This window comes from Pomacea canaliculata, linkage group LG4, assembly GCF_003073045.1.
Source record: "Pomacea canaliculata isolate SZHN2017 linkage group LG4, ASM307304v1, whole genome shotgun sequence".
NCBI lineage: Eukaryota > Metazoa > Mollusca > Gastropoda > Architaenioglossa > Ampullariidae > Pomacea > Pomacea canaliculata.
In genome coordinates this window covers 19242365-19304499 of record NC_037593.1, presented here as the reverse complement: position 1 = coordinate 19304499, position 62135 = coordinate 19242365, and the positions used below count along the sequence as shown (strand labels likewise).

At 38.1% G+C, this 62135-nt stretch overlaps 6 protein-coding genes across 16 annotated transcripts; 3 read left to right on the top strand and 3 right to left on the bottom strand.

Moving 5' to 3' along the window:
- Positions 1-3512: 3512 nt before the first annotated feature.
- Positions 3513-7659, top strand: LOC112561656. The gene is made up of 4 exons (XM_025234256.1): positions 3513-3537; positions 4666-4730; positions 6817-6988; positions 7478-7659. The coding sequence occupies exons 2-4, from the start codon at positions 4692-4694 to the stop codon at positions 7573-7575; spliced, it is 309 nt and encodes a 102-aa protein (XP_025090041.1). The 5' UTR covers positions 3513-3537; positions 4666-4691; the 3' UTR covers positions 7576-7659.
- A 1799-nt stretch (positions 7660-9458) lies between these two features.
- Positions 9459-26859, top strand: LOC112561652 (tectonin beta-propeller repeat-containing protein 2-like). 5 transcript variants are annotated; one of them, XM_025234245.1, is made up of 18 exons: positions 9459-10010; positions 11391-11797; positions 12224-12352; positions 12867-12998; positions 13562-13725; positions 14049-14485; positions 14853-15416; positions 16045-16170; positions 16966-18085; positions 18959-19174; positions 19911-20049; positions 21764-21962; positions 22230-22319; positions 23145-23363; positions 23499-23689; positions 23937-24027; positions 24269-24418; positions 24610-26859. In XM_025234245.1, exons 2-18 carry the CDS (start codon positions 11423-11425, stop codon positions 24762-24764), a joined length of 4497 nt encoding a protein of 1498 aa, XP_025090030.1. In that variant the 5' UTR covers positions 9459-10010; positions 11391-11422; the 3' UTR covers positions 24765-26859. The 5 variants fall into 5 exon arrangements, with proteins under 5 accessions (XP_025090030.1, XP_025090028.1, XP_025090031.1 ...); XM_025234243.1 differs by having other exon boundaries at positions 9459-10041; XM_025234246.1 differs by lacking the exon at positions 9459-10010 and adding an exon at positions 10060-10095.
- A 53-nt stretch (positions 26860-26912) lies between these two features.
- Positions 26913-33532, bottom strand: LOC112561655 (solute carrier family 35 member F6-like). Of its 4 annotated transcripts, XM_025234252.1 has the most exons (13): positions 33375-33532; positions 32781-32866; positions 32263-32330; positions 31461-31516; positions 31056-31117; positions 30773-30852; positions 30353-30488; positions 29693-29787; positions 29478-29522; positions 28455-28635; positions 28101-28183; positions 27646-27688; positions 26913-27216 (listed from the first exon to the last, which is right to left on the bottom strand). In XM_025234252.1, the coding sequence occupies exons 1-13, from the start codon at positions 33467-33469 to the stop codon at positions 26948-26950; spliced, it is 1299 nt and encodes a 432-aa protein (XP_025090037.1). In that variant the 5' UTR covers positions 33470-33532; the 3' UTR covers positions 26913-26947. The 4 variants fall into 4 exon arrangements, with proteins under 4 accessions (XP_025090037.1, XP_025090038.1, XP_025090040.1 ...); XM_025234253.1 differs by lacking the exons at positions 32781-32866; positions 33375-33532 and adding an exon at positions 32947-33327; XM_025234255.1 differs by lacking the exons at positions 32781-32866; positions 33375-33532 and adding an exon at positions 32947-32965 and having other exon boundaries at positions 31056-31133.
- A 189-nt stretch (positions 33533-33721) lies between these two features.
- LOC112561654 lies at positions 33722-40624 on the top strand. Of its 4 annotated transcripts, XM_025234251.1 has the most exons (11): positions 33762-33905; positions 34521-34576; positions 35147-35240; positions 35519-35596; positions 36270-36379; positions 36699-37141; positions 37355-37880; positions 38217-38329; positions 38683-38816; positions 39093-39193; positions 39966-40624. In XM_025234251.1, the coding sequence occupies exons 1-11, from the start codon at positions 33902-33904 to the stop codon at positions 40053-40055; spliced, it is 1749 nt and encodes a 582-aa protein (XP_025090036.1). In that variant the 5' UTR covers positions 33762-33901; the 3' UTR covers positions 40056-40624. The 4 variants fall into 4 exon arrangements, with proteins under 4 accessions (XP_025090033.1, XP_025090035.1, XP_025090036.1 ...); XM_025234248.1 differs by having other exon boundaries at positions 33722-33905; positions 34472-34576; positions 37355-38329; XM_025234247.1 differs by having other exon boundaries at positions 33763-33905; positions 37355-38329.
- A 916-nt stretch (positions 40625-41540) lies between these two features.
- Positions 41541-47718, bottom strand: LOC112562336 (excitatory amino acid transporter-like). Its single transcript, XM_025235552.1, has 12 exons — positions 47476-47718; positions 46943-47078; positions 46152-46366; positions 45939-46013; positions 45642-45764; positions 45130-45217; positions 44512-44651; positions 44007-44133; positions 43462-43692; positions 43016-43207; positions 42728-42862; positions 41541-42250 (listed from the first exon to the last, which is right to left on the bottom strand). The coding sequence occupies exons 2-12, from the start codon at positions 47014-47016 to the stop codon at positions 42082-42084; spliced, it is 1569 nt and encodes a 522-aa protein (XP_025091337.1). The 5' UTR covers positions 47017-47078; positions 47476-47718; the 3' UTR covers positions 41541-42081.
- A 1773-nt stretch (positions 47719-49491) lies between these two features.
- LOC112562337 (cell division control protein 42 homolog) lies at positions 49492-57302 on the bottom strand. The gene is made up of 4 exons (XM_025235554.1): positions 56722-57302; positions 51764-51822; positions 51064-51228; positions 49492-50868 (listed from the first exon to the last, which is right to left on the bottom strand). The coding sequence occupies exons 1-4, from the start codon at positions 56891-56893 to the stop codon at positions 50611-50613; spliced, it is 654 nt and encodes a 217-aa protein (XP_025091339.1). The 5' UTR covers positions 56894-57302; the 3' UTR covers positions 49492-50610.
- Between the last annotated feature and the right edge of the window lie 4833 nt (positions 57303-62135).

Below are 62135 nucleotides of genomic sequence, written 5' to 3'. Positions count from 1 at the left end.
CTGGGAATATTTGAAAAGTTCATGTTAAGAGCTGGTAAAGAGGAGCAGCTGACATGTGAAAGGTTTTGCTCACAGAATATGTAAATTAAACAGACACTCACCCACGACATAAATGCCTGTTATGCAAAGCGGGACTCTTTGACATATGCAGCGTTTTTTACTTACATACTTTTCTTTCTCCGCATGTCTCAGTACAAAAACGATGAAATATGCATATCGTCTGTTTGCCACCCACCGGGAACGTATGACGTCGACATGCTTTTCTGCCTATTAACCCTTTATCTTGTCTTGTGATCCATTCCTGACCCCTTGTATTGATGCTTTGACCTATAGTAAACCTAACACTAAGAGTTTGCTTTCCAGTGCAACCACCACCATATACAGAATGAGAACAAGGATACTGCCTTCAGGATTGTAATGGATACACAAATGCCTCAGGCAATATGAGAGCTGAGAGTACATGCTAATTAGGAGTATGTGTACAAACATTACGTCACGAGCTTGACTTCTATTCATGATGTTTGTGGCAGTCCATCATGAAAACAGGTTATTTGTCCAGTTTTGGGGAAATAATATTTTGCACTGAGTTTTATCCAGTCATTGCAAAAACAAACAAACAATAAAACCCACCAAACAAAAAACCTACAGCACTCAGCTATTTTTAACAGCACTTATTTTATAACGGTTGTTGGTTTTTTAGTGCACTTGTCTTTAGAGGAGATGGTTGTTGGCTGGAAAAATGTCCCTGTGTAACCTGGTTTCTTAGGGAAGGGAAAAGGTGACAGAAGAATCAAAGTTGAGCTCCGCTTTCTATACTGACCGCTTTTGACCGAAATTAAATAAAATGTTCATTCCAGGCAGTCAGAGTCGTTCTGTAATTGTGTTATTAGTGGATAAAGGTGAATATATTTTTGTACACCTTAAAAAGAGGCGGTATACGGTTAGATTCAACTCTGTTTTCTGTTGAAACTATCGTTTTCTGCAGAGATTTTCAAGTCACATGCAGTTACTCGTACACAAATCTTAATGAAAAATCAAGTACCAAAACAATGGTTGTGATTAAAAATATTGGATATTTTGCGTGAAGTTAATTTTAGAGATTTTGCTGTCTGAAAACAATGTGAGTGGATATTAAGCTTGCACGCGCGCACGAACACACACACACATTAAATGGTGTCCGCACATACAAAGCAGATTTACAGTTACTATAAATGAGTTGTCACCAGATACTCACCAGATACTCCCACTACAATCACCATAAATCCTCGCAGTCTTTTCCCGCCAGTGCCACGAACGTAACAAGAAGCGCAATTAGCAACACCTCCAGAGACTTCTCTGAAGACAAAAGCCAGTCCAGGTGACCCCACTGGTCACGTGAAACCGAACTCTGCACCAAGTCTACATAAATATGTGCGTGAGTGAGAGAGAGAGAATAATAAGTGGTAGTTGCAGGTGGAAGAGGGAAAGAAAGGATCGACAAGAGTATTTGATTTTGTGGCTTGGTGCATCATTTGGGCAAAGTTAACAACATATAACTCGATTTACAGAGAATTTTTTTTTCTGTGCAACCTATATATGTAGGCATGCATAAGTAGACCCTTCTTTCCCTACCTTTATGTCGAATATTATGAAAATACGTAAAAATAAAAATGCTGTTATCCTTCACAGACCCTCCTAAAGTTGCGACCGTTAAACTCATGTCCGGACGTGTACCGTTATTTTTACCTGACCCTCCCATCAACAACGCGTGAGGGAACAAAATAATAATGATAGCCAAAGTCCAAGGGCGCCACCTTTCTGCTTGACAGCAACAGGAGATTAGCCAGTCTGCAAAAAGCGGACCATATCTCCTAGTTCAAGGCAAAGTCAATAGATCGCAGAGGTGGCTGCTCTACTATGACACCCCACAGAGACCCGGTCATCTACAAATGATTTGGCAACTCCACGACTATGGGGTAAAAATATTCTTCTGATCCCCACCGCCCACTCATCGGTCAAGCAGTTCATGACCCCTTCCTGTGGCTTTACTTCCAGAACCTCCAGAAAGCAGAGGCATGGAAAATATCATTACACATTCGGGCGGGATTCTGACAGAAGCGTTCAGTCGTAATCCGTCAGGTGGTGGCTTCACATCACTGGCTTATCAGCCGAGCACGTAAACCAACTGTCTGAACCTCCGGTTTTTCTGAGCAGACCTACCGTTGTCGTCAGCAGGGTAAAACTATATCCTGCATGTCTAATGACGGTCTAATCCAAGCTCACGTTCTCTATTAGTGGGTGAACAATCCAACTCTTTTCTAACTGGCAATGATAGGATGAGCTGACATCGAAGGATAAAAAAGCAACGTCACTATGAACGCTTGGCTGCCACAAGCCAGTTATTCCTGTCATGACTTTCTGAACACCTCTTGCTTAAAACTCTTTTAAGTGAAAAAGGATAGATAGGCCACGCTATCACGGTCTGTATTCGTACTGAAAATCAGAATCAAGCAAGCTTTTGTCCTTTTGCTGAGGTCGCCTATGAACACCCGAGTAACCTTTTGACAGATGTACCGCCCCCAACTTCCTCGAGTGACCTGTCTTCATAGCAGATCGCCTGGCTTAGTTCCAGAAGCGATGGACTTGCGCCCCGCTCTCCGCTTGACCGAAAAAAGTAAAAGAAACGATAGAATTAGTAGTGGTATTTCAAGATCCCTTTTGAGGGTCTCTCATGTCTCCTCACAAAGTCAGAGCCAAGCTCAACAGGATCTCCCTCCCCAGCTGATTCCGCCAAGCCCTTGGCTGTGGTTTTGCTAGATAGTAGAAAGGAACAATGGGAATTTCTTTAAATGTATGAGCGTACTGATGAGATGACTAGGCATTTTGGCTACATTAAGAGACTCACACTCCACTCCCCCCAAAACACACCCGCGCACCTTCATCCTGTCGCCAGCAGACCCGCCCCTCTCTCCTTTTGCCACGGGGTTGTCACCCGGCAGGTGATTACCCCCAATCGCCAGCCTGTACCTTCCCTGTGTGCGTGTACATGCGTGCTATGTTCCATACTACGATATTATGGCTAGTCTTATTCAATGTGTTGGTCATCTTGTGTTAAATCATACTGAGCCATGTACAGCCAAGTGCAAAGAGAGCATCAGTGGCGTAGGAACCAGGGTGGTAAACTGCCATCTCTCCCCTCCCCCCAAATCATTTGAATCTAAACCCACAAATAATTAACTTTCTTGGCGTTGGGCAGGAAACATGATGCCTTTGTCTCAGAATGGAATACCTCATGGCATCAAGAAAGGACATCTAATATGTTGATTGTTCTATACTATAAATAAGACTGGCGATTTCGCACTGTGGGGGAGGGGGCCAGGGAGTTGAGGAGAGGGGAAAGTTTGGAAAGGGGGGGGGGATGATGGTGGTAAGGAGGGGAAGGGAAGGGGAGGGAGAAGGATTGCCGTTCATTGTCGCCGCAGGAGTTGTCTGCTGGTGCCCTGTACCATTGGAGGCGCTGCGCTCATGATGTCCTGGAGGCCTGCCAAGTCCGCAGTGGTGGTGTATTGTCCAGATCCTTTCTGTTGCCCTATTTCTATATCCTAGCCTTTTATTTAATTTAAAGTATTATGCTTATGCTGTTTCCCCCCACGTCTCAGCTGTGCCCTATCTATATACCTCTGGGAATGAGTAAGAGTTGCGATCTTTCGCATGCATCAGCACTTTTCTCTCATGCATCAGCAGATCTATTTTCACGATCTTTCACAATCGTAACTTTTCGCCCATGCATCAGCACTTTTCTCGCATTCAGATTCCGCCAAACAATCATCCGCCGGTCTCGCCAAAACTAACAACAACAACGCCGGACTACCAGCCCTCTACATATAATTTTAAAAAAATGGAAGTTTATACCTAGAGGGAGAAAATGATTTAAAAAAAACCATCCTTACATAGTAGAGTGGGAGGACTGAGTGTGCGTGCAGGATGAAAGAGCGTGAATACGAAAGTGAGTGAGTGACGAAAGTTTTCAAAATGTGTGTATGGATGACGTAAAAAAAAGGTATGACGAGGAGAGTAACGCCAGAGAGAGCGCGTTCGGACCGCTACTTCACTGATCACCAGCTCATCGAGGTAGGTTGTAGGAAGCCATTTTGCATGTTTTTTTCAGCCTTTCGCTTTTCTTTATTAGTGTGTGTGTGTATACGATATTGCATCGTATACATTGTTCTACAAGCAGAATTTTGATTATTTTCAGAAAAAATAAAAGATTTTAATAATCCTAGATAGCAAGAAATGTTTTATAAAAATTTAGATATTATTAAAAAAAATTGCAAAAGCGTTTTAAAATCTGTCCAGCCAACTTTATATCTTTACCTCTTCATTGCTGTAAAAAAGCTTACGCCAACCTTTTTCCTTCACGATAGTTTACAAAGTGAAGTTATATTGGCAAGAGCTGGTTGTATGTATGTAGGGAGAGAGAGATTAAAAGTTACACATTTTACAGGGAGGAAGGGTTTGGTGTTAAAAGCAGAATGTTGTCTTCAAAGGTAATGGCTTGCATAGAGATACATAAATGTTGTCACTGCCTTTGGTTTAATGCATATATGTGATCCTTCGGCTGCCGTAAAAATTCTTAAATGTTTTATAATTTTGAAGTGACTTTTTTTCTTTTTTTTTTCAAAATAGTGATCGAACAGCGAAACAGCGAACAAATGGAGCAGCGAAACTCTAAGAAGCGAAAACGCCCAGAGGTATGTCCATCATGTTTCTTCTGATTTTATGTACTGCTTTTTAAGCCCTGACGGCTGTTTATTTTTCATGCTTGGGAGTATTGTTTGCTCAGGAAAGGCATTTTATGTTGCTTTTGCCTCCTTTGTGACAGCTTTATTTTGTTAGTCTCTGCTTCTCTTCCATAAATTAATAGTGTGTTATATGGGTTTTTCTTACACTAGTAGGTTGAAATATGCTCAAGTATAATATCTTTTTTTAAAAAAAAGCTTTGCAGTCTATTTAGTATAATTGCTCATAGTATACACATTTAAGTAAATAAAATTTAAAAAAATAGAAATTAGTCACATGATATATGTCAGCCACAACTGTTAACAAACGAAAAGATGTTAGTATACAGTGCAAGGACAATGTATGAGCAAGGAAAAAACCCAAACATTTCTTGCTTTACACAATAGCAGAGTAATCAGCATGCCCCAGCCATACTGTTTGTAGCCAACACTCCCTTTTTTTTAAAAGAAAAGCAAAGAGTGCTGAAAGTGTGACAATGTTATTGTTTACATGTTGAAAATATATTGATTATATTGATTTGGATTCTCCCTCTCTCTCTCTCGCGCACACATACACTGTCAGCGATGGATATACGACAAGGTTACTGACTGTACACACACTCCATCCCACATGTGTCCTTTCGTGCAACAAACCACAAAGATTTGACGTGGGCTTACTCCTGTATTAAGTGGGTGCTTGTATTTATTGTAGAGGTGGGGGGAGGTAACTAAATTTACACAACTCAACATCTATACATAAATGAGAATATGAACCATAAATATCACGTTAATGTCATGAATAACTTCCAACCTTTCTAAAGTTCCTTTTAATTAGACCCAAGTTTCTCCACTGTTCAAACAGCGGTCAGGTGGCGCAACGGTTAGCGCCTGTCACCAATACAGTGAAGGTTGGCTGTCCAGAGTTCATTTCTCATCTCGGGCATGCTGTTCTTTCTCTGCACATGGCATCTGTTTACAGGGCTGGCTGCCTTGCCGTAATATAGCCTCAGTTGCTGGCACGGCGTAAAACACGTAAAATTTCCTGTCTCCACTGTTCAACAAAATAGTTCAACTCACTGTTTAGATGATGTTGCAGAGACTTTCACTATCAAACACACTACTACTCTTCTTTGGATACTCGTCCGCACATAATCCTCCTCGAATATCTTACACTTTCCAAGTCGCTGTACAAGTGCTGATTCGGCCTAAGCACCTGGTTGGTGACAAGACCACTTCAATAATCCCAATATCCACCTACAGCTGGTGCTGATTAGACATACACCCCAACTGTTGAAGATCCTACTCCAAACGTCTTCCTTCTTCCATAGTTTTTAATGTCTTCTCTTTCTCCGAGGGTTTCCTCTCCTAGTTACTTCCTCTCCTGGGTAATTCCTGCAATGCTTATTCATATTGAACTTAATTACTATCACAACAACCACTAAATAAACTCTTTCCCTTATCATCTCTTTCAACCAAATGTTACATCATTTCACCATTCTTTCTTGGATAGGGAGATAGCCAAAGCAATGAAAACAACTTATCCCTCCCTTCACTAAGCAAGGTATTCAACCGATTCCCCGGTCTCTTTCACTCAGAAATTCGCTACAGTCTCTCTGCTTTGACGGCTGGCGCGGGAATGATCAACCGCAGTATTTTTCATACACCAGAGATTAGGTGAACCTATCACTCACTCACTTGCACGTTTTTTCCTTGAAATCTTCACTTCCACGCATTCTATCTAATGCACGTGTAAGGGTGATAATGCCTGCCTAACAACAGACAGAGGCAACAGCCCCCAGTTCCTAACACACACACACAAAAGTGAGATCAACATGCATCAGCAAAAGACGAGAAAGGGGAGTACATTGAAGTTTTTTGTGGCCAAATGATAGCACAGAAGATGATTTGGTTCAATCAACTATAGGTAGTGATGAAATTGACTGATGCTCAGATCAACAAGCCATCAGAAAATTTCATCTGGTTGTTTCCAATATACCCCCACACACATATGCATGCCTAGACACATTAATTAAGTGGTTTTTTTTTTTATTATTTGCAGCAAAACCTAGGAGAGCCTAGGAGGAGAAGAAGGGGGTTGGATAGCTTTTTCTCCTATCTTGAATCTCTGATGGAAAATCTACCTGAAGATGCACGGAGAGATTTGCAGGAGAGGTTACTTCAAATAGTCCTCGATGCAGTGAGACGACATCAAGCTCTTTCTCCCCCTCCTGGTTAGCTAAGTAGCTAAGGTAAACCATCATAAAGCCAGTAACTAAGGCTCTAACTCATAGAGGAACCAATTTTGTAAATAGTTGAAACATGCAGAACATGAAAACAGCATGCCTGAGATGAAATCTAAAACCAGGACATCCATTTATCTTTATTCATGATCAACTCTAAACTGTTGCACCACTAGACTGATCTCTGAGAAAGATATGAGTGCAGACAGGGAATGCATGCTTGAATGGACAGCTATGGAGGAGTGGGGTTTTATTATTTTCTTACAAAGTACAAATTGTTCATAATCTTTTGCAAAGATTATGGTTGCCTGGGTTTGTTGCATGGTCTGTAGGTTGGTTAGGTAGATGAATGACTACTCAGTCAGATAATTTGTTATGGGTTATTTAGGTAGGTGGATGACTGCTTAGTCAAGTAAATTGTTACTTCGTATATGGATACAAATAATGTATTGAACCTCTGACTTTCTTTTTTTTTTTCAGCCTTTAAAGACATTGTCAAAGGAACGGCCACTGCCCAATATCTTAAATGTCTACACCATCCTCGCAGTGATGCTGCAGTTTGCTGTCCATTTCTCTAGTTTAAAACAGCTGACTTCTAGGTTTACACTCCTTGTAGTCCTATAAATTTCATGTTCTTCGAGAAAAATTCTTTAAAGAATCCATTTCTTTCTCTAGTTCTTTCATACGTGAGTTGGAGTGTGTGTCCCTTATATATAGATTGTTTGGTTGAGTGCAAGTTTTAATTCACTCAAATCATTTTTAAGTTGAGCTATATTTTGTTCAGTTCGGTGCTGATTATCATCTAACTTTTTTGATAATTTTTCAAAGTTCTCACCTTACACTTTTAGTTGTTCCTCCATTCTTTCTAAGAATTTGTTGAAGGTAAATTCGTCCATAGGTCCTGGATTTAGTTTAACATCGCCGCACCTCTCTGCCAATGAGATAAAATTGAGAAGAATGACAAAGCGGATCACATAATTTCGTAGCTTGAGTCCCTTCATTCGTTGCCTCGCAATGTCAGCTTTTTCCCTGAGAATGATCATCAAGACTGGGATAAAAAGTCCATTACCCCAAACTTAAAGAAAATATGCACAAATAGATTCGCAGCTGGATCGCATCCGCCGGCATGTTCCACAGAGTGAGAGAAAGAATGACAATGATAATGACTATTCTTTATTAGACATAGCTCGCGCCTGAGCTGTGATACCAGGGGAGAACAGTCATGCGTCTGATGACGCAATCTCTACGTGAATTATTTCCCGTCATTCAATGAGTTTTTACGGAAGAAAATATGGTGAGGCGTAACCACGGCGACTACAGTTAATACACGTTCACATACACACCTTGGAGAGTGAAATAAACAAGAAGCATCCAGCCAACAAAAGCCCCTGCAAGGTAGCCTGTGCGTCCGAAAACTTTAATACCATCCCGATAAACTGATAAAGGACACTGGCTGTAGCAAGGATCAAAGCACTGAGGGCCATGATCTTAAGCATTTGAAGTGTGGTAACCAGCGGCCCTGCTTGATGATGCTACAAACTGAAGACAAAAGAGGAAGGTTTCTGGTGTCATTGATGCCCGCACACTAGACTAAATACTGAGTTTTTTAAATTCTTGTTTTCCCGGTTTAAAGCTAGAACAAATTCCTCAAATTATTACTGTTAAAAGCTGGTTTTGTAAATAATTACAACTGATGAAAGAAACTATTTAGTTCATAGTATGCACCAAAACATTTCTGTAGACTACCCGAAAATGGGTCTGCCACAAATTCCTAGAAAAGGCTAGTAAAAATAAATGATAGCATTACGTACGCTGTATTACAATCTTTCTGACTGCATGAAGGTACGCCTTTATGTTGTCTTACTACCGGCCACCTTGCCAATCCCATCATTGGACACTATACATATTTTTTGCAGAATGGGTTTCTTACAAAGTTATACATTTCTCCAATATAATTATTAATCACTTGCCTGCATTACGTTGTTACCATATATACTGTACCATATATATAGCTTCTTGCTTAACATATAACAAACCCATACAACAATTGAATACTGTAGTTTCGGGTAAAGAAAATAGCTCGTTCTTGTTCTTTCATCGTTTTGTCTGTCATGAGAATGATATATGTGTAAGACAGATATATGTCTGTCACATAAGGTGACCTTTTGACCTCGTGTCCAGCCTGCTCATCGGGTGGGACGCCCAATGTCCCGCTTTCTGGCTTTCTGGCAAGTCCATCAAATGTCCCGGTTGCCTTTAAAACTCTGAATACCGTACGCTGCATGATCTGCATCCTGCAAAGTCAGAGGAAAGCCCCCCCCCCACTTTTTTCGACGTTCTTTGACGGTGACGACACCATCATCGGTACGTGACCCGCTTTCGCCCCCGAAACGTCTGGTCACCTTACGTCACACGTCAAAAAAAAAAAAAAAGGGAGAATGCGCAGAACATGCACATATCAAATGCAAAAGCCATTCTTCCAAGAAATACTGACATTGTAATGTGCCCTACGCCTTTAAAACATAAAAATTCCGAAAACAATGTAGTGGATAGGGACAAAGCTATAAGTACAAACGCTCGTGAAAACTGAAATGATTTAGTTTTTAGGATATGTATATCCAAAGTGAGTATAGTGGTCGAGTCGACTATGGCCCCGACATCTGAATAATCCTAAACTGATGATCATGACAACAAAAAATTAGTGCATAGTTGAACTTATCCCTACTGCCCACTCGTCCGAAACTCACAGAAATCTGTGGTTCTACCAAAGGCAAATATGTTTAACTATCGATAATTTCACTGCGGTTTGTGTACGGTCCGCGTCGTCACACAGTCCAGTTCCAAAGGTCACTTCGTCCAGCGAACATAGACCTCAGCGATGGAATGGGCTTACTTAAGAGGCAACTGAATAAAACGAATTGTCTGAATAAATGAGATAAAAATAATAAACCACCAGCCAGAGGCAGAGGATTGGTTTCACATTTTGCTTTCGTTGCTCTCAGGAATACTTCCGGTAAGCGCACGCTCCAGCGACCAAAGATGGCGTAAGTTAAATCACATGAATGTTTCGTTATCATGTTTTCTTGAATGACATATTGGTAAAATGAGATGCATTTTTATGTAATTCGCGTTTCTTCGAATTTGATCTAGATGAAGCTATACTTCTGTTCAAATTTGGTTTTAGAGATACGTTAATGCTGCGTCGGATGTTTGTACACTCTGTTTTCTCTGGTTCTGTCCGTCAACTTTCTGCTTCCGTTGCAGACGACGCATGACCCGACAGTGTTCTTATTAGATCATCGATAGATACCGACCTGTGCTGCAAACTCGTGGATAGTCTATGAATCATACATGTAAAAATAATTAATTTAGACTTGTTTTAAGCTCTCTGTTGTGACTAGAACAAATCTGTATTGAAAAAAAATGTGTATTGTTTACATGATGACAAGAGCCATTGACGACATCAGTTACTGAGACATGATAGCGATAACTACCCATGACCATGAAACAGCGTTCCTTTAAATGCGCATTTTTTGGTACTGCCTGTCGCCTCTCTGTTATCTCGACAACCTCGCTATAAAGAAAAAAGTGTATTTGTGTAGGGGTAGTGCGGGGGTGGTGGGATTTTCACTTTACGCCGAAAAGAAGCCTACGGCACCCTTTACAGATGCGTTGTACCGACGACAACGGGTAGATGCTGACAGCTGCATTAACCCTGAGTAACAGATTATGGCTCAGCGAATTTCGTGTTAGGAGGAAGTAAATATACAAACATCCAGATCATTTGATTATACTTTATAAAATAACTGTCAAACAATTTTTGTGCTTGTTCATTAAAATTAGAAGGAAATTGATGCATGGTTTTTTTTTTTTTTGCAAAAGTAAAATTATATAGATTTTTTTGTTCTTGCTTAAATAACTTTAAAATGTCCACTATTAACCTGTTCTATCTCTTCCCTCCTTTTTTTCCCCTTTGATATATCATATAATTAGTCTAATATCTCAAATTTTATTACATTTTTCTTTACTGCCTGTTATATATTTCTTTACTGTCTTTCATACTTCATTCTCATTGTTGCCCATCTTTCTGTTCCTTTATGTGCTACAGATTAACCAAGTTTTTGTATCAAGTGCCAAGTGCATGCTCCTGTGCGAGCATGATTCTGCGATATATAAATTGTGCTATATATTTACTATTATTAGATGAATTGACGAAGCACATGTATTTAATTGCTGTCATGATTATTAGCTGCAATCAGAGTTGGCTTTGAAGTGAATATTTGTAATACTTCTACACTGTATTGTACTTTTGCATAAGTTATGTATTAAGCATATATATAGCTGAGAATTTTGAAAGATTTTTATGCTGTTTGATTTTGTTTTGTATTTTCAGATATTTCAAGAATCTTTTTAAAAAGTGATGCAATGGCTGCTTTGTTGTCATCAGCTATGGCAGAAAATAAGTCAAAAGAGGTAACAAGAAGCACATGTGATGGGGAGCCTTCTCATTCTGAAGCATCACAGAGCCAGAGGAATGTTCAGGATATATCGCAGACTGAAACTGTAAAGCATGAAGATATTAGAATAGAATCAGGCTTGAAAATTCCCCAACAACATACCAGATTGGATTTACTTTTGTCACAAATTCCTAAGAAAGCACAGCATGGGTTGCTAATGCAATGTGATCTTATTCTTACCTGCATAGATGCAAATGATAGTTATATTGCACTTGGAACCAACATTGGCCTGACTTTTTTGTACAATCGCAACGATAACTCAGTACAGAGACTGAAGTCAGAAGTAAGTAAAGTCTATATGATGAAATGCGCCTGTTTAATGAAAAAATTAGTAAAACAATGTTATGATGAACTACGTAAGATAAAAAGTGATAAACCTAAGAGAAAGATAACCTAAAATAAAACTAAGTAAAGTTTTATTTACGTTTAACTTTTTATCTAATTTTTTAACATTAAATAAAGTAAATAAAGCTGGGTGTGATATGCCTTTTTAGTATGATTTTCCATTTATTTTTTTTATCAGCATATGACTTTATGGCATACATGTATTTAGATATCAGCATATGTAACAAAAATGATTATTTGATGTTTTCCAAAAGTTTTTAAAGTGATTTGTCATTTAATGTTTGTTCTTTCTAAATAACCAAGTTTCATTTGAAATATTTTTGCTACCACCCATTTAAATTAAAATTTGTTCACACTTTTGCAGACATCAAATGAAGTGATAACCTGCATAAAGCTGCATCATGGAGTGGACCACCAACTGGCTGTAGGGATGGCTTCAGGGGCTGTCTGTATCTTTCTCATTCCTGGCTACATATCTGTCTTTAAGAAACAGGTTGTTACATCATTCTTTTCTCAGTTTTAAATTTGAAGTGTTAATAGGAAAGTACTTTTTTGGTCATTTTCACTTTAATTTGTTCATGGTAGGTTAAAAAAACAGATGTGTTACAAATGGAAAGGTGAGAAAATGGTGTTAAGAAAATAAGATTCAGGTGCTTAGGTCATCGCAATAGTTCCTGGATCCTTGAATCTATGGCACCAATCTCTCTGTCAAACAGGTTTCTGATTAAGTCATACATCTTTTAATTAAAAGTGAGAAATTGTCATTTTTACTATTCATTGGGTATGAATTGCATTTGCTTCTGTTCCCATGACCAGTAATTTGTTTCACTTGAAAAAAAAGTGTATATGGAAGGAAATTTTTGTAAAATTGATGGTCAGTTGGTAAGACTTTTTAATCTATATTTTTAATAGTTCATTGTCAGAGAAACTTCCACTGACAGAAATTTCCTAGTGGATATTTTTTAGCAGTTTTAACATTTTTTATACATGTATGTAAAACTTTTTAGCTTCAGAAATTTGAAGTGCAGTCGGTTCATCGCCATTATGTGACCTGTGTAGAGTGGAGCACTAATGGGATGAAGTTATTTAGTGGTGATAAGACTGGCAATGTTGTCTGCACAGAAGTGGATTTCTATCAGGTGTGTAGACTGTCCGTGTTTTTAATGGTATTTTGTGGTCTTGTCCAGGGGCTGTTAATACAAATTAACTTCCACATAAAATGGCATATATCTACTTTTTGTGATTATATATAATTTTTAAGTCTGAAGACTTACTTGCACTACTTAGTAGAGTGACTAACGTATCTAACTGAATAAGGGGTCTATTTCAGTTACATGAAACATGTATTGACTTCTGCTTTGTTTATTATTGAGACTGTTGTGGCTTATGTGCCTACACTTAAAAAACACACATACATCAAGCGTTCAAGGGTGAGTTTTTTCCCATAGTGGTAGTAATAAAATCTTAGTAGCTTACAACAGCTTTAGTGATCATGAGCATTAGGTTTATTGTAAGACAGTCTTCTATACTAAGATCAGTCAAGACACTTGTCTCAGTCTGACTACATTTGTAGCCTTTCCCTGTCCCTTGACTCATTTTGGAGGATGAGGAGCCCTACCTAAATCATAATATTTGTGATAAATACTTCTGCCCCAAATGTCACCTGCTGTACTCGGTCAATGCTTATTGCTTTTGGTCTCAGGGTCAGTGCAAATCTGTAGTACTACTGGTAGAGCCTCCAACAGAGATTGTTCAGCTTCATTATGACCACAAAGTGCTTGTGGTATCCACTCGATCTCGGTCATTTGTGTGTCGTCTAGACACTAACTGCCAGTTGGTGCAGATTGGTCAGCAGGACAGGAAAGTGTAAGATTTGATAAATTGTGACATTGCTTATAAAATATCTGCATAAAGTTTGAAAAATATTTATATATTTGTTGTTTTATATAAACATTTCTCAATGCTTTATTCATGCCAGATTTTAAAGTTTAACATTTATAGATGTGTGTTTATTTACAGACCTTAAATTAGGTATAATTACAGGAAGTTAATAAATAATAGAGCAGAGGATTAAATCTTATTTCTTTTGTCTAATATCTTTTGGAAGAAAGAGGTGGATTTATAGGTTTAACTAACTGTAAAAATTTCAGTTATTTATAGATATTTGTTTGATTCTTGTTACATTCAAGGCAAGGCAGTTTTGGTGCATGTTTCATCCCAGGCCTTTGCAAGACGGATGATGCTAAATTGTATGCAGTCAGACCTGGGTGCCGCATTTGGCTTTCAGATATCCATGGTACTGTCTGCAATACATTCATGTTTAAAGAGAAAATCAATGCTGGCATGAAGGAGATTCCACTTTTACAACCAAGCAAGGCTGTTGGAGCAGCTTTAACTCAAGATTTCCAGTTTGGAAGGATTTACATATATAGAGAAAAACAAGTTGTCACATTCAATCCTATGATGTTGTTTATTTTAAATCCAGAGCAAAATTGTGTTGTGGCAGGACAAAACAGATTTGGTGGCATTGTAGATATTGCTATCAATAAGAATGAAATATTTGTATTGAGGCGACACACGGATGATGAAGTGATTCGCATTGCTGAAGATCCAGAAATTATCAGAGGTGATTATAATTGGAGACTTCTTTGATTTTTAGACACATGCTGCTATGTTTAGCATCATGCACAAGCATGCACACACGCTTACCCACACATAAATGCATGAATAAAACGTTAAAGTCACAGTTTATAAAAATTGATGGAAAAACAGTATTGTTCTTGTTTTGTGTACATATTTAAAATCTTGCAAAGCTTACCATGGATTGTATTAATCATGCTTTAGAAGAACAAAGCAACATCCTGTTGTGATGTTAAAGCCAAAATCAAGGTATCTTATAGAATAGAGGTTTGTTTCATTTGTTCAAATTATGTCACTTCTATTTTTGCTCTTTAAAATTGAATGTAATTATAATTTGCAATCAATCATTTCAGCAATACCTTCAACAGTACCGTTTGATCCTCCACTCTCCAACCCTGTCACCTCGGAAATATCTGCACAGTTACAAATCTCAACTACACGAAGACCTGCAGAAACTCTGAAACCAAGTAGAACGGAAGAGAACAGCTCACCAAAGAATTTTTTTAAGAAGAATGTTTTTAACCCATTAAAAAAACTAGAAAATCTTATACAAGAACAGAGACATCCCAAAAATGCTGAGCATGCAGAGAAAACAGAAAGTGCTTTAACTAAAGTGGTGCAATCGACAGCTTTGCAGGGTTCTGGAGCCGTAGACTCATCCCCAGATTTACCACCTATCGTCTCCCTCGATTCCCCAGATTTGGCAGTGAGAGTATTCACCGGAGGATTGGAATCAAAGGCTTTGGAAGATATTCAGTCCCCTGATAGTGCACATAGTGCTTTGTCAGTATTTGGAGATGAACTTGGTGACAGTTGTCCAGATGAAAGAACTAACACACCACCAGCTGGAACTGACATCAGGGTTTGTGTTTCAAAGGCTGAGAACAGTAAGGAACAAGTGGGGAAAAGTGAAACAGGTACGGAAAGTTGTGCCTTTTGGCTAATACTAAGGAGAAAATTTGGGACGAAAGTTGTCCCTTCATTCGTCATTTACTAAAACAGATAATACTTCAGAATTAAATGTATTTTTAAATTGTGTCCTAGCAAAGAATTCTTCAAGTGCCTTGCAGAATTTATGAGATATTATAGCAGCTGATGTAGTCAGACAATAACAGTGTAAGCTAATGTATTATTATTGAATGATACCGTGAGTGGTGATTGAAATAGGACCATTTGTCACATGAAAACATATTCATAATTGAAATGACTGATTAAAAACAGAGAAGATAACAATGCTTAACTATAAATAAGCTCAGCAGACATTTTGAAATAAACAGAAAAATTAAATGCTAATTACAACTCTGTACATTGCAGTCTCCCAGAAAAATAAAAGAAAACAGAAAACAAGGTTCCACAAAAAGTTAGACAAAAAGTGCCCAAGATAAAGGAGTGTTACTGCTTTGTCATTTTTATGATTTTTATTTTTTTGGTTGATCTTTTTTCTTTTTTTCATGAAAGCTATTGAAATTTTCAGTTAGTTACTAATGACACCAGCTTTTAAATCAATCTAGTTTATTGCCTGCTGTTTGCTGCTTTTATGCATAGGTTTTGAACACACTGTGCCAATAGCTGAGCGTGTTGCCTTGTCAGCTGACCAGTGGAAGGCTGATGATGACATCGTTTTCAGTCATAAAAGCAAGAAAAAGAAAATCAAGAAGAAGAAATTAAAAGGTTTGAGGCTTATATGTATCTTAAATTTTTCTGAAATAAGTTTTAAGTGTTTTGCACTGTTTAATAAAAGCCATTTTTCTATGGAAGTCACAGTAGTGGAAATAACATCATCAAAACACTTAACAGCTTATTTTTAAGATTCTTTAGGTACTGTCATGAAAACTAACTTGTAATGGTTAGCATTTCCCATGCCTGAGAATACAATCTGTGTTTTACAATCCCATAGTTGCAATTATTTGGGGTTGTATGAATCAGTTGCAAAGAAATGTGCAGTTCAGGTTAATAAAGTATATTATCATCATATATTATTAGTATAGTGTATTAATATAGTGTATGTTAATATAGTTGTGAAGTTGAGAAGCTGCTTTAATTATTAGTGTAATATTTAATAATTTGAATATTTATTTTAAATTGTTGTTTGCAATATTTTCATTTTCATATTTAATATGTTTTGTTATTGTAGTTTGAATTAATTTTATGTTTTTCATGTAAAGCTGTCACTGACTTTTGATAACAAGAAATGACAAGTTATCAGCTTTGATATGTTATATTTATTACAAATGTCTTTTGTCGTGAAACCTACAATCTAAACTTTTATTCATGGTAGTAAATCCTTTTTAGACCCTTTTGCAACATTGTTTTCACATGATTGTGATTTCCTTTACATGGTTTTTGCAATGTGAAACATTGATGCTATCTGTGTATAAGATGTACCTTATTTTTATGTGAGAGCTAGAGAAGGGTTAATATTGATTCTTTACTTTAATATTTTTTTTTATATTCACATCTCTGTAGGGAAAGGTCTTGATATAGATACAGACACAGCAAGTCAGGCATCATATAACAGTCAGTTATCAGAAGAATCGAGCATCACCATCACTGAAGATGGATCAGGCCACAGTACATGTACAAGCAACCCTAGTGAATTCACAGAAATCATTCGCAGAGCTGATGAAGCTTTGAGCAGCGTAGACAGACTTCTAAAAAGTAAAGAAGAGCATGATTCAGCCATAACATCTGAGACAAAATTAGAAATTACTGCAAGGGATGCATTACCAGTTAGTAACAGTTCTGAATTAGTAATGTTAGATGAACTGGCCTTTCAGAGTCTTAAAATTGGAGAAGCAAGTATTCCACCCGACCAAGGGGAAGACAAACTTATAGAGACTGTATATAATGCTAAAGATGAAGAAACTGCTAAAGAAGACTGTGTTGATGGCGTTAAAAATCTCAGTTCTGAAAGTACATGTCGACCAACAAATCTTCAGCTTCCTGATGAACAATTGGATGTCAAATCAGCAACAAAACCGCCAGAAGACACTGCAACACATGAAGACCTGCTGAAAGCTGCAGAGAGGACCCTGATGGACATGAAGAAAAAATCACGTTCTTTTCATGCTCCACGAGAGGATTCTGCTGATGACTTTTACTCAATGTTCAACCCATATACACCATCTGAATCAGTTGATTTACCAGATTTTTTTCCAAGTGAGCCCTCACCAAATCTGGCACCAGAATCAACAGAAGCTGTTCAGGTAATTCCCAGCACTACAGCAGAGAGTGACAAAAACATATCAGAGGCAACCCTGTATCGGCTTGCCAACAACTGGTCAGAATTCACAGCTTCAGCCAATATTTACAGCCTGGCATTGTCAGGAACACATATTTGGTTTACAGATAAAAGTGACAATCTGTATTACTCAGCCATAGGAGAAATGAAAGGAGTTCTCTGGCGAAAAGTTGGAGACCCAGCAAGTCAGATTGCTGTGTCTCCTTCAGGCCATATTGTGTGGCGTTTACATAAAGGCAGGGTATTTGCTGGCACCAAGATTACCCATCGTCGGCCAGAGGGGCTGAAATGGGTGGAAGCAGTTCGGGATGTTCGTTTCATATCTGTAGATGACCATTGTGCATGGTAAGTCATACCCCTGAGAGAGCCTGTGAGACTTTTGACTGCCTTTTAAAATTGTTTGCTTACTTGCCTTTTATTAAAATTTTACAGTTTCTTGCTCACAGCCACCAAGGCATAGTCTCTTGACTATACTAAGGTGTTAAAAGTTGAAGAGTAAGTACTGAGACAGGGGACATCTTTTCGTTTTTGGAAAAGCTAAGAAAAATTTCTGGAAAGAAAGTAGCTGGTGAAAGTGACAGAATAAAAAGCTGGAATACTTGAGTACAACTGCTCCAAAAATAATGACATTTCCTATGGTTTCCTAAATCATTTTGTATTTTTAACGTTTTCATATATATAGTTGTCATATAATTATTTGAGGAAACTTTAAGTGATGTCCCTTCGCCTAACTGGCTGGAGGGGGCAGAACTCTGATGTATTTTTGCTTTTTCTGACGTCTTCTTCGTTTTTGACTTGTGATTGTGTATGTTTATGATGGGCCTGCTGTGTGTGTGGAATGTGGTGCCTCTTCCGTTTCAGTGGCTACAGTTCCTTTTTGATGTGCAGACTTGACGATCGGCACAGTTCAAATCCACTTGACCTTTGTTGATCCGTGATTTTGTGCTTGTGCTGGGCTCATTTGTTGTTCCCGTGGGAGTGTGACATGCTTGATATTTGGCCTGTGGGCTGCGGATTGTGTTAGCGTTGTGTGTAGACGCTGGCCTGTGATGTAGAGTACAGTCATTTTGTTCTGACATCAACTTATTTTCACGTGACACCATCTGTCAGCTGTGAAGCGCCTTGAGCTTGTCCAAAGGCACTATACCAGCCAACTCTTGTTATTATTATTATTAAGTATTTTTATGTTCAAATTATTAAACCAAAAAAATATTGCAGGTATATCAAGACCAATGGAGAAGTGATGATGCAACGGGGCCTTTCGAAAGAACGCCCTTGTTTTCGGTCACTGAGTGTTGAGATACCACAAGCTGTAAAACATGTTATTGCTCGATATGGTGTGGTGTGGGCCATCACTGAATCTTTGACTTTGATGGTGCGCGTTGGCATCACAGATGATACCCCACAGGGCACAGACTGGCTGGTTGTAAAAAGGTTAGCTTTAGAAGTTTTTAATATCAATTGCTACAGGGAAAACATAAAAGGAATTCATGTTGATCTTTGTTTGCGTTGTGTGGAAACTTGAATCTGAAGCTGTTTTACTCATTAATTATCTTTGATACCGAACAGTATTAGTTCTTACAATTTAAAGTGTATGTTCTATTAATGGTTCTTATCTCTTCACACCTAAATGATCAAAAAGGAAGTCATCATTATTTTTGTAACTTTTCCAGTCTTGATCCATAACTGATTAGTTCATTATAGCACTAGTTAGAAAGGTACACATGAAAGTTGTCCTAGGAATGGCAATAAAGTATTTTTAATAAATAGTTTATTGTAATTAAAAAGTGATGTCTGCAAGAAATTGTGTTTATTTTAATGCCATAGTTGAGATAAAAATAACTTTTTCTTCACAATGTTTTCTTTCATTAAAATGTCATATCGACTTTATTATTCATCTTTTCAGTACTCTGATCATTTTGTACTGTGTAATATGATTTTACAAATTACTGTTTATGCATTATTCTGACAAATATTGGAAAGAGCTAAAGAGGTGAGATTTAGATTTGCTATTATTTGTCCTTCTACAGTGCGTGCCTGCATTCAATGCATGTCCATGCTATACGTGTTAAGGATGATATTAAAATTTTATGTTTTCTTGGTTTATACAACTTATGTTATTGATTTTGAAAAGCAGTTTGTTAATCTGTGTTTTGCATTTATGTTCCAGAGAAATGGAACCTTCCTTCTTCTTCAATGCCAGCATTGACAATGAGGGGATAGGTTGGGCTGTGGATGTTATAGGGCAGATCTGGTTTACAGACCAGGTTACCCCTAGTAATCCAGCAGGCAGTGGAAATTGGTGGCAGGTAAGGAACTCAAGTGTTCATAGTCAATATCATTGACAAAACCACCATCAAAGCAGTTTGGACAAGCCAGAAAAGGGTTGGATGCTGGTTCAGATAGACAATAGCAGGAGAAATGGTTCAGAAGCTGGACCAGCACAACCTTTTCAAGTACTTTGCACAGAAATGGAGACTGGAAACAAATTGATAGTTTTGGGGGATATTAAGATCAAGGCTGGGCTTTTCAGAAGTGGGTTTGTGACAGCATTGGGGTCCAGCACGTCATCAGGGAATGGTTGATAATGTGAATGATGACCTGAATCACCAAGTCAAGGCACTCATCCAGGAAATGAGTCAGAATGGGGTTGAGAGAACAGGATTTCTTTGGAGATTTTATGATGATCTCCATGATATGGGACTCAGTGGCAGGCACTAACTCCATTAAAGGCATTCCAGAGAAAACATGAAAACTAAAACTGTGGGACTGTTGGTCCAGCCCCACTCTAAAGGCATCGATTTTTTCTGTTATTTGCAGATCATATCAGGCAGCTGTCCTACAGTAACTGTCATATGTGAAGTGAAAGTGCTTTTGTGCTTGTCTAACATTTGGTCCACAATCTGGAACAAATTCCTGCTTAATGAACATTGGTACAGCTTCTCATTTGTGTATTAAATCTTTACAGAAATGATCCAACACTTTGTGATTATCCTGTGTTGCAGAAAAATTTTTCATTGAACTGTGAGGCCTGTCTTTCTCCACCAGTGTTTAGAATGATGCTTTGCTCTCTTTGGAATTTTTACCTCAGGGATGAGCTATAGGGCAAAGGGGTAATCAGTGACACAGCAGGTGGAAAGAAGAGCATGCCTATCAAGGACAGAAGCTGGTCTCAGGTTGTAGAGGGGTGCTCAGTCATCCGACCTGTCAAAAATTCCAGACTAGAGACATCCACGATCCTTATTGTCTTGGTGTCAAACTAGAGATATTCACAATTCTTAATGTCTTGGTGTCAGACTAGAGACAACAACAATTCTTATTGTCTTAGCATCAAACAGGTTACTAGTGTGCAACTGTTCCATCTTCTTATGTACTACATTGTTTGCCTTTTGAAATCTTTGAATAAGAATGTATTTGGATGATACATTTTCTGCATGGGGTGGTGATATAAATATTTTGATAACAATCTTCAATGGAACATAAACACTGACATGATCCTTAGTTAGAGCCAGCACCGACTGTATCTCCTTCGGACACTGATCTTTCTCTGTCAGCTTTGTTATCCTCACTCGGCTCTATCAGTCCTTCATTGAAAGTCTTATCATTTTTTCTTTTATCTCTTGGTTCCACAGCCTTACCCTAGGGAACAGGAACAGTCTTGTCTCCCTTGTTTGTTAATATCTGTTCCAAAATCACCGGAATCAGGCAGAGAGACTTGGCAGCTTTATGTCATTAGCAAATCTTTTGGAAGGCATTCCACATCCTGTCTATTTCTGATCATGTATTGAAGTACACCAACTGTATCTACTGTTGCCAGGAATGTGTGTTTGAGAAAAAAATTATTTCAACATGTATATGAATGTATTATCTATGAACAATATCTTGAATTTTCCTTGTGGGTAAATAATATATTGCATTGATTAATCAAATGAAAACATATATATTTTTTATTATGGCAGTATTTTGCTGCGTACAAATTGTTTACTTTAAAACTATACTTATCTTTTTGCTGGTTTGTTGTAGGTTCCTTTGAGTAAATACTTCATCCAGGATCCCACCACTCTGGACATTATACGATCAATAGCTCGCAAGTTTGACCCCCAGAAGTTATCACACATACTTAGTTACAACCGTGGGGGCTTGATTGTGGCAGGTGTTCAGGGCCTCTGGGTATCACTAGAATTCCAGAACACCCTGCATGTCTGTCGTGGTAGTGTTCAGGGTATGTATTTAAGTCGTTAAAGATAGATGCATATCATCTTTGCTCACAAAACACTGAAGTTTTCTGATTATGGTCAGAAAAGTGCCTAGTCACTGTTAATGACATTCTTTTTTGTAACTTGTTTACAAACAGTTTTGAAATAATTATCCTGCTGGTACTGAAATGAAAATATTTACATGGGAAAGATGCTGAGACAGTGCACTTCTTGCTGCCCTAACAGTGTGCTTCTGACTACTGAGTTATTGCCTTCATCTTTGTGTATTTCAGGTTATTGCTGGTCACCAGCTCAACCCAAACAAATGGCAGTGGCAACAGTGTGGCGACAAGTGCAGGCTAGCATCGCACATGTGCAGTGGGGTGTGTTATCATAATGTCATGCTTGAAATCTGCCATGTTTTTATTATAACAATAATAATAATAAATGTTTATTTATAGAGCTCCTTTGCCCACCAACAAAAGCAGACTCAAGGCGCACAAGCACAAATTTATCAGAAGGCATCAAATGTATCTTACAAATTTATCCACTATCTTTTAACTATCGTGCTGTTTCTCTCTCCCACACACATTTTTAGACTGGTCATTCCTTTTGCACATCAAATTACTGTCATTTACTCTAAACAAGTCAGCAATTTGTATAGATGACCGAAGATCTTGTTTACAAATATGATCTATTGCGTTTCTTGGTATAAGCCAAGAATTTTCCATTGTTTTGAGTTCTTTTTCAGTAAGCAGATAGAATGATCTCTGACATATGTACCATTTAGTCCTGTCTTCTGTGAACCAGCTACTGTCATAAAGCCACTTAATTCAGTTTTACTTTCTTACCTGCTTTTTTTTCATAGGAACTCATAGTATCTGAATAAGATATGTGATTGTGATTTTGATATGAGAGGCCGCCGAAAGTTGTTTTTTTTTTCTATATAAGGACTTTGTTATTGTTTACTTCAACCTCAAGTATTTGTATTTTGGGCTCCCCTTTAAGGTAATTACATGGTCTGTGGAACAATTTTTTCAGTATATTGAAAGTTACTGTTCTTTTAGCATATGCACACAAAAAAAAATCATTAGAAGATATGGGAAATGTTTAATGTAAAATTACAGGTGAATAATATTGAATAAAACTGACAGTTCAGAACAATGACCATGATTTTCATCTTCAGTGCTGCTTACATCTGGTTTTAGGTGTGGTCTGGGCACAGCAGGTTAATGGAGAACTGTTTGTCATGTCACCAAATAGCCAAGATGCCATACTGATTCCATCAAAGGAGTTTGTGTCAATGGCAGTCAATGAACTGAGTGTATGGGGACTGACAGCTGGTGGAGACGTTTATGTGCGCTCAGGTGTTGGGCCTCACTGTCCACATGGCACAGAGTGGCTTCCTTTAGATCTTACACAACTTGGTAAGCTTGAATTTATCCACACATTCCTGAAATAGTTATGTAAAATATGACTTTACTGATGTGATTTAAAAACAAATAATGTTTGGTTAAACATTTTTAATGTGTATTGAAGATAATGGAATTTTTTCGTGCTAGGAAATGCGTGCCTGGTACATCTCAGCTGCAATTCCTCATTTGTGTGGAGTGTGGACTCTGAAGGGCAGGTCTTTCACCGTATTGGTGCCAGTGCTCCCAGACCAGGGCACTTGAATCCTGTTTGGCTTCCTATTGACACATTTTCAGAGATTATCTTTACAAAAGTATTCTGTGGACCTGTAGATTGGATGGTAAGAGTTGTGAAATTGGACTTTTTTTTTTTTTTTTTTTTTTTAAATGGATCAGGATGGCACATTAAATTACCCTAGCAATCAACAACGAAAAAACCCTACAAAATAATGTTTTTGTGTACTTTATTTATGTGCACTCTCTGGAACAAAAATACACAGAGGTAAGAAACCAAAAAATGTTAAATGTAACCCCAATTATTTTTTTTTAACAAAAGCAGAGATAAGTATTACATGTTACTACTTTCAGGTGTGGGCCATTGACAACCGACGCTTAACATACGTGAGATTTGGAATCACAGAAAACTTGCCTCTAGGTGTTGAGTGGGTTCATGTTCCAGGTTGGTGCTTTCTTAGCAACAATGATAAGGTACATAGTGTAAAGCCAGATGTACACCTCCCACTGGTAGCCCAGCATTGTTTTTATTTTGCCTCTAAATCATTAGAGCCATATTGTGCTAAAATTTTAGCACATTCTAAATGCTCAGAAATTGTAGGTCTTGTCATTTTGCCCATTGTAATCAAGCCTTAATCTCGATGATTAGTATGTCTTTACTATGTCTCCTTTGTGATTTTAACAAGGAATTCAGGCAATGGATTTGACTCTGACAAGCTCAGGAGTGTGGGCACTGAATACCAATGGAGAAATGTTTTACCGCTTTGGAATCACCAGGGACAATATTTCTGGAAACTACTGGAAGAAAACTCCTGGCATGTTCATAAAAATCTCGGGTATCTGATCTCTTTTGTCATTTATCTGTGTATAGGACTTGTGTTGGGGGCTTGGAGGGGGGATAAGAGGTATGCAGAGGTAATGTTAATGCAGTTGATCATGAGTACGTCATTATCAAAGGGTGTATGGGGTGATGAGACAGTCACTCTTAGTCTTCCGTGACTTTGACAACTGTGTTTTACTTCTGCAGCATCTGCAGATGACACGCTGTGGGCTATCAACACATCAGGTCAGATTGTCAAGTGCAGCACACGTTTTCTGTTTCGACGCCAAGATTCTTCGGATCCTCTTTTACAGCGCAGCACAAGTGTGGGTAGCGAGGAAGGAGACTGGGAGCTTGTCTGAGGAATTGCTTATGTGGCCTTTAACATGATGCTGCCAGCTTAATCTGAAAAATTATCCTGACAGACAATTATCCAGCCATCCCAGACAGATTGAGAGTCAGTCATGACTGTATAACCTTTTAGTTTATTAGTGGGCGCTTGTGCAATTAATGTGAAATGATTATATTAATGTGCAGTTGATATTATGTATGACTGTTGGTATTTTACTTGCTTTTCTTGATTGCAGTTATATATATGCATATGATTGCGTGAGAGGGTACTGGCCTAAATTCTTTTACATTTGTATTAAAAAAAATGAGCTCAGTAAATTTTGCACTGGAGAAAGTTTATAGATTATATTTTTGTAAATGGTAATGAAAGCAGGATTTTGAAATGAACACAGTTCATTGTTTTTTCCAGTTTGTCATCCTGTTTACCTATGTGTGTTTTTAAATACATTACAAATTCCAATGAAAATTGCCCATTAAAGACCAACCTGAATGGTTTGCATTTTTGTCCGATATCAGTAGATATAGGTGATATAAAACTAACCTGTAAATTTCAGCCTCCGAAATCCAATGCAAACCATTCAGGTTGGTCTTTAACTATGGTTGTATCTCAGAATTCCTTTTTCTTGCACACACCTTTCCCATTTTCTTCCCAACCCTTTTGAAGAGAATTAAAGCACTTACTTTTAGAGATGGGTTTTGTGAGAAATACTTTAAAATCAAGTAAGGATCAAAAGGAGGGATCAGAAATTACTTAAAACAATGACATTTTTGTAGATTTTCCTGGTGGGCTTATGCTTGGACAGTGATAAGAATTGCACCTCAGATTGCATGTGTATTTTTATATCGGGATAGGTTGTCTTAAAACATCACCTGAATGATTGTTCTTGACATAGAATTTACGATTAGAAATGGTGAAATGTCAGATTGTTGTGATAAATGGTATCTGATGTAGTAATTCTTATCATTGTTTTGTGATACTGTTAGTGTGACATAGGACTTGAGTTTGTTAAAAATATTAGTAAAGGTTCATGCTGTGAATTGCAGATCAACACAGCTCCAAATTGTTTCCTGTACACTTTTTTTCTTCAAAACTTTTTCAATGACTGATTGAACAGGGAAAGGTAATTTTTAACATCTGTGAATATTGCCAAGAAGCTCACTAGTTTTGAAGTATTTTTTCGCACAGAATTGTAATTTTTCACGAGGTGTTTGATAAATATCAGTATTATCTGCATTATAAATTATTTGGAAATTTTCTACACAATTGCTGAGGCATGGAAAGCCAAACTTCATGTTAATACAAATTGAATCTGTAAAGTTATTTCTTCCTATGGAGGTTATAAACATTCTTCTGTTACCTGGTCTAATTAGCTGGTGTGAATGTACATTTTCAAAATGTCTATTCATCACTTGTGATCCTTCTTCATTCTGTCTCATAAATAAAATGGATCTTTCTATTGAATACCTTTTTTAAAAAAATTAATTTGAAGCAATTTAGTATCCATCATAAAAAAAAAAAACAGACAGAAAAGGTACCCTCCACCAGCTCACTAAAAATCAAATCTGATCCATTCTTGAAAGTACTCACAAATTTTCATTTTGAAATCGAGGACAAGCTGAAGCTTACCTAGTTTTTGACAGTGCAATCACCAAATAGCTTCTAAAAATGTGTTTCTGACCAAATTGTTTGAGATGAACCATGCTGACATATTGCTTGTGCTTTCATTCACAAATACTGACAACAGCACAGCAGCAGTGTAAGAGAGAGAGAAATTTTTGGTACATTTACACATCTTTCTCTTGTAAGCACAGCAAAAGTAGTTAACTGCTTTAAAATTTTGTTTAATGATATAAAATATAATTTCTCATTCAGTTACTAAAGAAGCCATAAATTGCAAGGGAGTAAAATAAAGTGTAAAACTGGTTTATTTTTAGGACATTGTACAAATATAGGCATTAACAAAAAATTATACAAAGGAAAGGGATGACGATGCATTTCAAAAAGATTAGCAATTATATGCTTAGAAAATACTTTTAAATGTATACGTAACATTAAATATGCAACATTCGAACAATTATGTCCAATAAAATTTTTTGTTCTGTGTCTCTCATTTCTTCCTGGTCCTAAATCTGACTGCTAGATCCGTCACTTTCTATGGATTGCTGCAGCCCTTTACAAAGCTCTCTGGATTTTTCAGGTGTACACTTGCTGCTGCCTTTCTGTTTTGGGTCTTGCCAAAAGAGTGCTACACTCATCAATATCAGATTTATATGACTCTTCGAGGTCCTGTATATTTGCTGATTTCTTGACACTAGCACTTCTCTTGCCATTAACTCCATGATCTTCATTAACGATGGCCACAACTTCTACGGAAGGAGGAGGATTACACCAAGGAATCCAAGGCAAAGTCATCACTTGGTTGTATAACATGGTCCCAATCACAAGGAACGAAAAGCCATCAACTACCAGAGAAGAAGAAGAAAAAGAGCTGTAAATATTACTGGTATCAGGAAGCAAATCGCATCCTTACAAAACAAAGGTTTATTTGCTCTGCAGTCCTCTATATAGCGTAATTTGATTTTGAATACAAGATAGTAACATTTATCCTTGATTACGATGCTTAATTTTCTGTACCATTTATGTTCCTTACTACCATTTTAGAGAATGGTGCAGCATCAGAAAACGGATATTAACAAAATAAACATGAACTATTCAAATGTGTCCACCTCTAAATCACATAAATCTGTATATACATTACATGATGTATATGAATTTTGATAGGCAGTACCACTGAAACTAGATGCCTGACTGCCATATGATCCAAACCAGCAATGTATAGCTTTAAAAAAATAAAATAAATTGGAGACATCCTGAATAAACTTTTTCCTTACCTTGCAATATGCCATAAGTCTTGTCAAAGTCTTCGCCAAATTCCTGAAGATGTGACAACCAGATGTCATATAAAAATAATCTTTTCAAATTTCTATATATTGTGATAAGGCCTTGAATAGTTATCAAATAACCTTTCATCTATAGGCAGAAGCAGTTCAATAGGGTTTTTTTTGCTAGAATTTGTCTCTTATTGAAATCATTCACATATTTGTGAAGTTTCATGAAGTTAACTCATTCAATAGGAATGAATTGATGCATTTGAGCTGTAGCTATGCAGATGTTTGCATATAGAAATATAGAAAAATTCAAGCATTCTTTATGCATAAGGCATTTGCACATTTGTAATGACTTTGCATACAAATAACATATCTACACACCCACTCCTGCAAGTCATTCAGTCTGACACAGGAAAACCTGTTCTGCTAAAATGCTAACAGCAGTGACTAACCCCTACCTTGTCAAAACCATAGTAGATGACAAGGCTAACTGCCCACACCAGGATCGTTCGGCAAGCATCAATTAGTGTCCTGTGCACAGCTGGAGATTTCATTGATTTAAATTAGATTTTCGATTAACTAGTGTTTCTAACATTTCTGATGACAGTCTCAGCTGTTCTATGTTAAATGTGTTTGTGTAAACCAAAAAATCTTCACATTTAGTGTTTAGCAAGAAAAATATGACCACTTTTTATCCATAATGTTGAAAAGAAAACAAGCTAAAATCATGACAAGCCATTCATTATGATAATGTTTACTAAATGTTTAATGCAGAAAATCATATTTTTATTTAAACTAAAATTCTGACTTACCTGTGAGGGACTTTGTGACAGCAAGCCCAAAGTAGTTGTAAAATGCAATAGATATAAGGTAGAGGATGCAAAAAATAAGAAGCTTGGGACTGTTACCAAGCTGGTACAGTGCATCAATGCTGTTCTCATATCTTCCCCCAGGGTCATCACCAGGAATAAAGTACATTACTGGTAAAACTACCTGTAATTGAAAAACAAAAATTGCTAAAAATGTACCTTTAGTGGGTAATTACCAATAAATAATACAACTTAAATGGATGTGATGAAACAAATTAATAAAAATATGGATGGGAAAAAAGTTCAAAAATTTAATGTAACATTTCATGAGAAAATCCACTAAATGACTTCTGTCTGTGTTGTCCTCTGATCCTCATTTCATAAAGATCAACTCAAAACAGTCACTTCTGTAGCATGCTGAAGTGCTAAGATCGCTGTATAAGCAGTCTTACGAAGGCTAGTCAATTATTTTTTGGTCCAATTTTTATACGTAGACTAAAGGATGTAACTGTGGGTATTGCTTAAGTAATCATTTTTCTACAGCTACCTTTTTTGGCATTGTTTAGTTGGTTGTTTCCTGGTGGTAATTTAGAATTTTCTAGATCTAATTACTGCCTTTCAAATATGGCAAGTCAGGGATCAGAGGTTTCATGCAAAAACACTTGAACTTCATGTATATGTAATACTTATCTGTTACATCCTTACAGGTCATCCCTCACATATATTTTTTATATAAAAACTGGATTTTTGGCAAGATTTGTGGTAAGTTTGGTGTGGTAGCCTACTTTACAAAACCTTTTTTTTTTAAAAAAAAATCCTATTAGCTTACCTTCCTAGATATATAACTGTTAAAAAAAAGCTTGAAGCAAGTTCGGAAAATTGAAATTCTACTCTATGTAAAAAACAAAAATTACAGTTGTACCTTACATAGGTTTTTTAAATAATTTTTTTTAAAAATAATTCATGTGTCCAGATTGAAAGGCATGTGTTGATGGGGTACGACTGGTGAATTAATCTGCTACTCACAAATGTCATAAGCAGCAAGCCAAATGTACCCTCCATGCCAACAACCTGTGGTCATAAACATAAAAATAAACCTGAGTCATTAGAACAATAGTTATCCCATGAAAACATCATCTTTATCAAAGAAAAAAGTCTTTTACATGAACTCTATCAAATGTGAGCTGAATAAAAGATGAATGATAACAAAATTAGGTACATTTATTGCAATATGCTCTTACCTGCAAAGGATGGAAGTTTTTCTTTTTTAGAAACAGTTCTTCAATGATCATCTGTGAGGCACTGACCAACTGACTTCCCAGAATTAATAAAATACCTGTGTAACATGACTTTATAAAATCAAAGATTTATTAAGCTTATTCAATGTTTTATAACAATGGTATCTATAAAATTGGATAAAAGCTTTTGTCCTGTCTTGAAGTTTGTGCATACAGTTTTGTTTTATAGTTACAGCAGATATAATTCATGATTTGGAGAATTAATAGTTTAGCGAATACTCAGAACCAAAGTCATTTCTCAGTCAGGGATGGTAAAGAAAAATTGTTTAGGAAGAGGTGTTGTTTATTTTTAGCACTACCCTCCTAAATTCTGTCTTTTAATAGTATTTTGCTCACTTTTGCGATGCTAAGAAATTACAAAATCAAATTTTGCACTCCTAGAAGAAAGCAATACTGAGTGTGTTTTTACAAATCTAGACAGAATGTTTGCTTTTGATTAACTTTGTGCTTTTACTCCAAACAACTTGAGTTAAATGCAAACAATTTTAATCATCTCATTTTACTGAGGTATTATGTTTTGTGTAACCTAAACTTTTACTAAGAAAGACTTTTGTTAAAGTGGCTCTGTTCTCAACATTAGGAACCACTTGTCAAGAGACTCACCAAGAAGAGTTTTTGATCCACTAGTGCTTTGGGTTGACTGGAATACACTGGAGCAGCCAACAAGAATCAAACCACCCATGGTTACTAGCATACCCAGCCAATGAACAGGGTATAATTTACGTTTCAAGAAGATTTTCTGTGACAGATGACAGCTAAAATATACATATTTTTTTTTTGTCTGTAGTTCCTTTGCTTAATAAAGCACAGATAAAAAATGTACATAATTTTTCTCAGACTTTCATTTTAAAAGTAAAATGTCTTGCAATAATCAGATAATAAAAGAAATTGTTTTACATTTTACTTAAAGAAATTATACCATATTTATCTAAAAGTGGGATTTAAAAACATGTATATTTTGAGCAAATATAAAAATGTAATCCAGTCTCACCATTAAAAAAGAACTAAAGTTATCTGACTTACAGAAAGAATACCAGCAAATATGATGATGGACCCTCTCAGCATCTGCCAAACCGATGCATCCACATACAGCAAACCAATCCCTGATTAGTTAAAAATGCAAGGCGAAAATAATAATAATGGCAAGCAAAAATTAATTCTGCTGGAACTTTCCCAACAGAGAAAAATGAGTTTATTTTTATTGCCCGAGAAAAAGTTTTCAAGATAAAAAAAAAACTCATAGAAAATTCCCCCACCTATGTATTCGTCACTCAAAGTTACAAGTGATTTTTTTTTAAAATATTACCTGCCAGTGATGTTCCAACGAGGTCACAAATAGTGGGAATTATAAAAATCCATTGAAATAATCTGAAGGAAGAAAAGACTGTTGACACAACAGTTGTGCCAATAGGTGTAAAGACAGATTGAAGGCTAATAAGCTATCAATTAAAATTTATTATGTAACTTTTCTTTGCAGATTTTAAGTATGTTAAACACACAGTTTTAAGTATAATGATGACAGCAGTTTTAAATATTATAATAATTATAATAAAGATATGGAGGTTTTAAGTATAAAAAAGACAGAAGTTTAAGCAACATTTGCAGTGGATGGGAACAAACTAATCTCTTTAGAGAGTAAAAATTTAAATGAAAATAACAGGAATTAGGAAATACATACACAAAACAAAGATTAAAAAGACAGAAAACATACCTTGGATTCTCTGGAGCAGTAGGGGGTTCATGTCCAATCTGGGATGCCCATTTGCTCTATACACATATATATAAAACACAGCATTTATGACTTAATGGTTTCGTCATTTTACAATTAAATGAGCACTTTTATTTTTGTAAAAATGTTCTTCTGGACCCTCCCTCATTCCAATAATTCAAACTCCATTTGAAGGCATTCTTTTTCTCATCTAGAGGGTATGTGATAAAAGGGTGCATTCTAACTCAAGAAAACTTCACCAGCCATCTTTACCTTAGAATAATTTTAACACTGCAAAATTGTGAAAGTTATGTTGGTCTTTTTGGCCTGCTTTTGTTACCCTCCTCTCTGATGGGTTGAGTTGCACACCATGCCAGCAACTAAGGCTATCATAGCAAGGATGGAAATCAGTATGGACAAGAGTACGGTCAAAGACAACACCATTGGGCACAGCAGAGTAAAGATCCACATCAATGAAGTACAGCTCAAAGAGGTAACCAGCTTCCAGTACTTGAGTGCTACTCTTTCCAAAGATGGTAGCTGCACGGCAGATATTTGCATAAGGACCTCATCAACAACAACCACAGACTATGGCACAACAACAGTGTCAGCTCTGCCACCAAGTACAGGAGGTACAAACCTCCCATCATTCCCATCCTTCTGTACAGTTGTGAGATGTGGACTTTGCTTAGTTTCTACTAGTTATTTACTCAAGGGATGATGATGACAAATTAGGGTCACACATGGACCAGTCTATGATATCATGTATGAACATATAATGCATATGTTATGTGCGTATGCATACCTCCTTTAAAAACTTTTGCTTTTCATGTCTTCGATGCAACAGTAGTCCAACCAAACAGGCACACTCCCCTGGAAAGAATGCAAGTTTGATTTTAAAGTAATGCTGCTATTGTCACTTTAAACTATTTCATCATAAATGCTGAGAATGTGTTGTAAAGACTAAACCAAATACTTGAGCAACTTAATTCTGTCAACTGAACTCAATAACTTTAACATTTTAAGCATTATCACATTATCAGAAATACATTTTGTAATCTCATGGATGTGCTATGTCTTGTCTATAATCAAAGTATACAGAAATAGATATATGAACACTTTAATACTGCACATAAATAAATGTTTACACATTACAGAGCACTGGTTGAATTTGTTTTAAAAAAATTAACTGTGTAAGTGTGTGATCATCCTTAGTTAATCTGCATATTCATAGTCTAATACTATGTAAATGCAGTCTACTGAGGTTTGTAACTACCCCAAATGCAATCAAGTCATCATCAAAGTAACATAAAAATACTATACCAATAAACATGATCCATGTCTGAAACCATGGATGATTAAAACTGTGAATAGATGTGCTGTTTCCTGACATATAGTAGCCTCTTGCACTATAGAGAAATTAGAGAAAACAAAAGTAAGATAAGTCTTACAATGAAAGAGCTTTTAGATATTCTTTGAAAGTGCTCACCTGTTACCCTGACAGACATAGCTCTTATGACCTGTTTGAAGTTATATGCAACAGATGCACTGAAAAAGTAACTTAAAAGTGCTTGTTTCACATTACACTTGAAGTGCCTTTTTTTGATAGTTTTTTTTTGTTTGTTCCTGGTATCTCTTCATTTCCCTTTATCTGCTGAGTGGTCAAAGCATATTTGGTCTGACTGACATCATCATCTACTTTCATATTTATTTATCCATTCACTTTCTTTTACGTGCATACGTCTGGGCACATCAACCCAGCACTCCTTAACACATTAAAACAACGAAAAATAGCATGCAGTTTACAGAAGTGTATACATATACAGTGTATAGTGACGTACAAATATTTTCTCACTGAGTACAGCTTTACCTAATACAAAGTAAATCTTTTGGAATAGGGTTAAATTTATCTTCTACCTGCAATCATTCTGAGCTTTCTTGCTTATTGTGTTTATACTCCCAGTAACCAACATTCCCACCATAAACATCACTTGAACACAGGTGAGCGCCATTTTGAGGAATCATGTGACATTGTTCGGCCCACGTGATAAGATCGTCTGCTCGATGTAGCAGTTTAGAAAGTATTTTCATCTTTTGTTTACAACGTAGAGTGATCCTATGATTTGCTAAAAATATTATACAGCTTTTTAAAACGCTAAAAAGAAAACGTGTCTCAATTTATAATATTTATGTAAATGTTTTTGCTATTTGTCAATGGGATCCGAATGGTCTCTGCCCTGCGTACGCAACGCAGGCTCAGGGGCGATCACTCAAGTTTCCCTCCGTTACGTCATGCCCGTCATAGGCGGCCACGACGAACCAGAAAGATTGTCATTTCTTCGCGAACTTGTCCATTGTTTATAGTGCAGAGATCGGTGTTCGCAATACTCAATAATGCCAAGAGCGGCTGGATATTCCATGGGACACCAGGAACTACGATATTTATGGGTAACTGCATACAATTTTAACAGTATAAAATGCATTTCCACTTGTTTTATATATGAGGAAAATAAAATAGCACAATCCATACGGTAGTTTTGAGAACTTTCCCTCTTCGCGAAATTCAGACGATGCCTTTCGGAAATTATTTCGATTAACTTTAAAGAACATAACCAAATATATAAAATCATAAACAAACTGAAGCATGACATACAGCGATAGTGGCGAAGCTTGTGAAAGACCGTACGTATTATTGTTGACTATCCTGGCTTTATTAGTCTCAAAGCAAGGTGATTTACGAATTTACAGCGAGCTGTCCTTTATTTTCAATTTTTAAATCGCTCTTCTGTCTTGATCTATATATCTATAATGATCTATATTACATAATATTAATGTGTGCGCTGTGTAAATGATTCATAATTGTAGATGAAAACTGCCAAAGGAGTTTAGGATCATCCAGTTGAAGAATGGAACGCATCTCCCGCGATAAACGACAGATTGCTATATTACAATAGTCTGTGCTGCAAAGTAAAATTATTTGCTAACGCAGAGTTTTCTTTTCTTTTGTTGGGTAGCTATCAAAGTTCAGAGTTATGGAATTAGAAATACATCCTTTTATCACAGCAGTGCATAAAGCCGCAGGTGTTTCTCGAAACTGGTTTCAAGATATTTACATGAAGGTAATAGTAACATTTGTAGTCATTGTATGCCATCTTTTAAGAACGTTTTATAGAAAAAAATTTTTATCTTGGCTTTTAATGCACATTTTGGCAATATACCTTGTATGACAGATATTATAGCACTTCAGTTCTGGGTTCTTGAGGATCTTGCATGTGTAAACCAAGTTTTTATTTTGAGGCTGTAATATTACATATAAAAAATAAACATTATGTGCATTGGAACAAGGACTTTTGCTGACAGTGAAGTCTTGTCCATAATTATAACAATGATGAAACTATTTGCCATTAGAATTTACAAGTTTTTTTTATATACTACTAAAATCATGTGTAAACTTAATCAAGTTTTTTATGCACTCAATGTTGTGATGTAGATTTTCACTGAAGTGCATACCCATTATGCATTAATATCATTGTGCCGTAAGATCTTTGCTATTTCTGTCTTAATTTAGTTTTGTATATTGTGTAGACAGGATTCAGATTTTTAACAAAAGTGAGTGTTGTATGGTCAGATCACTTAATCATTTTGAGCAACTTTTGTATGGCCATTTTAAAAGAATAGTACATTTCCAGGAGGTGAATATGCTTTTGGAACCAGTTATTAAACAGTTTGACCAGATCATTCATGGTATCAAGCGAGAAAAAGAACATTATGACTGTTTAGTTGGTATGACATTTTTTTGTTTGTTTTCAATTTCTTTCTGTTTTAATTCATTTTCATCTAAGTCCAGGCTACCAGTCCCAGTCAGTCAATATAATTAACACATTCCACACAATCTCAGTTTTATAATAGCAACTTTTAAAATAAGATCACCATCATTGTCTATGCAAGGACATTAATGATACTTGGTGGATAGACTGAGGCTGGGTTTAATGTTCTTTCAGTTTTAAAAAAAGGATTTGCTCATACATATAACAGTCATTTTTACTCCTTTATCATTAAAGGGACTGACATAAGGCTGGGTTACAAGCTGAAGCCAAAGCCAGAGGTACAGACACTCCTGACAAAACATAGGAACAAAAGTAAGTGCAGGATATCATGCTTACATCTTCACAGTTATCATCAGCATCATCTAGAGTTATAGATCATCAGATTCAGATACTACCATTGCTGCTCTGTATTGTCAGGCCTGTCTTCTTGGTTTTGTTTTGTTTTTCTCTTTCATTGCTTATCAGCTTTTTCTTTCTTTGTGGTCATTGTTATACATTTTATTGGTGGTGGTAAACTTTTATGTTGTGTGGTAAGGAAACCTTTTTTTTTTTCGATAGTTGTGTTATTGTCCTCTTGACATAATTAGAAGCATAAATCAGTGCTATTGTTCACTTTCCTGTCATTTGCAGATGAAAGCAAATATCCTTAAATTACCCTATTTCTAATAAGGAATAAAAGAAAATATGTATAGTACTGTAGGTGCAAATCTCTACTAATTTATGTTGCACAGATGTGTTTATACATACTTGTTGGGGATGGCAGTGGTATTAGTATTAGGCTGAGGTAGGGGAGCAGGTAGAAATCTGCAGTGGAAAAAAATTAGATGTTTGTATTTAGTCTAAATGTCCTGTGACTGTTCACTTTCCTTGTGAAAAAAAACAGGAGCTTACTGATGTTTTGTTAAAGTAATAGGTTAGTGTACGCATGTGTGTGTGGGTATAATGCTGTATAATATAATAGTATAATGTAATACTGTTTTTGCAGCTCCAGGAGCAGCCTACAAATGTGCACATATAGAGCGCTTTAAGTTGGTAGTGTATGTTTGTCCAAGGCAGCATTCTCATTGTGCACAGACCAACCTAGCTTTCAGCCAAGTAAGAAGATTCAATGATTTTACTCATAAACTCTACTGTTAATATTTGCAGATTTTTCCAATTCTTGTAAGAATTATCACAGCAGAATGTAAAGAGATAGTATGCTTTTATGTGATACAGAATACCAAATTAAACTGTGCATGAAAAAATGTATTCTTTAAGTTATTTGTACATTAGCATTTCATAGAAACAATTTCGTGTATTATATAAATGTTGAAGGCTCTATTACAGTAATGGAAAACCTGTTTGTACTAGAAGATATTTTTGCTAAGCACTCTAGATTGTTGTGCCTAGATTATTCTTCTTCTTTTTCCTTTAGTTGCTGAATGTCCAAAGCGTACCAGATCAGACTGACATCAGCAGCTACTTTCAGCCATGCTCCCAAGTCATACCTCACAAAAGCAGGCCAGTTTCTGTGTCTTCTACCAATGTGGAAGGAAAACGTACTCTGAGCTCCATCACAAGTGTAAACAAAACCAAAGTCTGCACACATGTACCTGACTTGGCTTCAGCTGAGAGAGATTCATTCCCTATGGAAACATTGGAAGGAAGCATGGAAGATGTGACTGACCAGAAAGATCATTTTGTGAACAGAAAGAGAAAAGGGGGCAGATGTATGTCAGAGGTTGGGAAACTTCCTAAGAGGACTGCTTTAAAGCTGACAAGTAGTTACCAAGACACTAATCACTGTTCCTCTAGTAGCAAGTCTGGACATGCTCATGGATTGTCAAGGAGTATTTCAAAAAAGTCTTTAAAAAACATGTGAGCTTAATTGACCAATTATTTTTAAGCATATCATCTTGGCTATTATTATTCTCTTTCTCACAAGGCACAAAATTGTATAACTGAAGGAATATTTTGATATACACATTTTATGATTTGCTTATGCTTGGTCTTTTTTTCAGCATAAAACCATGATGCTACAGCTTATTTAAAAAAAAAACCATTAATGTTTCTTTCTTTTTTCTTTGTCAGAATACAAAGGCATGAGAAGAATAAAAAAGAGAAAAGAGCCATTAGTTTAGAAATGCACACATCAACACTCCAGTCAAAAAGGTCACCTGTATGCAGTCATTCAGCAAAAGAAAATGGAAAGTCACGCCAGATGCAAAGAGAGACTGACGATGATATGTCTTCAGTTGCCTTACCTTCAGTATCAGTGATCAATTTAGGTGCAGTTACCATTGCCTCTGAGTCTGAAAGCTGCAATCTTTCATTGTCACCTCAAATGCCAACTGCCACTAAAGGATGTAGGGAAAAAGAAATTCATGACTTCCCCAGACATGATGCTGATAGTGTGGTATGCATGAGCACAGGAAAACATAAAAGTCATATGTTTGTCTCTTCACAGCTTGATGGTGTTGGCTCAGGAAAAAACTGTAGGGGTAGGACCAAGAGAGGAATATATTCAAGGATCAAAGAATTTCATTCAAAACATAAGGCAAATAATAGTCCAACATCACATCTGCAGAGTCTCAATAATAGTTTCAAAGTGAAGAAGGTAAAAAGTTATCTTTCTGTTTGTCATAAGTCAGTACATCATGTAGATTATGAAAAAGCTAAGTCTGTGAATGTGCTATCACAAAATCTGAAAGATGAGCTGCCAGATCTAGTTGATAGGTCTATATCACATCAATATTCAAATTCCTTTTCATTGTCATCCTGCATGGAGGAGAAAGCCTCACTGGAGAAGGTACAGCCTCCACTGAAACAAACTTGTAGCAATGGCAGGCTGCCATTATGTAGTAGTTGTGATGAACCAGAAATTAAAGCAAGAGAATCCTGTCAAGAAACAGAGTCACATGAAGTCTTATTTCTTGAGCATCCTGTTACACAGAAAAGCAGTGAGAGAAGGAAGCGAAGTTGCATTTCAAATGACCAGTTCTCACCTTTGAATGTTTTGAGATTGGAGCCCTTTTCTACATGTGTTGCAGATTCAAAAAAAGGGTGGTAAGAAATATTCTCTGTAAGATAAGAAATTTTTTTACATTGCTAACGCAAACAGTCGATTAGAACTGTTAATCATGAAAATTTTATTTTGACATCATTTGATTTAGAAAAAATAAGATTTCATCATCTGATAGATCAGCTATTCTCATTAGATCATGTATGGTCTCACTAACTTAAAGTTTATTTTTTTTAAGCATTAACTTCTCCGTAAAGAGTAGTGATTCCTAATTCTCATTTTTCATTAGTATCAACATTTTGTGGAGGCTTTTGTAAAAATGTTTTGGTCTTCTGCTTTTATTTTCACAAATAAACCAGTAATATGATGCTGCACATCTAAGTTTGTACATCTGCAGTGGGTTGTTATCTATTCCCGACACTGAACTTGAAAAGTCCGTACTAAGACTGAGAACGGAGCTTGAGGCTGTAAAGCAAGGGAACCACTATAGCAGACGTCATGAACAGTACATGGAAGGTGGCAAATGTAGACGTAAGTTATGACTCTTGATTACATTTAGTAAGATTTTGCTGTAATACAGATTCTGTTGTATTCATGAATGAAGGCTGGGTAAATCTATAATTGTCAGATAGGGGCTAAAAATGAACTTTACTTCAAACTTGACTTCTGTGTTCATGAATCAGGTGTTTGATTCAGTATCCATGCTGGATATTTCACTCATGAATAAATGACTGACATGCTATGTAAGAATAGACTTTTTCTAAGGGGGGAAAAAAAAAGAAGAAAAGTTGTTTCCTTTGGTCTCAGGTCTGCTGGATGATCAGAATTATTTGGAACATTTCAAGGAGGGACAAGAGGATGTTGTCATGGATACTCTTCTTACTATGTTCCCCAAAACAGACGTCCAGGCAAGTTTTAAAGAAAATTTTTACCTGTTAGCAGTAAGGTTGCAACTCTTCCATTGAACAACAAAAATTCATTGAAGTTCTTTTATGATGCATTTACATTTTGAAGTGGGGTGGATGGTATCATATTTGATTGCTTATATCTCCTAGAAATCTTGAGTTATCAAAAAGTTGTTAAATCATCCTTTAGATTATTGTCTCTAGTTTATAGAAAAAAAAAGATTTGGTATTTGATGTATGGTATTGTGTAGCTATTTTTTTAAAATACTTGTACATTTTTTAAACAAAAATGTTGACTTAAGTCACAATTTTTACTCTAGGTACTCAAAAACATTAATTTAAAAAAATCCCTTATAGATATTCAAAATATAAATTTTAAATTTTAGAGTATCCTCCTGACCTTAACAAAATATGATTTTATTTAGTAAAATAATTTTTAACCCATCATCCAATGTATTTCATTCTCTGTACTTTATAATTACAAGAGAAGGCTAACATAAAATAAATGATTTTAAAGATTTCTTGCATACAGTTTCTTTTTGCTTAACTTGTGGAACTTGTAGATGAACCACAGTTACTCTATTGAAGTGATCATTTCTAAAAGTATACATTTTTCATTTTGTGCTTTGTTCTTGAAAAAGGATAAAAATAAGAGCTGCTGAAGAATAACCTCTTTGAACAACTATCTGAAATATTTAAACCACATTTTAACAGATTGAATTTTGTGGTTTCTTGTTTCTTGTTGTTTATTGATACTTATCTTTTTTTCTTTTAGAGCCTGGATTATATTATGCGGGTGTTGCTTCCAGAAGCTTTGATCAGGGTGTACCAGCAAGTAATGGGTCACTCTGTTGAAGATATTTGATTTATTAAAATTTATTTCCTAGTCTCTTTCATTTTCAGCACAAACACTTCAAGCAATGTTGTTTATAAGTGATTTGTTTAACCTCAAAAACCAACAGACTTTATTTACAAAAGTTTTGCATTTGCCCAGCTTGTGTGGTTAAGATTCCCATGTAGTCATTCCACTGGATTCTAAAATTATACATAGTGTAAAAGTATACTTCCTGAGTCACATTTATTGTTATGTTTATTATTTTACCGAGTCAGATTTCTGCATGGTCTCTATCTTCTGTTCCTAAGAGGTGCTAATAGCTTTATGCGCTGTGGTTACTTCTAATCAACTGGTCACATTTCTTGAGAATGTATGTGATATTTTATTAATAGGTTTTATTGCTTGAGAAAGGAAAGTTCTGTTGTTGCAGTCTGTTTGTGTGTGTTTTGGTGAATTTACACTTATGACCGGTGGGTTGTACCTGGCTCATTTTTGTTTCAGAGTAGACCTAATAAGGTACTGGCAATATTTTTGAATTGTTTGTGATAAAAGTCAGTACAAAATTTATGCTCAAAATAAAATGATCTCTGGATTCTGCATCTTTCTTGGTTATGTCAGTTTTATGTGTTATAATGTCTGCCAAAGGATTGAGAGCATGATCTCTGACTCCTTTTTATAAAATGGTTTTTTAGTTCTTGCAGTTTTATATTTTACTCATTATTGTTATTTTATCAGAAACTTATTTTGTAGGTTTCCTCATTAGTTTAATTTATTCCTTGTTACTCCTTGAGGAGTCATCATCCGCTCTACCGTCCTCATTGACAATGCTCCCCAGATACACTAAGCGATCTGTTTCCAGGATGTTCAATCCTTGAAGTTGGATTGGAAGTTCCTGCTTGTTGATTCTCATCACTTCGGTCTTCTTTCTGTTGACTTAAACCAGTCAGCTTCATCTGCTAGCTTACTCAGTTTGGGTTGTGCATGCTGTTGCCGCTCCCCATTACACTTGCGTTTTGGACTGGATCGAAAATTTTCAAAAGTGAACCATATCTTTATACCTCATGTAATTGACCCACAATCAGTTTGGATAGATGGTGCAATAACTGATGCAAGGATGAAAGATAAAATAAAAGAGTGCAGTAAAAACATAAAGATAAATCGGAAAGGCCCTGCTGACTGGCCGGCAAACTGAAGTATTTCATGTTGGAGGCAGTACTTGTTTGGTCTCCACCAACCCCATCCTTCTGCTGCTTTTTGAGTTTTTTAAATGTTCAGTTCAATGATTGTAAAACACCTATCCACCAGCAGCCTATGGGTACCTACTGGAGAAAGTGTAATGTGTCAGAGAGAGGGTTGGGCTTCAGTTGTCACCATCCCTAGGACCCTGTGAAACACAATTCACTCAGTTAACATTCAGCAGCCCCCTGGTCTACTTCATCATCACCAATCTTAACCTTTTCTTTTGGTTGGGCAATCGTCATAACCACACACACATCATTTAACTTTCTTAGTCTATTTTACAATTTCTGGATTATTTATTTTATTTCATAAACATGAGTTTTATAAAACAAAAAATACGATTACACCAAAGAAAAGCACTTGTTCAGTATAATAGAGATTCCATGGTCCTCTTACTTCTTGAATTAACAACTTGCATGCAGATTTGGTATCTAAGATTTCAGGAGAATCAAAAACTATGAGCTGTGAGCTAAAATTATTGCTATTCATTTCATCCTGCAAAGAATTTCACATTTCGTTTTTAGCCATTATTACAATGTAACTAGCCAACTTTTAACTTTTTTTTCAAAAAGCAGTTGTTGAGGCTTTGATATGTCCGACAATGAACGAGAAATGTATCAGTTATTAAGATCATATCACAGGTATAAACTGACATGACCTTAAAACATCAGGTAAATTTTGTGACCCAGTTGTTCTGGTGTTTTGTCTCTCACTACTGGCAGTGAAGGTGTCACAATGTGTGTAGCTCGTTACGCTGGTGCCACCAGCTTCCTTCGTGAGACGAATCACTTGTTACTATGGTGACGATTACCAGACTTTAAATGTTTGTCTCGGAAAATGATTCCCTGTTGCTGTTCCTGGATGTTTCTGCTTTACTCTGGCGCACCTGGTCGACTTCAGGTAGAAGCGAGGATCTGCAGAACTGCCAGGTGAGCACGGCACAGACGCAGTGACTGAGCATGTTGGGGATAGCGCGCAGACGATCTCTGTCCACAGAGAGAAACAATAAAAATTATGGAGACACCGTGCAGGTCATCTCGCCACAATCTCGCCTACCTCTTTTCCAAAAATATTTTTAAAATACCAAAAAAACCCACGTCATGCGACTACACAACAAACCTAGTAATAATGAAATGGACAACAAATGGGTACATAATGAAACTTTAAAACCAGACTTTCCTTTGAAGGCAGCCGCCCTGATGCTCTCTAACGATTCCATCAGACATACAGCCGTGTTGTTATCTTTGTATTTTGTGTTAGAATGTTACGGACTGCCGATTTCGAATTCGCCAAATTTCAATCCCATTGACCTAGGCTGAATGAAAAATAAATTACACTTCACATTTTGGCAGACGGGCCGTACTTTGCCCACCCTGCTCTTAAAAAGATTGTGTGCTGCATAATTCATAAGATGCTGTGAGTGCATGCACTGGTGTGTGTGTGCTCGTGACTTGGTTACTTACGAGTACCACTCGAGGGCGATGATGATGCCGACGTTTGCTGGCTGGATGTCCAGCGAGGCGCAGATCATGAGAATGGTCACAATGCTGGCGCTGGGCACTCCAGGGATCGCCAGAGAACCAATCGCAGAGAGAATCCTATTAGGACATCAATAACACTATTTTCGGTTTTAATTTAATGCACGCAATAACCTAATGTCGGTGAGAAATTCTGACTTTAGGAGGAAAAAACAGTGGGCGATGTTTTTAAAAACTGGACTTCATTAATGGACCGCTTGCCAAAACACTCACGTGATCATGACGGCAGTGCCGACGTGGGCCACTCCGTTCACCTGTGCGATGTAAAGGGAAGTCATTGCGATGAAGAGGGCGCTGCCGTCGCGGTTGAGAGCGACAGCCAATGGCACGACGAAGCGCGAGATGCGCGGATCAATCTTATGGCGGTCCTCCACGCAACGAATGATCTCGGGCATGGCCACGATGCTGTTTATAGAGAAGTGCCCTGTAGGCCAATTTACACCATACATACGATCCCTCCCCTCTGCCCTTCCCACTTCGAAAACATGCATGAAGTGTCAGTTAACGGAAAATTTTTCTAGAAGAGTACAGTTGTTTTCTTTAACTTTTATATCATTGTGAGAAATAAAGCTAATTTAATCAAACTTAAAAATACCTGCCAAAAATGTGGGCAAAAGGCGGGGATGGGGAGGTAACGATTCGAAACTAGTTACACGCACGAGCTCGCAGAAGCGAAGCCAGCGGTGATCGCCCTCGACGTGCTGGCCACGAAAGGTAACGGGTTTTGGCGCAGGAAGATGACGTAGATGATGGACAGTACGATGGTCAGCGCCAGGATCCCGGATGTTTCAGCCAGCACGAAGAAGCCCAGACCTCTGAATGTGGCCTCCACGTCCTGCGTGCCGCCCACGGCCTTGGCGATGAGACTGGCCGCACCGACAGGGGTCATCCTGCACATGGACACACCCAGCTCCATTTCTAATCATTCTTTTCCAATCTGTCTTTAAATTATTATTCTTAGGTATTAGTGACTCGTTATTTCTTTACCTCCAACCGCTGCAGTCTATACTTAAAGATTTTGCTGACCAAATGTTCCATAGATATTATTCTTGCTATGTGTGATAGCTCTCTCATCTTACTGTATCATCTCAGTACTAACTAAAAGAGAAGATCGGGGGGTGAAATGATTAAAAGCAGGTTAAGTTATACCGCTTAACTCCTTAAATGCACTCCGTTACACTTGGTTGCTACAACCACCACATACCAGACGATCCATTGAATCAGGCGGACCAACACCTCGGCGGTAGATTGAAAGAATTTGAGAAACGGCCTGGCTACTTCCTCCATTTGTGCTGCAGCCATGCCCAGAGATGTTGAAACGATCACCAACCCTTTAAAAAAAAAATCACCACTGACAGAAAAAGTATGGAGGTGACACTGAGGCGATAAATGCCCGGAGAGCTATTAACTAGTTGATGGTAGATTAAATGCTGGCGTTTACATTTATCAGTCAGAGCTACATGATGAGGAGACCACTTCCAATGAAGAACCGTTAGTGGCAAAGATAGATGCTACATTAAGGCTAGGAGGGGGGGGGGATATCTTTCTTTGCCATTTCCACGAGGGTAGGTTTCTATTTTAAGGGATTGTACAGATAGATATTACTTGCTTTCGTAGAGTCAGCATGGCGGATACATAAAACAGTGTTGAGTGTGATTTCTTATGAACCGAGGGAAGTGGTGGAACCACAAAAGAGTATCTTCATTTACCCAGAATGTTGGTTCCGCTGGAGGTACCCAGGTACCTCTCGTACTGTGTGATGTTGGAGCCGGGCCGTATGCTCTTGGGTCTGTAGCGGGTCTGAACTTTCTCGAAACATGCTGTGACCACGTTGTCTGGAACTAGATTCCTGGAAAAAAGAACATGGATATCTGCTTTGTAAACAATCAGAATTATTCATCTTGATAATAATAGATTATGCCAATAAATTATTATTTTTAACCGAGGTTATACACCAAGGAAAAAATAAATAAAATAATTGAAGTAAAGAACTTCAAAAACAGCGATAGCAGCTGAAACAAACATAACTTGACTGTTTTTTTAATTATTTTACCAAGCTTATAGCAAACTAGAATGCTCGCTTCTTTCAAAAGATTGTTACTCTTTTTCATAAGAGTACTCGTCGCCATTATGATGACGGGGGTGTTCATACAGTGAACATGTTTTCTTCAGACCAAGTAAACCGAAATGAAGTGGCCGATATTATACAGCCAGAAGCGTTACATAAGTATCGCTTGTCATTACTTGTTTTAGTATCAGAAATATTTGTTTGAGATCTGTTTCCCTCTAGGCCACAAACTTGTATTGTAATGAGGGTTAGTGCAAACCTGATCAGGTCGGCGAAGAGGTCTGCGGTTTCCAAGTGATCTGTCTGGACCTTGGTGCTGGTGTCAACAGTGCCCGTGTCTCTGACACCTGGTGGACAGGAAATACCAACATAAACATTTTAGTAGGGTGCACAAAGGACTTGATACTATTTCTCATCATCTATGAATAATCTCCATTCTTGATATTCACACCTACAAACATCAACAACAAAGAAGTAAAATACACAGACAAGAGTTCAACCAAACCAGATGATAACTGAACGTATTCTGGGGACATTTGTGACACCATAAGGCTTGGTGTCATTTTGTGCATGATGATTTTTCTAGGCTTTTATTTGAACAATATCTTTATCGCGAATAAGTCATTCTGAAAATTGGGTTGAATCCCACGAGACCTTTAAGGCAGCTATCACTCGCTTCTATCCTCGTCCTCAGCTTCTATCCTCAGAAATGAAAGGTGATGATCGCGAAAAGCTGGCCACGACTAGAGACTGAAAGTATCGCTCCTCTACCTGGTTTGATGGCCACGGCGAGAACTGTGCCGAAGATCGCGCCCATGACATTGGTTGCGATGATGTAGCTTAGGGCGACACCTGTCACCCTCCCGTTGTCCTTGGGCTTCAGCCCTGCTGTACCTAAATTTTTTTAAAAAAGGCATTTGGCAGTTCATTCTATTTCCTTTTCCCCCAAATCACTTTTGTAACTAAAAATCCTGCAAATATTCCAGTAAACAGCTTAATCATTCGAATGACAAATTTTCAGAAAATACCAGCAAAAAAGTTTGGACACATTCTCATTTTCCTGTTTACCTGTGATGATGCTGCTGATGATAAGAGGGAGAACGACTGCCTTTAGCATCTGCATCCACAATTCGCCTGGCAGACCTGTGAAAAAGTAAGGTGTGTGTGTTTTTGTGTGTGAAGATTATTTGTAGTCTTAATAAAATTACACATTGATGTGCGTTCAGATGACTAAAGTTTCTCATTTATCTGTGCAAACCAGTGATGAATCACAATACCTACCGACCCACACCAGGGCGCTGGACGGCGCACCACTATAATACAGGGCAAAGCCTGCGGCAAACCCGATACCCACGGCGATGAGAGAAGAGAGGATGAAGCAGTGGTCCCACATGAGACAACACGTGACCAGACGTCGGAGGCCGCCTCTTCTTTCCTCGGCCTGCACATCACTGTCGTCGTGAGGGGGGATCTGCTGCTCGTCGCTAGGCACCGAGCTTTGACAACGAGAAAGCAGTTTAGGTGATTCTTCTTCCCCTTGAGTCAAGTTTGATTATCGTTTCGTACGCTTGTTACAGAGTGGAAATCGTTTTATTTCAATAGCTTGACAGTGTATGAACATGGCCATGTCTTTATCTGTGAACATAATTGTAAACTGAACGACGAATTTGTCAAGAAATTTGTGTAAAGCGATGTAGCCTGACTTTTTATTTATTTATTTATTTGTGTGTTGCTAACTGTGGCTACAAAAAGAGCATTTTATGTAATTCGTACTGCACACAAAATGACTGAAAAATTCAAAAATGGGTTCTTCAGTAAGAATGAGAACATTTGTCGAATAATATAAAAAATTGTGAAAATGAGGAAACAAGTGAACTGCTAGAAACTACCATGATTGACAGCAGCATTGGAAATGCTTACTAACAAATCCTCTTACGAACACACTTTCTCTCTCACTCTCTCTAACAAAAAAGTACAGTAGGTGATAATCGTAATCAGGAGGATAGATACTCCTTATGACATTACTTGCAACATCGCTCTTGGATGAAAAAGTCTTTCTGTCACATACTAACCGTTGCAGGTCTCTCTGGGTGTTGACGTTGCTGGCTGGACGCCATCGTCTGTTTGAATGACTTGAGGTCTCCATGTCTCCAGCTCGTCTCCACTGCTGAGAGTATCAGCTCTTCACTTTTGTAATGAGTGAAATGTCTGTGGACATTATACGGAAACATGCTAACTATTTCATGGAGTTACGAAGCATGTTGCTGAAACAAGATGAAGATCAAGTCGCTAGAGAAAAATCCTAGTCGTGTTCGTTATCTTAGAAACCCTTTATTCATGATATTTCTTTTCTCTTTCCCTCGTTCTCCTGTTTCATTGTCTTTTTCATTCTGTAGCTTCTTTGTTTTGTTTGCATTGTATGTTTTACCGAAACCCTGGTTTTTTTTTCCTTCTTATTCTGTTCATATCTCTTCACTGTTGTCTGTCTCGCCCATGCCACAGAAAGGTAAAACTACAAGGCGTCCAGAAACATTGTATATTGAGAAAGTGAAATACCATATACAAACATGGTACATATACATACCATATACAAACAAAAATTTACCTTTTTGTAGTTACCGAAACATCCAGTCATTACTAATTGCGCAGCTAAAATTGTGGTAACCTTTGGTACACGTTATTCCCCAGCTAGGATGTGCATCATTTCTTTTGTCTTTCTGGGCTGAAGAACTCGGGGGAAATGCACATTTCTAAATGCACACGAAATATAAACCGAAGAGCAAGTGGGTCAGGTCACACAGAACTAATCCGCTCGCAGGCATTGCTTTGTAACATGAGAACTATATTGCAGATAAGTACGTACCACCCCTTCCTACATCCGCTACACTTCATCGTTTCATGCATTTTAAAGAAAAGCGAATCACATCTTGTAGTGTGGGTGTAAGAGGGAGATAGGATTTATGTAGCGCAATTCTCTACAGTGAGGTGAGTGGGCTTTACCAGATACAAAGGGCAGGAGGCATTGATGCTGTATGAGAGAGAAGTGCAGCGCACACACACACACACACACAGAAATTTTAATTGGTCCTTAAATAATTGATTACTTTTTTTTAAATAAAACTTGGTGCTTTTCTGTTATTCTTGAAAATGTTGAAGGCAGGAACTTGTTATCATCAAACTTAAGTGTGCAATTGCAAGTTTTAAAGACAGTCTAGAAGTCACATTTTCAGCCAGTTTATTGTTTGATGAATAATCGAACAGTGAATCATTAAACTTAAGACCATCTTTACAAAAGGATATTATAGATGCACTTAAAAACTGGTTGCTTTTGAATTTCGACGAAATTGCATTGTGTGAAGCCTTCTTTTGCACAGAGGCTGTGTGTGTGTGTTTTCTCAAAAACACCATTTGTTGATTTCTGATTTTTTTCTAATATCTTCCAGTTCCCACTTGGCAGTGAACAGGGAGAAAGACTGAATCTGATTAAAATAAAGACGCGTGTATGAAGTGTTCCAGAAAATATAATTAAGATATAAAAAAAAGTTGCAGGAGTTTTTTTTTATTATTTTGTAGTCATGTTACTCAGTGTACTATTAAATGAGTAATCTTTGTTAAGTTCTTCTAGTATTCTGTTTCACGAGCTCTTTTGTGCTTTGAAACTTTTTTATTTGTCTAAGACAATTTATACTACTTTGAGTAAGAGCAAGCAGTCATAACCAAAGTAACTTTAAAAATATATGCAGTCATTTGAAATAATTGTCTGACTTTTTTTTAAAAGTTGTATGCCTTATTAACAAAGCTCGATGCTTGAACCGAGAAAGTATAGACCGAGTTTTCCTCCCTAGACGATTACTTTCACTCATTTCAGACAGGCTGTGTGTAATGAGTCTACAGAAGATTCCAACTCCACTTTCCATGTTTCTAATCACACACAGTTCTGTCTGTTAGAGGAGAGCACTAGCTGGTCCCGTGGCTGGGGGTGATAACACTTATCAACTGCTTTGTTTTCATCGTCTGCGCTTGGAACGGGCGGTCACTTGAGCACGACCTCGCCCACCGCCACTCACCCCCGCTCCTCCATCACACCTTTCCTCTCTTCCTTGACTGTCTGGTTCACAGCTGTCACATGGGTGGCTCATGCCTAGTGCTGTCTGGTGTTTGCTATGGTTCAGACTTCCTGTCTGCGGGCCAGTATTGTTTCTTAAAATAAAAATTGGTAGAAATAACTCATTGTAGTATAACCTGTATACATACATTAGTACACAGCTGTATATATCAGTCGTTTACTGCAAATACGTCTTAGTGTCAGCACTCCGATTGTTTCTTTATTTTCAAAAGAAAGTGCGATGTCGTAGTTCAGTTTATTGTTTATGTTTAGTGAGGGCATAGCAGATGTTTCCATCATGTCACCACTCTACTCATGTAGTCATCTGCGTCCTTTTATTTCCATTGTTCTTTTGTTTTTGTTTGGTCGCTTAAAAATTGTTTATGTAGTATCAATAAAGCTCAAAACGCATATTTTTGAACGTTTGAGCGTGCTTGACTTTTAAAGAGAAAGATGAGTTCGCATTCAAAACATGTCGACAAATTACACAATTCATGAGCATAGCAAATGCAGTAATAAACATCTTGTGTTTATTAAATTTTAAACATTGCATAAGCAAACCCATGCACTGTATACATTTCTCAGTTCCTTGCAATAAGTATGTAGCACTCTAGTACTGTAGTGTACAAAGTAGAATGTCTTGTTGCGACAAAGTAGAATGTCTTTGTGCGGGGAGGATATTATGTTCCAGATTGCATCTAGATTCTAGAATGTTCTGCATCTATAGATTCTACAATGTTCAACACTGTAGTAATGTACGAAGTAAAATGTCTTTGTTGCGACAAAGTAGAATGTCCTTGTTGCCGGGGAAGGTCTAGATACTCTAGAATGTTCGAGGGTAGGGAAAATAAATAGCAGGGCTGACAGTGGTGTGGGACCTTTGTGAATTTGGAGAGAGAGAGAAGTTAGGCCAGCGGCCGAGCGAAACTGATTTAAAAAACTTCAGTGAGGAAATTCGATCTTTGTGTTGTTTCTGGTACGACTAGCCCACTCTACGTATAGCCATCAGACACTGACGTGTTGGTTACAAGTAAATCACAAAAAAGATTCAAACATATAGAACTAAGCGAATAAATCCAATAGCCACCACCTCTATCACCATCATAAAGTAGGCACACAAGGCATCAGGAAAAATTACATGCAAGCGCGGCCGCTCTTTCATAGGAAGTGAAGATAAAGAAAATAAGAAATATGTGACAGATAATTTGTTTTGAAACTCCTCGTGTTTTTTTTTTTTTTTTAAACAGACTGGTCAAATGAAGCATTTGAGACAGGTCTGTAAAGTTCTTCACTGAATTTTAAGGTTCAGCACAAGCATGACGAACAGAAAGATATGATGTACGATGATCAGAGAGAGAAAAAAAACGAAAAACGGTGGCTGACGATGATACTGATCATTTATGTAGTGCCTTTCAGAGCATCAGCCGAGCTCAAGTGCTACATACGGGGGCTCAAGCGAACACCGTTAAGGACAGGCATTCAATGCACCTTCATAAACACGCATACACACATAAACACACACGTGCGCAAGTGTCAGATGCCATAACGAGCTGTTCTGTGTGTCGGCCATTGTGGTTGAGACTGCAGGTAGATCAGTCAGTCGCTGTGTCCTGTGAACACACGAGCCTGACGCCATTACAGCATTCGGCATCGTCTGAAACTAAAACCTGACGAAGACTTCTGTGTCCGCTGACTGGTAGCCTCCGACGACAACGCCAACCGCGCTGCGAATTCAAACACCTCCGACAGGCCTTCTTGCGTCAGGGCCGAGCACTCCATGTAGCCCTGCATGCCCAGCCTCTCCGCGAGTTGCTGCCCCTGCTCCAGACTGATGATCTGCAAACCGTCTTTAGCCAGGCGGCTTTTCTCCATCTCGCTGCTCCGCAAGTCAAGCTTGCAAACAAAAAATATATATCAAAAGGTGTATCACTGGCAGATCCATGAGGTCCCCACACCACTATACAAACTAAAATAAGATTTGTTAGCAGGAGGTACACACATTTAATAACCCTGGTCAGACATGTGATTATTATTCAGCAAGGAAATAGTCGATGACTCTCTACGTCAAGGGTATGGGCGGGTGGATACCTTGGTGGCGACAAGCAGACATGGGGCTGATGGACAGTGAAAGTGAACTTCCGGGTACCACTTGTCAGCCACGCTGTGGAACGAGGACGGGTCGGTGATCGAAAAACACACAAGGAAGACGCCTGTGTCTGGGTAGGCCATCACCCGCAACCTATCGTACTCCTCCTGCACACATAAATGTAAAAAAAAAAAAAAAAAATGCACGCGCTCAAATGGATGCAAATTACATGTGTGCAAACACACATACACCTGCAAAGACACAAAAATATGCACGCACGCATGTAAGTACAGACGTGTTTGCATGTGCGTACATGCACACACCAGGGCGCTGTTGCACAAGATGCACTTATAATGTGCATCATACAATCAATGATAAGCAACCCATTTAGTACACTTAAGTAAACAATACTGTAAATTGTGTGCTGACATCAGAACAAGGAAATTGTTTGCAGTTTCAGATGTTTAGAGTCTTTTTATTAATGTAAAATCTTCAGCAGTAAATTACACAATATTACAAAAAATACCAAGTATAATACAACAGTATTTAATAAGCATGGCATAACCTGTGCTGTCCTCGATTTTTGTATTGCTGCCTATAATGATGCCTCATATTGATGTTTATTGTTGTCAATGCATCTCGTATTACAACAAAGAATGAACACTGCTCATGTTTACTTGTATAACTTATTTCTCGGCTTACCTGGCCCGCTGTGTCACACAGCCACATGTGGATATGCTCACCAAGCACCATCGTCTCCTCTGTAACAAAATAACGAAGCACATTCATACCAGCGCGCGCGCACACACACAAACACACGCATACCCGCTTTGTGATACTAGAAGATACAACAGAGGGAAAAAAGAGAACTGGAAAAATTTAATAAACGCTGGAAATGCCAGGAACTACACTCGAGACAGTGTAGATCAATAAATTACATTTTAATGAAATTCTCTTTTCATTTCATTATTTGCACAACATGGGCTTCCATTGTGCTCAAAAAATATAATATCAGGTCTTATTTCCACATTTAAACATCGATCCTCAAGCCAATTCATTTCCATTCTCGCTAGACAAATGCAGAGTGGTCGTAAAGTTAATACAGAATTCACTAAGGATGTTGCCATGTGATCTGTTAGAAACATTCCGGATGGTAGAGACACAATGTGTTACTGCTACCTGCTACTGATACTCCCCAGGTTTATACAGTCTCACATTCTTTGTAGTGTGCACTTTCTTCATATGTACCATTTAAACTGATCTGACTTGACAAGTTGAAAATTGCTATTGGTTTTTCTGGTGTTATTTCATCTAATTCTAATTTCATATTGTGTAGTTAAATCAGTTTCAATGGTACATTAAAAAAATCACACTACAAAAGAATCAAACCAGGCAACATAGAAATATGTGTTAATATTAAAATAATGGTTTGGTATAGGAATATGTACATAAAGCATGTAAAAACATGTTTGGAAGAGATGTCTTTAAGAGCATCCTTAAAGACTTAGTGGTCAAGTCTGTATTTGTACACACACTAAGAAGTACGTTTGCTTGAAGCTGCATTTCTTGATACCCTGATATTAAATATAACCTTTGCTCCCTAATTTTCATCCACAAATATTGCAGAAAAAGAGATTGGTACTAGAGCATTCAATCTATTAGACAGAGCTAGAGGATCAGGGCCAGACCGCCATATAATTTCGAAGAAGAACCGGGCGGACTCGCTATCAGGGATTCAGGAAGTCAGAGGAAGTTGTGGTTACTACAGATAAGGACAGTGCACGGCTATGTAGTCCGGATCCGGAGACTTTGGTCATACGGGTTCCGTATCATTGACCAACCAAAACGGTTGCAATAGCAACTACACACCAATCAGAAGGCAGCTTTGTCCAGGATCTGTTCCAGACGAATTGATTGGAGCGGAACGGAAAAGACTTTTAACTGGAAAACTGTTTTCAAGTCTCATGCGCTCTCAGTCGAGAAGCCAAGAAATGTGTTCGCTTGACATGTGGTTATTATTATCATCATTTCTTAGCCTGACTGGCTGTAAGTGCTCTTAACCATATTACAGCCAGCTTTAGCCATCTTAGCTCTCTGCCATCCTAGGGGTTGCGACAAATGGCGGCCATTTATTTTTCTGTCTGCCTCGTCGTGCGTCTCCTTGCCCTGTTCCATGCAGGATCGTCCTGATGATAGTGAGCTGTGCCCATACTATTTCACTGTGCATGGCCAGGAGGTCTTCGTGGGATCCACTTATTTTCCGGTTTCTCATTAATACTTTACGCAATTACTTATGACTTGTTTCATCCCTTATGGATCCTCTGAGTAAAGCGAACTTTGTTATGAGGCTGCGTTGGTCACATTATATACATTGAAGTTCATATACAAAAACTGTCAAACTTTATCCCATATGTCACATCGATGTCAAGTTAAGAAAACCTTTCAGACAGATTCGCTTCGTTTCTGTACATCCGGTTTAGGGTTTTAGTTCTGCGTCGGACAAATTGTTCCTCGCAACGAAACCAGCCTCTTATATGCTGGTTGAGGGTAAGCTTCCTAGCATTATTTCTTCCTGGTTTTTGCTAGAAACCCATCAGATTCTTTGATCACATCCTTTAATTATTACTTCCTGCACCAGTTTCGTTGCATTGGCGGCAGCTGGGGTGAAACAGGACATCGCGCACAAGCAGTGGAGACCATCACTACCTACCAGCTTTTGTTTCCGCATGTTTTTGTACAGTAAAGTAATTCCTGGCAAAGATTTATCTACTCTTATCCCTTGCAGGGCATATGGAGTATCCAGCGGTTTTCATTTCCGTCAGTTTTGCTGAGTTTGACAGCACCTGGTCTTCGCTGGTGATCACATGTTTGAGGATTTTATTTATAGATATTCGCGGAACTTGTTCGGCCGGCTCATAGATATTTGCGGAGTCTGCATGGCTGGCGTATAGATACTTCAAAGATAGACATTTCTCTTGAAATATATTTCCTGATAGAGAATCCTGATAAAGAAGCATCTTTAGCATTAGTCGGACCTCTGTCACAACTTCATTGATGTTAAAAAGGCTTTTGACAGAGTCTAGGAAGAGGGGCTTTGCCATGTGATGCAAAAATGCAACATCTAGGATGGTTTTGTCCTAGTCATCGAAATGCTGCATAGTAGCTCAAGGATCGCAGTACTTTTACATGAGAGTAGCTGTCCCTCAAGGGTGCATCCTCTCCCTCGTGCTGTTCAACGTTTTGGAGAAGATCATGCCTGAAACCCTCTGATTCCACCACACTTCCATTTCCATCGGTGTCCAGCCAATTTTCAATGTGTGCCTTGCAGATCTTGCAGACGACATCGGTGTGCTAGCAGGCACTAGCAGAGAACTGGAAGACCTTACCCATAGACTGGTAAAGATAAAAAAAGGACTTTGTACGAAGCACATCGTCCTTGTTGCTTGGTCATCTTATAATTACAGCTATGCCTTATTCAACTAAGAAGATAGATTCTGAAAAAATGTGTGTGTGTGTGTGTGTGTTAATTAAAGAGACAAAGATAAATATTCTTACTTGACACAATAATTTCGAGAAAATGCTCTTCCCACGAGAAGGCGGAAATGGGGAACACGCAGGATGTAGACCATCAAAGTTCGTTTTTAAGTTCAATACTTCATGTTTCCGGGAAAGAGTACATGAAAATAAATGTCTTCCTATAATTATTTGTAATTATTTGTGTTGTTAGGTGTCGTCAAATGGATGTAATGCTAGTTTTTTCTAGTTCGGACATGGGAAAACGGTTACAAAATTGTAACTAATTTAAAATAAATTTAAGATCCATTTTTTCTTCTTACGTTTTGTTAAATGCTCGTGCTCATAAAAATCTTATTTCAGTTTAGATTCTTCAAGTACTATTCTAGAGTTTTCGAAACTTCTTTCACCTATTTCTGAAACTTTCTAAATAAAGTGATAAAGAGAATGTCAGCAGCAGTCTAGCAACTTGCTATCCTCAGGCTAACGACAGAGTAAGGAGCCAGACACGGACATTCGCTAAACATTCTCCACAGTTTGTTTCAATGTGCAAATGCACACACAAACTTTGTATCGAGGCTTTTTTTAAACAAGATATTGTTTACTGTGATAAACAATAAAACAAATATTGTACAATTTCCAGTAAATTAAACAATAGCTTACTAACTGAGCAAGAGGAAATAAGTGAAACAGAAGAGAAAGTATAGACACAGGAAGAAATAAAAATATCGTTCTAGATTATTCAGCTTATCAGTAGCTTTATAATTTTTCTTGATTACATCGGTACGACTCCATAATAATAGTTACTAATAATTATTAGGCAATCCTGAAAATAACATTCTAGTTCGATACTTTCTGAAATATTTTCACTTACGATTTTGTTTTTACAGACGAATCGTTTAATTACAATAGTTTTTAAAAGCATAAATTCTGGACTGCTCAAACGGCCACCATTTTTTAATTTTTATTTATTTATTTTGCATTATTGTGTGAAAGGGAAACTAAAGTGACTATATTTCTTGGCGTAGTCAGACATGTTTGACAGGAAAATTGTCGAGCGATGCCGGGTTACTCTTAGCAAAAATTTGCACCCTGCTTTCTCAAAGGCAGGACACAACCGAGTCGAGTCTGTGTGCATCCTTCCCGTAATCTGTGTTCTTTCGGTTGGTTGATTGATTTCTTGCTTAAATGGGAAAGTGCTTCCATCTTGAGGTGATTTCGCACTAAAGGAGAGAGGGATGAGGGAGGAAACCGGAGTGTGCAGAGGCACAAGGTTGGGTCTCGGGTGAGTGAAAGCTTTGCTACTCCGGAGGCTGTGATGATGTCCCCAGGAAACAGTCCCACCCTATGTTGCTGCAGCTGTAAAGCCGTATGTAAGCAAACATGATTGCAAACAGAACAAACAAGAGAGGAAGCGAACAAGAATTTGTTTCATAAAACCATTACATCACAGACTATAGTCTTAGACTACTCTGATTCAAGGGGTGGGAGTGGTGAAGACCCTATCGATGGTGTCACTGAGGCTCCACGAGCTCTTGCCTCTTGTCTCTGGAGTGTCTGGAGTTCCCGTCCCCGGATACAGGAACAGTGACTCTTGCACCTCCTTTACTTCACAGTAAACAAATGATGTAACTACGAACCATGATCATAAATTTTTAGTTGTGGAGGAACAATAGTAAACATAGTTTTAACAACAGCTCGTCAAGAATATATCTTATACCTCCAATAGGTAAACAGCTGTAAGCTGAAATCGTGTCCCATCTCAGAACATTTTTGTTTCTTTTCTGTCAAGAGGAAGCCATTCATCATATCAGAACCCTTTCGCTTGACATCGGGGACAGCAGTTCGTTGAGTAATTCACGCAGGAGAGTCATCAGTCATGAGAAAAAAATGTCGCCTACGGCATCATCCGGTCTGTTACAAAACAATAAATAACCCCCACGCCCTATCGCCTACTATTAGGTGGGCTCTTAACCGAATATCCCGCCTACTAAAACTGTCGAAATTGTCAATGAAAGCTTCCTATCTAATGACAGACTTCACACGAGCGTGAGACCAGAGTGTGTGAAGTGCAGTTTAGTGAGAGACTATTGAGAGCAGTGGACAGCAAGGCGAGGATAGGCGAGGATAGCCGAGTCTGGACTCACTGGCATAGTTGGCGAAGACCGTGGGGACGTGCTCGGCGGGGAAGCGGTCCATGATGTAGCTGACCAGCAGGGACGTCTTGCCCACCGCCCCGTCCCCTACCACCACAACCTTAACCCGGGATCCTGCAGCTTCATCCCAGACGACACCGCCGGCTCCACCTTCCACCGCCATGTTGTCGCCGCCAGCAGAGAGGCCGCGAGGTTGAAGTCGGTGTATGGGAGCGAGTTGGCCCCGCGCGACCTCAAGTGGCAACAGGAGAACGTGTGTGCCAAAGCCCGTTGGGGCCGGCCAATGTAACCCTCGCAACGAAAAGTGGAACAGGAAAGTCTCAAGTGGACGGGTAGAGAGGGAGGGGGAGAAGGGGTTTTGTGGGGAGGGTCTCCGGTCTGCGACTTGGCGATCTGCTGGCGCTTTAGGGGATGGGGTCAGCCCTCCCGTTGCCAGGAGAAAAGGCTAGGGAGTTGGTTGGGGAGGGGAAGGGGACAGGTAGTGGAGGGGGATGGTGCGTGAAGGACACCTGCGAGAGGCCGGCTGGGCATCCCCATCCAGCTGGCGACACGGCGCGAGGAAGCGACACTTGGTTTCAGGTTCCGCCAGACTCAGTAGCCGCACTCGCCGGTCGCTGCCGCAGTTTCGGGTCCTTCAGTCTGTCGCCATGGCGGGCTGTGCTTACAGTTCGAGTCTATTCAATGTGGGAAAAACCCGGCTTGGTCTTCTTAACACACACAGCGTGACTTTTAGCGTCTGATACAGTGTCTCTCACTTTCTTTTCCTCGTCCTTATTTGTTTTTCTTTCTTTCTTTGTTTTTCTTTGTTTGTTTGTTTTTGCGTTTTTTTCTGTCAGTATATGTGTGAGTGTATGTTTGTATACGTGTGTATCCGTCACACACACACACCTACACACTCACACACACACACACACACACACACACACACACACACACACACACACACACACACACACACACACACACAGACTATTGTTCTTTGCGTGTGTGCGTGTAAAGGAAAGAATGGATTAGTGTGTGTGTGTGTGAGAGAGAGAGAGACAGAGAGTGTGTATACATGTGTGTGTGTGAGAGAGAGAGAGACAGAGAGTGTGTATACATGTGTGTGTGTGAGAGAGAGAGAGACAGAGAGTGTGTATACATGTGTGTGTGTGTGAGAGAGAGAGACAGAGAGTGTGTATACATGTGTGTGTGAGAGAGAGATCACAGGTAATGATTGAGAAGTATAAATATAAGTATTTTTGAACTTGTTTCCGTTTCTGTGTTGCAATGACTGAGATAACTGTCCTCGGGTCACTGTACATTACTTCCTCCTTTGGTGGCCGAAATTTGTTTCACCATCTCCACCTCCTCACTGCCTCAAAAAAAAAAAAAAAAAAAGAGAGAGAGAAACTTAACGCGGCTGTAAATCCACTTGACCTCTTGGATGACCTTTTTCTTTCAAGATTTCTATGTACACTTAAAATTTTGAAGTGATTTTTTTTCAAGGAAAAGATAAAAGCATTAACTGTCATTAGTCTATCTTTGCCTGTGTTTTCACAACTCCATGTTTTCTGTGGCTAATTACTATTCTCACAGACAGAGAGGCGGAGATGAGTGTCAAATGCCAGGCCTGCCATTGTAACTTTTTAAATTCTTATTTCCTTTGCTGTCCATTGACTGTCGCTATGATGTTATGCAATAAAATGCAGTCCCAGTAAAATTTTGAGACGTGGAAAAGAAAAGATGAAAATTTCTACGTATACGTCGACAACTTACTACCACCATCACTAAAGACAAAATATTTAGCATCTTTCTATCTACACCATTCCTCTCTCTTTATCTACATATATATATCTATCATTCTACGTATCTATCCATCCATCCGTCTGTGTATTTATCTGTCTGTCCTCATCTTTATTTTGGTGTACCCTAAACTGTTGTGCAAGGTGGGGAGACAAAAAAAGCGGAGCAGTGATGTCAACATCTTCTCACAAACCTAAGTGTCGACAACAGACAAGTCTTTAATTCAGGTGATTAGTCCAGAAGCTGCTGAAAATTTTTAAAAAATTACTTTTGCTGATAATACCTTAAAATCAAATAGAAACAGTTAAGTGGAAATGATTTATAAATACCTGATTGTAGCAGTATATACGATGAAGATAATTTTAAAAAACAATCAAGAAATGAAGGCGTGTTGGGGTTTCACGCCTGGCGAGGACCTAACGCCCTCGGTGACTCGGCGAGAGAAAAAATAGAAAAATTACTTGATCTTTGATGAGTGCTCGAGGGCGAAAACACGTGGAGACAATAAAGCTAACCGTTTCTTTCGGGTTTTTTTTTCTTTTTGGCGCCTGATGTCTACTCAGTTTCAGAGGTTCACAGCCTTGGACATAAGTAAACAAGACACTGCCGACTCCACAGAAAAGACATTCTAGAGTCTAATTATACTCAGCACTCGACTCAAAGGTTATCACTGAAGCCAGCCCTTCCGATGTGTCTCGTTCTCGTCTCAAGTGCACAAAGAGTGGAGATTACAAGGCTGGGAAACTTGCTCCTTGTTTTTCTTTGCTGGGGATATTGTCACCAGTCTGCATGGGAATGAGTTTAGCCATTTGGTTTTTGCTTTGTTTTGTTTTGTTTTTTTTGTTTGTTTGTTTGTTTGTTTGTTTTTGTTTGTTTGTTTTTTGTTTTTGTTTTTTTTTGTTTGCTTTTTTTTGTGATCATGACCGCCGATGTCTCAGAAAACTTTGCTACTTAGTCACATTTAAAGGGAGATGATGCACACACAACACAGATTTCTTTTCAAAAAGCAATGATACTTTGATGTAACCATAGTGAAAACTACATGTATCAATTGAATAGAAAGGGGTTTTTTTCTGCTTATAATTTTATAATCACTAAGCAAAAATTTTACGATTCAAAAATGGCGACCAAACGGCCTGTCTTTTTTTTTGTGGGAGGAGGTGAGGTTTGGGGGTCAAATTATTGAGTAAATGTGTCACCAGGTGTTTACTTCCGCAGAGACATATCAAGACAAACATGTTGGTGTAAATAAAATTACAAAGGTTAATTAAAAGAGGTCCTTTTTCACATTCACACACACACACACACGTACCATGTGCTGGGGGCAGTAAAATAGAAAACTTTGGATCATAAAAAAACTTTTCTTACATTCACACACACATACACATACCTGTGCAGGTCACGTTTCAGATGCATTAACAATTTCCCTGTACATTCAGTACACATTTATAACACATTTTTGTTAACTTACTCCCTCCCACCTTTATATCTCACTCTTCATTCTTTCATTATTTGTTTGTTCTTTCTTTCATTTATTTGTTCATACATTCTTTCTTTTCTTGATACATTCATTTCCCCCTTTTTTTTCGTTCATAATTCATTATTTCTTTCTCTCATCTTTATTCATTTGGTTTCTTTCTTTTATTGTTTCTTTTTCTTATCTTTATGCATTCTCTCTTTCTTTTTATTGTTTGTTTTGTCTCATCCTTTCTTTCTCTTTTTACAAACAGGAATGTCCCACAGCCAGCACTTAGACCTTAATGAAGCTCTTTCTTGAACCTCTCAGCTAGTGGTCAGACGGACAAGGCCATGGGGTGGGAGGTGTGGGGTGGTTGGGATGGTGTGGGGGTTGAGCAGCTGTGAAGTGGAGGCGACGCCAGGCGCGCGTGAGCCCCGCCATTGTTCTCCACGCAGCGTGCTGCACAGCGCCGTGCGGACGCCAGCAGAACAAAGCGGCAAACGTTCCCGTAACGTCCTCCTGCAGCATCGTCAGCGAGGGCTGAGCTGGGGCTGTCATCTGGACATTCTGAAAGTTCTTCAATGACAAATTTCAAACTGTATTATAAATACAAAAAAAAAAAAAAAAAAAAAATACACACACACTATATCTCTCTCACACGCAAGGTTCAAGATTCAAGATTCTTTATTCTGTCACCCTTTAAGGGGTTATGAGATATTAAAAATATTTCCATAGATGTTCACATACATTCCTATTTTTATAAATAGTATATATTATTCACATAAACACACTCACTGGTTGGTTTATGGCAGCTAATAAACATCAACAAAAAATAAAAAGAAATAAAGGGAAATAAATTATTTCCATCATCCACTAATTCTTTCCTTCTTCCAGCCTCCTCGTGTATAACTGTGTATGTAGTCAAGTAAATTAAAATATATGAACACTTCTAAACAAAGGATAAACATGCTTTTTCTCTCTCTCTCTCTCGCTGTTCTTCACATACACTCTGCGTTCTTTACCATTTCTTTACACTCTCACACACAGAGTTACAGACGGAGAAAGGGAAAGCGAGTACGGGGTATTGACGAAAGAAAGAACACCTTTTTAACACGATGTAAGGTCGTCGTCAGCATTTCTCTCTCCGCCAAGCCTCCTTCTGTCCAAACCGTTTATTTGCTTTCCGTCTGTACATACCGTCCTTGCCCAACCTTTCTGCCGCCTACTTACCTGCAAGGTGCAAACTCTACCTGGTGGGATGGGGACCAGCATTTTTGAGACATCTATCTCTCGTTTGCATTCATGGGTATAACCCTTCACACCTCAAACATTGTCTTTTTGATCGCTGTAAATGTTTGAAAAGCTTAGAATGACTGAGCTGACCCACAGTGCCGCGACAGGTGACGTTGCCGTGTAACGCTCGTGTACACAAAGCCGAGGACTGCACGTGCTAATAAGGTCACAAACAACAGCCGGCACAACAACAGAGGCTAAGACAGTGTTTAGTCACTGAGAGACACGACAAAAAAAAAAGTATCAGTCCGCACAACTGCTTCATTTGTATTGTAATACCTGTCTCGTTACTGCCACACTCTGCTATGAATGGTTTGACAGGAAAGTGCTTCCACCTTGAGGAGGTTTCGCGCAATGAATGGAGAGGAATGATGGAAACGGGAGGAAATCTATGTACCCGGAGAAAACCACTATGTCAACGGATGTCACAAAGAGTGTCGCGAGACGAGATCCGAACCCAGGAACTCTTAACTGGCACTGCAGTGTTGACAAGCGAGTTGTGTAGCCGTTACACGACTGGACACCAATCAGCAGGAAACACAGGTCGGCGATCGTTTGATGTCGCCAGTGTCCTGTCAAGTCAGTGCAACCGGACTTTTTGTTCTTAACTCCCTCTGTATGACATTAACTAGACCGTGGCTTCTTTATTACCAGAAAACTTTCCGTAATATACCAATATATTATAGTTATATTCTTGTTGGCTCTGCGTGAAATGTGTAAGATACACGTGGACATTTCTCTGGGTGTCTGATATGTGTTTATATGTGTTTGGAGGTTTGTGTGTTTTCTCGTCCCCCACCCTCCGCTAAATTCATGCCTTTTTCTCTACCTCCTGTTTTATTCTCTTTCTTCCACACACACACACACA

Excerpts from the sequence above, each read along its gene's own strand:
- LOC112562337 (XM_025235554.1), bottom strand. The coding sequence starts at position 56,893 with ATGGCGGTGGAAGGTGGAGCCGGCGGTGTCGTCTGGGATGAAGCTGCA. Across the intron at positions 51,229-51,763 it reads TGTGTGACACAGCGGGCCAG|GAGGAGTACGATAGGTTGCG; the intron begins GTAAGCCGAGAA and ends TTATGTGTGCAG. Across the intron at positions 50,869-51,063 it reads GTCTGCTTGTCGCCACCAAG|CTTGACTTGCGGAGCAGCGA; the intron begins GTATCCACCCGC and ends TTTGTTTGCAAG.
- LOC112561656 (XM_025234256.1), top strand. The coding sequence starts at position 4,692 with ATGGAGCAGCGAAACTCTAAGAAGCGAAAACGCCCAGAG. Across the intron at positions 4,731-6,816 it reads AGAAGCGAAAACGCCCAGAG|CAAAACCTAGGAGAGCCTAG; the intron begins GTATGTCCATCA and ends TATTATTTGCAG. Across the intron at positions 6,989-7,477 it reads AGCTCTTTCTCCCCCTCCTG|CCTTTAAAGACATTGTCAAA; the intron begins GTTAGCTAAGTA and ends TTTTTTTTTCAG.
- LOC112561655 (XM_025234252.1), bottom strand. The coding sequence starts at position 33,469 with ATGGCGCTCACCTGTGTTCAAGTGATGTTTATGGTGGGAATGTTGGTT. Across the intron at positions 32,867-33,374 it reads AAAGCTCAGAATGATTGCAG|TGCAAGAGGCTACTATATGT; the intron begins GTAGAAGATAAA and ends ATTTCTCTATAG. Across the intron at positions 30,489-30,772 it reads TATTTGCTGGTATTCTTTCT|AAAATCTTCTTGAAACGTAA; the intron begins GTAAGTCAGATA and ends CATCTGTCACAG.
- LOC112561654 (XM_025234248.1), top strand. The coding sequence starts at position 33,852 with ATGCCAAGAGCGGCTGGATATTCCATGGGACACCAGGAACTACGATAT. Across the intron at positions 35,241-35,518 it reads ACATTATGACTGTTTAGTTG|GGACTGACATAAGGCTGGGT; the intron begins GTATGACATTTT and ends TTATCATTAAAG. Across the intron at positions 36,380-36,698 it reads CCAACCTAGCTTTCAGCCAA|TTGCTGAATGTCCAAAGCGT; the intron begins GTAAGAAGATTC and ends TTTTTCCTTTAG.
- LOC112562336 (XM_025235552.1), bottom strand. The coding sequence starts at position 47,016 with ATGGAGACCTCAAGTCATTCAAACAGACGATGGCGTCCAGCCAGCAAC. Across the intron at positions 44,652-45,129 it reads CTCTTCGCCGACCTGATCAG|GAATCTAGTTCCAGACAACG; the intron begins GTTTGCACTAAC and ends TCTTTTTTCCAG. Across the intron at positions 43,693-44,006 it reads CTGATTCAATGGATCGTCTG|GATGACCCCTGTCGGTGCGG; the intron begins GTATGTGGTGGT and ends GTCCATGTGCAG.
- LOC112561652 (XM_025234242.1), top strand. Across the intron at positions 18,086-18,958 it reads GTAGATGACCATTGTGCATG|GTATATCAAGACCAATGGAG; the intron begins GTAAGTCATACC and ends AAAATATTGCAG. Across the intron at positions 24,419-24,609 it reads CATGTTCATAAAAATCTCGG|CATCTGCAGATGACACGCTG; the intron begins GTATCTGATCTC and ends TTACTTCTGCAG.